This window comes from Myotis yumanensis, unplaced genomic scaffold (assembly GCF_028538775.1).
Source record: "Myotis yumanensis isolate MYYU_CA2020_CCGP unplaced genomic scaffold, mMyoYum1.0.hap1 SCAF_7, whole genome shotgun sequence".
In the NCBI taxonomy this organism is placed as follows: Eukaryota; Metazoa; Chordata; class Mammalia; order Chiroptera; family Vespertilionidae; genus Myotis; species Myotis yumanensis.
In genome coordinates, this window is record NW_027223758.1 from 76,058,787 (window position 1) to 76,130,875 (window position 72,089).

A 72,089-nucleotide genomic window follows, 5' to 3' on the forward strand; every position below is an offset into this window, starting at 1 on the left:
TTTCAGAATAAAATCCAGCAAAAGAGCCCAATCCCAATGTATCAATAAAACCATAGTTCTCTAGAGACAGGGATATATTGGACAAACCTCACCTAATCCTGTCAATGGTGCTATCTGGGATTCTAAGGGCACGGGGACCTCAAAAGAACACCAGTAGACCATGACCAGCAGCCTAAGAAATAATGAACATTTTTACAATGATGAAAAAATAAATCCCTTTCCTGTGTCCTTCTAAATTTACTTTGACTAGCTATTGAACAGGCGTTTCAAAGATTCAATCCATCACAACATATTAAGTGCTGCTCAGCTCCCGCCACTTCGGCTGCCCTGCTGTGGACCGTCTCTTTCTGTTTGCATCTTGCCCATCCACTGTGCATATAAAACTAAGTGTCTCCATTTCTGATCTCAGAGTGTACCATGCCATACAACTGAGATTTCAAGAACAAATATCAACAGTGGCTAAGCCAAACATATCTTGTCAAGAGAGTGCCACTGCAGTGTAAAGATTGATTTGTCGAGGGAGGTCTTGCATATAAGTAGATGTGAAGGCAAGGACTGAGGTTAACAAGTTTCCACTGTGGGAGTTTATTTATAACAAAATAACAAAAGGACAGTTCTGCCTCTGCCAGTTACTTTTCATCTCTTCCTGTATCCACGGCTGTAGCAGCTGTATTCATCACTGGAAATCAGCCCTTCCAGTGCAAATCCTAGGCAGAACAAACAATTGCCCTCAAGACCTACATTTTCATATTGGTCAGGATCATTTCATGCCAGTTAGTACTGTTTGGGGCTGCTCTCTGTGCCTAGCTCAGTGCATACGATGTACAGAAGGAGCAAGAGGGATGAGAAGACTGCACTTTGCATGTGAGGTGCTCACAGAGGCCAGACCCACAGACATTACACAGGAGAAGGTGTGATCAAGAGTTAGTTGCATATATTCCAAGCACTGAGTATTGGGCATCAGAGAAGGAGACATCATTATGGCTTGGAGTAGTCAGGCGTGGCTCAACAGATGAGGTGGTTGAGTTGGTACTTGAAGAAGGAGTAGATTGAGATCAGATTGTGGTCAGTTACATGGTTACACGTAGATGGTAACATGTGTCTCATCATCTTCAATCTTGGTAAACTGACAGAATCAGGGCCTGGACCAGATGGCTGGATGCATAGACAAAGTAGGCAGACATGCAGGTGGTTTTATTTGAGTACCTACCCACTCAACAAATATGTATTGCAGGCCCTAGGACTAAGGACCTAATAATGTAAAAGATTCAATGTCAACCCAAAAGCAGTTCACAACTTAGTGGAGAATAGAGATAGTAACAAGCACATAGACAATTATAAGAAGGCATACACATTATTGTAATGTCATGAGAGCACAGAAGAGGAACATATAAATTGGACTTGGATGTAAGGTAAGACTTTCCACAGAAGTTGATATCTGAACTGAGGGAATGTGGGGTGTAGGAGATGGGCTACACTGACTCAATACTTCTGTCTTCTACAGGCCAAAAAAAAAGCCAATTCTGCAATTAAACACACTTTTTCTTACTTACACACTATTCTCAACAAGCTCTTCTTCTAAAGCTGCTCTCCCCAAAAATGGTATCAGGTCATGGCCATGACTAGAATAAACCAAAGTACAAATAGTAGTTGGCCTATTCTATTCAAGAAAAGGACTTCAGTGTGTACCACAAGAGGCTTTCAAGTCCTTGGAGTAAAATCTGTAGCCAGTTCATGGCCAGTTAACTCAGAATATCAAAATAATTGTTTGGATAGCACCATGAGTAGATAATTTTACACTATTCCCCAGGGGGAAAAGGGGGGGAAGTGCACCTAACCCTGGGAAAAGGCTGTTCCCTAACCTTGGCCCCAAACTAATCTTATGCATCTAAAGACTGATGATGTCAATCATGGCCAATTAATTCTTTAAAATGTGTCCTTGGATGTGAGGGGAATGAGGAACATCTGTGGACAGCATCACTATAAATTGTACAATGGAAGAGACCAAGCTAAGTTATAAATTGTTGTGAAATTGCACTTCAAGCAGTGAATTTTAGGGATGCCCCCCCAGCCCAAATTTTTCATAATCTGGAATGTAACATAGTTGCCTTTAAATTCTGCTTCCTCTGAAGAACCAACTTATAACCCTTGCTCTTCCTCCAACTTCACCTTCCTCAACTCTACTTTGTATTATTACACCTGGCCACCCTAAGAGTAGATCTTGTTTCTTCTCCTGACTTAATCAAGCACCCAAAATTCCAGCCCTACTGAAGTTCTGCCCACCTGGAATCTTGTGTTGTCTTCTGGACTAGCAATATCACGCTTTAATATCTAATATTCTTTGTTTAGAATGACCACCATTAATGACTTGGCAAGGTGACGAGTTAATTATTAAAACAAGCATGGTTTAGAATGATTTTTCTTAAAATTTTCAGTGTTTACTAGCACCAAGCTTTTAAACTACACTGTGTAGGAGAGAGGGCTCATGATGAAGCCAAGAATGGATGTATGGGAAGCATTCAAGTGAAACTGAGCACATAAAGTTAGAGAAGAGAATAGGATTTTCTTAAAGTACATATTATACAAACTCATATAATAATTTAATATAGTATATTAAATTCTTTTGATCAGTCGCCATTGTGGAAATATCTATTATACATAAATAACATTTCCCCAAAACGTATAGAATTGTGTTAAAACTAAATCCTTAATTTACCAGAATTTTAAAAATAGTTTAATGGGTTTGATGATTATATTGCTAAAATGTTTTATTTTTCTGATTTCTTAAACAGAGTACACAAAAAATTTTTCAAAATTATTATTGTTCTATACTTCACACAGTTTGCAATTTGCTTCTAGAATTAATGACCCCAGAGTTGTGATTTTGGAATTCTTGTGAAAATTTCTAAAAATTTCTCTTGTATTACTCTGAGGCTCTCAGCAGGACCTTCTGCTTTGAGTGATTTCATGGAACTGTCTTTTCCTTTCAGTCTGATGATTTCAGTGTGCTTTGGGATTGGAGAGTTAAATGTTACCTTTCTAAGATTTGGTCATAAAGTAAGTGCCAGTGGGTCATGATGACCTAAGCTAGGAGTTAAGATTTGATATCTGATTCCAGCAATTGCTATCTAACAAAATGAGTCACTTTTTAATTCCAAATTTTTATTTCTGCTCTTAGCATTCCAGGTTGCCATAAGATTGATATCAATGTTATAACATGAAGCTTTATTGATTTAAAAGAGATGCTAAATTATTAAAATCTAGGGCCAGAAGGAACCTAAGTCTTAAAGGAATCACCCATCTGCTTGGAGTTCAGTTACCCTCAGAATATAAAATGAAGATGAAACAGAAACCAACAGGCAACCTACTTCATTGATTTACTGACAGAGTGGTGGTGAAAAGTATAGAGAATAAAGTTTTAAGTTGCTTCTTCAAATTATATCCATTTTCCATGCTGAAGCTTGTAGACTGGTGAGAGAGATTAGCTTTGCCAATGGGGCCATTTGGACTATGCTTATCTTTCAAAGGCTCTGAAAATGAATGTTCAAACAGAAACAATGCCAAATAAGAGAATGCTATCTAAGTCTGTATTTGGTTGTACAGGTATTAGACTAGAGCAAATTTTGAACTAGTTTTATCTCAACCAAAGCAGGTGAAAGACATCACGTTCTCCATTTATGAATTTTTGTAGTGTAGGTTTTCAGTCTTGAGGTCACTAGTACACAATGAGATCTCAGCCCCCCAAAAAGAGTTCAGTTTGAGTTGAGAATACTACACTTAGTCCTGCCCATAAACACCATACTCTAGAAGTTATCACAAATTCCCCAAAAAGAAAGGTGGAGGAAAAAAAGAGAGAGGGGGACATAGCTTTTGGTATTTGGAATCACATTCCCTTTGTTTTTAGACTAAGTGCTCTTCTTTTATTCCTACCTTACATTTTGAAAAACAACAACAAAAAACATTATCCAAACATACAATACTGCCCCTGCACAAGACACTCAGCATCCTTCCCTCATAGGGCTGACAATTTAGCTTATTCCCTTTGCATTCTGTCATTTAAATTCTGCCTTCAGCCTAGTGGAACCTTACAGAGAGATTTTCACAGAGAATTCCACAAGAAAGGGGGAATACAAGTAGATCATTGTCACTGAATTTGATGCTTTCTTTTTTACCACTTATCTATCATCTGCCTTTACTGACAAAGCTATTTTGGGGAAAGGGGCATAGGAGCAGATGAATTCACTTTCCTTCTTTCAGAGCACTCAAAATCTCATTTAGGACATAATATTCATCCACACAAAATAGACCACGAACCAAAGGAAAAGTTTCCATGTTATCTTATTACCTAGTTGATTAGACCCCAGTATTTTTCTTTTTATTATTCACTCACATATTCATCCATTCAGCCATTCAATGAACATGAATTGAACACCCAAAAAGGTAAGGCACTTAAATGTGCAATATGTTTTAAGTGAAAGGAAGCAGGTCAAGGACAGCACTGGAAAGCCTCCATAGACTCCATAAACGACTGCCAGACATTTCAGAACAAAAGGCTTGACCTGTATCACTTGCCCCAGGAGGCCCTAATGTCCAATGGGCTAAGTCCATTACATTTGGTTTGGGTTAGCAGTTTTCTTCATCTGCTCCCTCACCACACAGCACCTCCTCCTCTCTACCATTCAAATAAAACATATATGGACTCTCTCACCAAGAAACGCATAATCGGGTAATTCCTGATCTTGTCCCTAGATCTTGTAGTCATTAATAGTTTCTGATGGGCTAGTGGGAACCTGTATTTTCATCTTGGGGCATCTCTTAATATATAAAAAAAGTTCTAGAAATGCTAAGGAGAGATGGAACAATGTGTGTTAGTTTTGTGATATTTTTTCTTGGCCTGTTATTTTTTACAACCAAAATAAAATGAAGTCTGAGCAAAGTTTATACTGATTTTTTTTCAAACGGTACTATCACCTGAATGCATCCTAATCTTTCTGTCATAACTGGACATGAAGAAGTCAACAATCATGCATTGTTGCTAACTTCTAGTTGCCTGTAAACTGGGGAGCATGTGTTTTACTAAACTTTACCCATCAAGATTACCTGCCTTCAAAAAATCACACTTCAGCTCATTATAGTGGCCTACTGAAGTTTCTTTCTCTTGCTCCATTCATATTTGCCATCTAGTTTTGCTTTCAGCTTCACCAACTGTAACTATGAGAAGAAATGGAAACTCTTGGCTATTTTTTTTTATCTTAGTGAAGGTCCTACTCAAATCATGTTTCCCATGTATAGCTCCTCTACTGAATTCTGTTTCTGAAGAATGTTCTATTCTTCTCTTCTATTAAAGGAGTTATGATAACCTGCCTTTTTCTTGATCTAGTAAGTCCCAGCACATTCCAACTTCATAGGTGTAATTTCATTGAAACATGAATTTCCTTGGAATTGAGTCTTTTTTAAGGAGTGGAGTCATTGGCATGGGGTGGAGATGGCAGTTTATTCTGGGGTGTAAAATAATTGATGATTAACTTGAAAGTTCTATAATCTTTGAACTCTATTTCACAACAACATTTATCACAGTCCATTGTTTTAGTGGATTTTTGCAGTGCTTATATTCTGTTCTAAAGGTATTTTTCCCGCCCTGACCGGTTTGGCTCAGTGGATAGAGCATCGGCCTGCGGACTCAAGGGTCCCATGTTCGATTCCTGTCAAGGGCATGTACCTTGGTTGCAGGCACATCCCCAGTGGGAAGTGTGCAGGAGGCAGCTGATCGGTGTTTCTCTCTCATCGATGTTTCTAACTCTCTATTCCCCTCCCTTCCTCTCTGTAAAAAATCAATAAAATATATTTTAAAAATTAATAAAGGTATTTTCCCTGAAGGCAGGGTCTGGGTTTTATGTGTTAGCATGTTCCCCACCCCCCACCCCCACATTAATCAAATTGCCTTAGGTATGGTATAAGTGCTTAACAAATGTGCACTGAATGAATGGACTCCTCTATCATTACCTCACTTGCTGTCCCAAATTGGAATGTCTAAGGAGATCAAGCCCTGTCAGGTGAAAGAATCAAGCTTGAACTATATTTATTTTTCAAATGCAAATTATATGTTCTGGTTGAGAGACACAGGCTTATTAGTAATGATGCTGGGGCATGTGCCTTGTGACTGAAGGGAGGGTAGGGTTCTTTACAATTTTTAGGAATGCCTCAGTTAACTAGGACATAATGAGCCATAATCTATAATTAGAATTTGTTTTAACTTATGGAGAAAGAGACAAATGACAGAAATCTTGCTCATAATGAGGAGTTAATAAAATAAGAGGTCATGAAATTAAACAAAGTCACCTTAGTAAGGAGCAGTTTAAGACCAACTTCATCTCCCACATGATATTCATCTGCTTTTCCTGCTCTGGACACAAAGATCACATTTGTAATTTTTATTAATATAGAAAACAATACTTGAGCAAGTTATTTATGACTGAAATGTTTGAAACCCAGATAACATCCTGCGGGTCTCTAGAAGTATAAATTACAATATTCTTTTTAAAAAATATATTTTATTGATTTTTTTACAGAGAGGAAGTGAGAGGGATAGAGAGTTTGAAACATCGATGAGAGAGAAACATCAATCAGCTGCCTCCTGTATACCCCCTACTGGGGATGTGCCCCGCAACCAAGGTACATGCCCTTGACCAGAATTGAACCTGGGACCCCTCAGTTCTCAGGCTGATGCTCTATCCACTGAGCCAAACTGGTTAAGCTAAACTGCAATATTCTTGAGAGGAGCTCCAAGACCTTAGGAAAAACAAAACAATTAACAAAATATTACTTAATGAATAAATGCATGATGCCAGGTGTGGGCAGCAGAAGACGTGCTTTACCATGTACTAGTGCTCCTTCCCCTGGACCAGAAGTGAGGGACTTGTTGACAACCTTTCCACCTTTTTAGGAAGACTGGAGAAGTAATTACAGTGGACCCTTAAACAACATGGGTTTGAACTGCGAGGGTCCACTTATACTTGGATTTTTCCCCAATAAAAACAATTGGCCCTTTGGCCCTTGCTTGTGCAAATTTAATCAACCAAGGATCAAAAACAGTATTATCACAATCAGCCCTAGCCGGTTTGTCTTAGTGAATAGAGTGTGAGCCTGCAGACCAAAGGATCCCATGTTCTATTCCAGTCAAGGACATGTAGCTCAGTTGCAGTCTCCTCCCTAACCCAGGCTCTGGTCGGGGCTCATATAGGAGGCAACCAATCAATGTATTTCTCTCACATTGATACTTCACTCTGTATTTCCCTCTCTCTTCCTCTCTCTCTAAAAAGCAATGGAAAAATATCCTCTAGTGAGGATTAAAAAACAAACAAAACAAAAAAAACACAGTATTATCACAATCACAACCATGGATTCTCAACCTCAGATCCAAAATATTGTTTTTGATAAGTCATTGGTTGAGTCTACAGATGCGAAGGTCAACTGTAGATTCAAAAGTTATATGTAGGTTTTTGACTGTTGGTGGTTCAGTACCCTTAACTCTCCTCTCCCCCTTGTTCAAGTGTCGATTCTACTGTTCTTGTCTGTTTCTTCTCGCTGGCCACTCTTCATGGAAAGGGTTGCCAGCAATTAGATTGGTCAGAGACATGTGCTTGCTGGGACTTGTTGACAGTAGCACACATGTTGTACCTTGACTCTCAATTGGTCATCAGGGCAGTGGTCTTTCATATGCTTTTTTTCTCCCTTTTAGGAGGTTCTCCTCCCCAGCTTTAGCTTCCCCATTCCTAATTCATAGAGAAAGAGGTATATGAATTCCTGTGAACTCATTTGACCCCAATTAATTGTTAATGGAATATGATGCCCTATTTGGGTCCACAAACCATAGCCATTTCTTTCAACACAATTTACCAGGAACTGTTTATTAGTTACTATTTCCAAATGATTAATAAAACTTATGTTTTTAGTTCTTGTTTTGGCTCATGATTCTTTTGTCTATTATCTCCATACATTAGAAGTTGGGGAAGGAAGTAGTATGTAATTGCCACCTCCAATTTCTAACCTTCAGATATAGTCAAATCTGAATTAATCATTATCTTAACTATTTTTTTATACTAGGCTTCTAAAGAGGTGGTACTTTAAGAAAAACTAAAAGTGTTTGTTTTTAAATTTTAGAATTAGTCCATATTTAGTTTAATTTCTCACCTTTCTGAGCTGAGGTCAAAGAGGAGTTTTGGTGGTTTGATGGTAAAAGAGAAGGAAGAAAATTCTATACTTACCTTAAAAAGTAAGAGAGCAAATTCATAAAATGCAATAGAACATTTGAATAGTGTTGTGGGTCTAAATGAAGTGTGTGGCTTTAAAATTTAGATTTAAGAAGTTGATATGGGATACTATTCAGTATTTAAAAAAGGACATTTTACCCTTTGCGACAGCATGGATGGACCTGGAGAGCATTATGCTAAGTAAGTAAGCCAGTCAAAGAAATACAAGTACCATCTTATTTCATTCTTATGTGAAATCTAATGAACAAAATAAACTAACAAAATAGAAATAGACTCATAGATAGAGAACAGAATGACAGGTATCACAGGGGAGGGGGATTGTAGGGCTGGATGAAAAGGTGAAGGGGTTAAGCAAAACCAAAACCAGAACCAAAAACAGCTCATAGACCCAGACAACAGATAACAGTATGGTGATTACCAATTGGGAAAGGAGGGTAAGGGGGGTAGAAGAAGGTAAGTGACATAAATGGTGACTTGGGGTAATGAACACACAATACAATATACAGATGATATATTAAGACTTGTCTACCTGAAACCTATTTCTAACCAATATCACCCAAATTAATTCAATAACAAAAGTTACTATGAATCTTAACAGTGATTATATGACACTTTCACCCTTCCTCCTCCTCTTTCTTGAAGCTAAAAACCACTCCTCTGCATTCTGCCTCTCTCCTATGGTTATGTATCGTGTGTATATATATATTGTCAATACATACATATGTAGCCTTAACCAAATATTGCTTAGTTTGCCTGGCTTTGAGCTTTAAAACATATTGAATGTGTTCTTCTGTGACTTCACTTCGTTCCATATTATATTTATTAGCTACATCCATAGTGTTGCTTGGAGATGTAATTCATTTATTTCCACTTATTGTATAGCTTTTGTTCTGCTATTACAAAAATGTTGTATGGCTGTTCTCATGCATAACTCTTGGTATATGTGTGCAATTTCTCTGAGTTACTCGCCTAAGAATGAAATTGTTTGCTCATAGAGTAGACACAAGTTTAAAGATAATGCCAAGTTGTTTCCCAAATTGGTGGTAGAAATTTATACTCCCTCTAGCAATGGTTTCTAGAACAATTTCAGTTGCTAAGATACAGGCACTAACTGGGCAGAGGGATAGATTTAGCCAGATTGAGGGATTGCTCAATGAATATGATAAAAGGGGGAAGGGAATCAAGATTTTATCAAAGGAGTGATTAAAACAAGCTTCATGGAAATTAAGCTGGCTTGAGTATGAAGTTTAAGGATCTGAATGAGAGATGTGTGGTACAGGAATAATATAAAATGTATGAATTAGAGGTTTCTTCAACTGCACGGCAGAGAGGTAGGTACTGAAGGTTAGTTGCAGCCTTGGGCAGAGAACCAAAATCTTTGGGAAATTTTAAAAGAGAAGCTTTAGACTTCAGACAAAGGAAGAACAGATTATGTATATAGAATTGGGGAGAAGAAGCAAAAACTTCTCTCTGTATCTATCCTGCTACATAGTTTTGTTTTTTATTCAGAAACTGTTCTGAGGAAGTACAAAAAACAGTGGAATCTAATGAGTTAAACTTTGCATTCAGGTACATTTGAATAGTTTTGACCAGAGTGAAGGGGTGTCATTAGCAGTATAAACCCATTAAGAATATTTAGTTGAACTACATACGTGAAATAAGAACAACAACATCAAAACAAAAACAGAGAGCATTTAAGTAACTTGAGGAAAGTCACTCAGCTCACAAGTTCAAAAATGAAAGTGCAAAAACTGGGTCCATCAACTCTAGTACTGAAGGTACTATAAAGTTTTGTGTCTGAAGTGGTGATTCTTTCGCATTTTTGGCATGGACTTTTTTGGGATTTAAAGGAAACCATGGTCTCTCTCTTGAGAAAAAGCATAGACTTCCATAATCACTGCAATTGGCACATCATTTAAGGGAGTTCAGAGCCTCTGAAACTACCATTGGGTGCCTCCTGGGCCAACAACAGAAGCACCACAAGGGTATTGTATAAGTTGTGTCCCAGAAGGAGAGACCAAGGCTGGGGATCAAGGTGGGCACCGAAGTTCTGATGATCCTCCACTCACCAGGATGGATGCTGGTAAACAACTGTATTCAAAGATAGAGAAAGGTACTTTTTCCTAATTTATCTGCCCACAAAATATACTTCCTTGTAATTCCCAAAAAGATGTGTTAGGGGCAAACCCAGGTTAGATCTCTTATTATAAATGGTCTCAGTGATTTATTTAATCATTCCATATTTTAACTTCTTTTTCAATAGGTTTGGCCATTAGGTTATTAGAAAATTAACATATATAAGCAGTCTCCTATCCACTGTATCATTCCCCTTGGCTGTGTTTGCTAGTACCTGCAGAGCATGGATGATACTTGTGTCTTCCCCAGCACACAGCTATGTTATTGTACACTAAGGTACTCACACAATATTTGATGCTTGTTTGATTACTGATTGGTAGATGACGTAAGTGTAAAATTAGTTTTAAATATAACTGATTGCTTAACAGAGTCTCAAAGTATCAATATTTTGCATTTTATTTAAACTCTCCTTTGGAGGTGAGGTAGACACAGCCCCAGGCTGAATAGAAGGAACTATACCCAGCTCCTCTGCTGCATCTGACCCATTCTTGCTGCTGAGGTGAGGGGGAGCAGGGATTAGAAAACAGTAATTTGGAAACTAGAGAGGATTGTGGCCAGCATGTAGTGCATGTAAGATTATGCCATTGAAGAGAACCAGAAAGGTCGAGTTCCATTTCTACCAGACACTTAAATACACTCTTAAACAGGGAGTTTTCTCTAAATTGAAAGTGATGGAAGCAGAATCGGAGATATTCAGGGAGATAAATGAGTGGGAGAGATTTATTGATGAAGCATGTGTAGAACTAAATGTGGAAGTTAAAACAGCAGAAAATGAGGTCCAGGAGAGGAAATTGAGGGAAGAGGCAGCATGTGTCAGGGGAGTAGGAGCTGTGGGGAACATAAAGTAAAGGCAGAACTGTGGTAAGGGTCATAGCATGGAGGGTGAGTTAGAACCCGAGGGATTTAAAAAAAAAACACTCCTCTGGCATTAGGGACATGTACCTGGATCTTGACATCAGTAGTCAGATATGGATCTCATAAATTACCCCTGGGGAAATATAAATCTATGTAAGCCTTTATCTCATTGTTGTCAACTCTAATTTCTAAATATTTGTGTGTCCAATGAGTGCCCAAATAAATGAGTAGGTACAAGAATGGTCTGTCTGCAGGTCATGTGGAAGTGAGCCTCAGGGTGCAGAGTTACTGTAAGACTTGCTCCGTGCTCATTCTCAGAGAGTTAAAACAAGTCTGAGATTATAACAACAATGAGAGAGGGAGATCAATTACATAAGCATATACACTAACCCTTTAGCATTTTACAATTTAGTTTTTATTCAAAACATCTTTGGCTCCATTGGCTCAATGGAACTCATACCTAGTAAGGGAAGTGGGGCCTGGAGGTCTGGAACATAGAGGAACATGTGGGCCAAGCGCTGCATCAGATGGGTGCATGGCCCAATTTTTATTTCAATGATCTATTTCTGTGTAATAAGTCATTCAGAAAGTTCATGGCTTAGAAAATATGAACTCACCTCTGTGGTTGCAATCAGGTGAGAGGGAGGATAGTAGGCAGGTACAAGATGACTCCTCTCACATTTCTGGGGCTTTGTCAACAGGCTTATATTTCCATGAGTCTCTTATTATTCAGTGATTCAGGCATGGCCTTTTCGCAGGGAGGCAGCACCACTCCAAGAAAGGAAGCTGTAGCTGCTTACATCCCAGATCCCAAAACTCACACAACTACATTCCACCCCATTTGACTGGACAAAGTAAGTTCCAAGGCCAGGCCAGGGCAAGGGCTGGGTAAATGGACTCTACCTCCAATGGAAAGTGACAAAACACAGTGGCCAGAATTTTCAGTCTACCACAATTGTCACCGAAGGTCTGTGACCTACTGTTTATGGGCTTTGAAAATATAAATACAGTAAGTCCATGCTTAATGTCGTCGAGAGGTTCTTGAAACTGTGGTGAAATGATGTATAATGAAACCAATTTTACCCAAACAGTGTTTTGGGTCCTTGGTTGAGAAACTGCATTTGGGAATACAAAAATATTGTTTCTGTCTGTGGTTGTTTGAATCCATGGATGTGAAACCCTCGGATAGAAAGGGTGACTATATTTGTTTGAAAAAATCCGGTACAGTGCTAGCCAGTTTGGATCAGTGGACAGAGCATCTTCCCATGGACTGAAGGGTCCTGGGTTGATTCTGGTCAAAGGCAGGTTTGATCCCCAGCCCTGTGGGTACATGTAGGAGGCATCCAATCCATGTGTGTCTCTCACAGTGATGTTTCTCTCTCTTCTGTCTATCTCTCTCCCTCCCTTCTACTATCTCTGAAAATGAATGGAAAAATAACCTTTGGTGAGGACTAACAACAACAGCAACAACAAAATCTGGTACAGCTGGACCCACAGATTTCAAACCTTGTGTTGTTCAAGGGCCAACTCTATATATGACATATCTGACATACAGTAGGTTCTCAATAGTTATTTATTGAGAGAATTGATTGACTTGATTACTTTAAAAAGCATCTGGAATACTCTTCTATCATTTAGTAAATGTTGAACACAAGTTAGTTACTATTTTTAAATAGAAAAGAGTGTCCATGTTACCTGTTTCAAATATTCTCTTTCTTCATCTTTTATGCATGCTGTTTTATATGACTTTTATAATTTACCATGATTCTCATGTGCAGTGCAAAACTGATGCATGATCCCTGCCCTCAGGGAGTATAAACTGCACAGAGGTGACAATGAATGTGCACTTGAGAAGATAAGAAGTGTTTGCTTCTTGTCAAATCATCAGATTCAGTGGAAAGCTCTGCATATGACCTACATATGGTACCGTTTTGAATGATGGCAAATATTTTACAGAGGAAGTAGAACCTGTGAAGGCCCTGGAGAGATTCAGAAGAGAAGGTAGGCAAATTGGGGACAGCATGAGTTAAGGCATAGCTGTGGAAATGAACAGGGAGTTTTGTGGGGAACATAAGGGGGTTGTATAGCATAGAGGCATTAGATAGGCAAAAGTAAGGGGCGAAATTGGAGATGTAGACTCATTTCTACTTGTGGCATTAGATGCCAGGAGCTTCTAGAGGTTTTGAGGAAGACAGTGTCATTATGAAAGGTCTTTGGCAAGACCAATTCAAGTGTTTTCCTGAAGGTGGGAGCCAAGCTGACTGTATCAGGCACAGATTCCTAATTACTCTGAGTAAACAGTCTGGCTTGAGGAAGTGATCTGGACTCACGACTATAAGTAGTTATCTCCTCCCCTACTCCCTGTCTTTATTTACATACCCAAATCGCTGCTAGAGCTTCGCTGCAGTCCAGTCTCTGCCAGGAACACCTTCCCAGTTTATCAGTCCAACCTTGATCTACATCTTGTTCCAGTTCCCAATTAAAAGGGCAGTTATACAACTAGGTGTCTTAGCTAGGTGTGAAATACTGTGAGATTTATAGTAATTAATGATTATTATGGCAGGTATGAGTTAATGACATTAGAAATAACAGGATAATGTCATCATTACATCTTTATAACAGTGTGAGGGGGCATGAAAAAATAGCAATTGCTGTAATGATAACTTCTATAATAGGGAGATAGAGGCATTTCTGATAAGAGATCAGCAAAGAAAGAAAAACTGGAAAGTGCCTGAAAAGATGTATGAATCTGAAAAGTTGTTAGCAAAGGTAAAAGGAAAAACAATAGTACCATCCTAGAGTAAGATTACTGCATCCTCTGAAAGTATTGTCTCTAATCAACAAAACCGCCAGGACTCTAGTGGGCAAGGGATGGCAGTCCAGGCTTCCCTCTTGATTGGGATGGGGTGGAGGAGAATCAGTAACACAGCTAATAACCCTCAACACATCTGTACACATCTCCACCTCCAGGGAAGAATTGTGTTTAAAACCCCAATTGTGCGAACATACAAACTAATAAAGAAAACAAAAAGACATAGGAATATTTTTTTTTAAATGTATTTTATTGATTTTTTACAGAGAGGAAGGGAGAGGGATAGAGAGTTAGAAACATCAATGAGAGAGAAACATCGATCAGCTGCCTCCTGCACACCCCCTACTGGGGATGTGCCTGCAACCAAGGTACATGCCCTTGACCGGAATCGAACCTGGGACCCTTCAGTCCGCAGGCCAACACTCTATCCACTGAGCCAAACAGGTTAGGGCATACATAGGAATAATTTTACTTACAATTATAAAATACACATGGTAAACATTAAAATTTACTGAAGCACTTTAAAAAATCTAAATAGTAGTTTTATGTCTGGGATGAGAAGATGCAATCTATCTATATAAAACCCTAATATGCAAATCAACCAAACAGCAGAACAAACAGTGGAACGACTGGTCACTATGATCTGCACTGACCACCAGGGGGCAGACGCTCAATGCAGGAGCTGCCCCAGCCCGAAGGCCCTGACGGGTGGCAGCAGCAGGGGGCAAGGCTGGCAAGCAGGCTGCACCAGGCCAGCTAAGGCGGGTGTGAGCGGGGGCCCTGATCACCCTGCCAGTCAACCCACAGATTGGCCCTGATCGCTGGCCAGGCCTAAAGACCCTAGCCGTGCACAAATTTCATGTACTAGGCCTCTAGGATACTATAAATATCTATTTTTCTGAATTAATTTATATAATTGATACACCAAAACAGACTAACAATTTTTAATGTTAATGAACTTTTCAATGGAATTTGATAAGTAAACTCTCAAGTACTTCTGATAGAGAAAACGTTAAAGTATATCTAATGCATTTTCAAAAAAGCATTAACAATTAAAAAGGTAAAGTTCCCTTCAAGATATTAACACCACTGAAATAATAAATATTGGTGTAGGATAGATGAATGGGAGAAAAAAACAACCAAAATAAAGATGCTTACCCCAAAATTTTGGAAATGTATCTAGTTATAGCTGGTATTTAAGATAAGTTCACAACTAATAGATTGTTGAGGGAATTGTTTTGGGATATTTGGATATTCATTTGAAAAAAAAAATTAGGCCTCAGACTTACATTATCTATGCATGGATTATAAAAAATAAGCCAAATTGTAAAACAGGCTTCCATTACAGGAGCATTTAGAATCATTTTATCATATTTCAGGAATTTGTTTTATAACATTGAAAAAGGAAAAGTCATCTTAAGCATGATAGAAACTTAGATGTCAAAAAATATTGAAGAATTTGGTGCACCAAAAACTTTAAAGAAACAAACTATCATTAAGAAAATTAAGGCAGTAAGAAATGAAAAATAAATTTTATCTCTATAAAAATAATATTCAATATATATAAAGAAAAGAAAAATTAGAAAAAATTGAAGAGAAAAATGGGGGCAATTATTTACATGACAAATTCACAAAGAAGAAGTGCAAGTGAATAATAAATATGTAAAATGCTTGATTTGACTCAATGAAAAAAATGAAAATTCAAAGCTCTACTACCATTGAATAGGTAGCATTGCAAAGCATGGTAATAATCTAATGGATGAGAACTTAAGGAAATAAACATAATTGATGACTATGGAAAATGATACAATTTTTGTGAAAATTTTAATTACTTTTTAAAATTGACTCAGAAAAATTATCTTTTTTGGTATGCACTTTCATCACTTTTAACACACAAGTGCTTTGTTTTATTCTATTGCTGTGTAGTATACCATTATACAGATGTACAGACTAATTAGCTGTTCTGTAATTCAAGGGCATCTCTAGTGATTTCCCTATTCCTTTCTTAGTCTTTCTTTTTTCTCCTCTCTTTATTCTATCTTGCTAGAGTCATTAATTTTATCATTTTATACAAAGAACCCACTTTTGATTTCACTGATTTCCTGTACTGTTTATAAAGTTTTTAAAATTTATTTTGAAATATGTTACATTTTCCTGTTTTGGGGGGCATGTCTAATAAATTTTAAGTGCTTTCATTATGATTTTTTAGATTGTTAAAAATGTTATATGTATGGAATTCGTTCTTTTATAAAAATTTGTGCACTCGGAGCGGGGGAGGGGGGGGTCCCCCAGCCTGGCCTGTGCCCTCTCGCAGTCTGGGACCCCTCGGGAGATAACGACCTGCTGGCTTAGACCTGCTCCCGGGTGGCAGAGGGCAGGCCCAATCCCTAGGTGCAGCCCCTGGTCAGGCTCAGAGCAGGGCCGATTGGGGAATTGGGGCGCCGCTCCGTCATGCACAGAGCAGGGCGGATCGGGAGGTTGCGATGCCACCCTCACTCATGCTCAGGGTAGGGCCGATTGGGGGGTTGGGGCACCGCCCCCTGTCACACTCAAGGCAGGGTCGATGGGGAGGTTGCGGCGCCACCCCCAGTCATGCACAGAGCAGGGCCAATCAGGGGGTTGGGGAGCTCCCCCCTGTCACTCACAGAGTAGGGCCGATAGGGGAGTTGGGGCACCGCCCTCTATCCCCCACAGAGCAGGGCCGATCAGGGGGTTGGGGCGCTGCCACTGTCACACTCAGGGCAGGGCCGATGGGGAGGTTATGGCTCTACTCCATCACACACAGAGCAGGGCCCGTGGGGGGGGGGGGGGCGGTGGTTGGGGAGCCGCACCCTGTCACACACAGAGCAGGGCCGATCAGGGGGTTGGGGTGCCACACCCTGTCACACACAGAGCCGCAGGGCGATCAGGGGATTGGGGAGCTCCCCCCTATCAGGCACAGAGCAGGGCTGATCAGGGGGTTGGGGCGCCTTCCCCTGTCACGAACAGAGCAGGGCGGATAGGGAGGTTGTGGCCCCACCCCCTGTCACACACAAAACCGCAGGGCGATCAGGGGGTTTGGGCGCTGCCCCCTGTCACGCTGATCCCCGTGCCGGGAGCCTCGCTGCTCCACTGATCACGGTGCCGGGAGGCATATTACCCTTTTACTATATAGGATAGAGGCCTGATGCATGGGTAGGGGCTGGCTGGTTTGCCCTGAACGGTGTCCTGGATCATGGTGGTGGTCCCCACTGGGGTGCCTGGCCAGTCTGGGTGAGGGGTTGAGGGCTGTTTTCCGGCTTGCGAGTGACTGAAGCTTCCAACCGCTCCTTGTTTTCTTTTCTTTTCTTTTTTTTTTTATTCTGGGCCAGCTTTAGCTCTGAGGCCTCGCTGCTGAAAACATCGATACAATGTTGCGGTCCAGCTGGCTTTCAGTCCCGCTGGTTTCTGGGGTTTTGTTTAGCTTCTTATTTGCAACATAGTACATAGTTGCTTAGAGTTGCAGCTGAGAGGCCGGCAAGTTAGGCGGGGAACGTTCAAGTCAGCCGTCACTGGAGCAAGCAAGCCTCCCTGCTCGCTTCAGTGCATGGCTGCCGGCCGCCATCGTGGCTGACAGTTAATTTGCATAAGGATATGCTGATTAGCCAATGGGAAGGGTAGCGGTCGTACGCTAATTTCCATGTTTCTCCTTTATTAGTGTAGATTAGAGGCCCAGTGCACAAATTCATGCACAGGTGGGGTCTGGCTGGCCCACCCCAATGGGGGCTGATAGGGCTGGGCTGGCCAGGGGGAAGGGCTTCAGGAGGTTGGGGGGCAATCGGGGCCCTGATCAGGCCAGTTGGCCACCACCGCAATGTGTGTCATAGCGACCGGTCGTTCTGGTCATTTCGTCGTTCTGGTCACTTGGATATATATATATACAAACACACACATACATACATACATTTGCTTTTTATTTGAGGATAGTTAAATGAAATATTATAGTTTCCTTTTTTTTTCCTTTTGAATCATGCTTTGTTAGGCTAGGTCAAGAGTAGCCTTTGAGTTCTGCCCCACTGCTGAGGTATGGCCCTCCTGATTAGCCCTCTGCTAAATGGCTCACATTATGATTCTCTTCTCTAGTTAAATAGTTTGTGGAAACTCAACAATCTCTGGTCTATGATTTCTGGGATCGAGTCAACTTACATGACTTATTGCATGCCTCACCACAGTCAGCAACAGCTCTTGTGGAAATGTGGATTTCTGAAGTTACTTTTCTCCATAGTTTCCTGTGTTTTGGGATTTGGCCCTGCAACTTCTGGTAGCCTCTGACTCCCTGAACCTCAGTCCCTGTCTCAGCTCAGTGAGATAGCATGTCCTGCTTGGAAGTCATCCCCCATCCCAGTGTGGAATGTTCCTTCCATAGCAGGGTTTGACATAAAAGCACAAATGTAGATAAATATATCATTTGTCAAAATATTCAAAGGTTATAAATCAAGCTAACAAAATGTTAAATAAGATAAATTCTATCAACTTAACACAAAGAGCTAAATAAAAATATGAAAGGTCAGTTTCAAACTTGGAATTGTCAGACTCATTAAATTTTTATCCTAGCCTGCTCTTTTGTCCTCACTCATGTATGTTGAGCAATTTCTTGCATAGGTCTGTCTAAACTCTGTAAGCAAGCCTATGGATGTACACCACTGGTCTTGTTTGTTCTCATGGATGGAGTGGTCCTATGGTGATTACAAATAAAAGTTAGGCTTTTACCTTTTTTTTTCACTGTATACTAAGTATGGTTTAAAAGTTTTGCAAGAAGAGTGTTTTTTATTTCTTGTGAAATTATATGTATGCATACATATATGCACATGCGTAAAAACCTTCTCCACAAGTGTAAATTAAGAAATTCTTTTGAATGCATACGAAAACTACTTCATTTTTCTCTCTTCAGTAGAAGACCATTTAGTAAACTTAATCTAAAATAATGTAAATTGTTTACGTGTGTGTGTGTGTGTGTGTGTGAGAGAGAGAGAGAGAGAGAGAGAGAGAGAGAGAGAGAGAGAGAGAGAGATCGAAGCGGTGGGGAATTCATATAAGGATATTAATAGACTTTTGAGACTATTTTACTAATCTTTACTCATTAAAATACTGCTCAGTGGGGAAAGTTAAATTTGACATAGACCTGTCCTTGAACCAAATTAAATAAATTCAAATATGTATAGCATCTGATCCTTGATTACAATAGCTACACAATAATGTTGGATTTCTACTTACCCTACTCTCTCACTTTTTCAGGTAGCATATATATTACTGGTAATCTCCTGGAGCAATTTCTCAATTTTTGTAGTCTAGCTTTTTAGTGACTCAAAAGAGACATTTCAGGCCTATTAGGGATTGAGAATGTTGACACAAACTAAACTTGGCAATAGAGCCTCAAATCAGATGGTGTTTGTTTTGACTTTCTTTGCTTCTGCTCTAAGTTAGTGTTATTCAGAAAAATAGGTATGAAAACCAGACTATTAAATTCAGAGACTGTGACCTGTGTAAACAAAAAACAAAAAAAGAAACAAACCAACCAAACAAACAAACAAACAAACAAAAAAGCAAAATGGGAATCATGGCTAAAGATAATTTATCATAAAAGAGCTAAACTTCAATTATTTAGCTCCCACCTGATGTCTATAGAAATAGGAATTAGGTTGGAATGGAAGGATTTTAAATATATTTTTATTGATTTCAGAGAGGAAGGGAGAGTGAGAGAGAGGTAGAAACATCAATGATGAAAGAGAATTATTGGTTGGCTGCCTCCTACATGCCCCCTACTTGGGATAGAGCCAGTGACCTGGGCATGTGCCCTGACCGGGAATAGAACCACGGCCTCCTGGTTCATAGGTCGATACACAACCACTGAGTCATGTGGGCTGCAATGGAAGGATTTGATATAGCCTCAGGATCCCCATTCCACCTTCCTCCTGGTGGACCTGGTCTGATATTCCTATAGCCCTAGGTCTCCAGATAAATTTCAAGAGATTTTCTAATATGGTAACAAAACAGTGCTGTGCGTTTTTCTCAGGGACACCCTACAGATATACCTCTTCCTGGGTTGGATTGAAAGTGGGTCTTTCCCAAGGTACAGGAGCAGCAACTTTGTGTTTTTGCACTTCTGTGGGGCTGATGACTCTCAACCTTTGATCCCCCACCTTCTCTGTGCTGATCAATGTCTGTGCCCCTTGAATGTCAGGGCTTCTGCAGATAGCCCCGATTAAGGTCTCCATGTCAGAGGCTGTTACCCACTGCAGAGCTCCTAATACCATTAGCAAGAAAATGAAAGAAGCTTCCAAACAACTGTCAGATCGATGCTAATGTTATAACTTCCAACAGCTGCTGCTCAGCTTCCTTATTTGTTAGGACCTCCTCCTGTGTGGAACTTTCTTGACACAGGTCTAATTCTTTTTCTTTTTTTTTTTTAAATATATTTTATTGATTTTTTACAGAGAGGAAGGAAGAGAGATAGAGAGTTAGAAACATCGATGAGAGAGAAACATCGATCAGCTGCCTCCTGCACATCTCCCACTGGGGATGTGCCCGCAACCCAGGTACATGCCCTTGACCGGAATTGAACCTGGGACCCTCCAGTCCGCAGGCCGACGCTCCATCCACTGAGCCAAACCGGTTTCGGCCAGGTCTAATTCTTGACACAAGTCTAATTCTGTCTAATTCTGACAAAGATCTTTCTAGCAAGCTGTTTTGTATCCAGGCCTGGGCAAAGCAGAGAATAGGGAGGGCCCTTTCCCTCAAGGTAATAAACATCTAAGGTGGAAAGAGAAATCACAAAGCATTTACAGGATTGTGCATGGCCAAGGTGATTTCCATAATAACATGTAAGTTCGGAAGGTGGTCTGAGGAGGAATATTCACACTGGTACTGCTGGAAAAAGGAGTGTGAGGAAAACGGGTAGAGGAAGTTTCTTCTCCATGGCATAATAGCCTGTGGAACACAGGATTGTTATTTCTTGGGCCTATGATACAAAATACAGCAATTTTTATGGCATTGATTTCCAGCTCCTTTTTTATCAAGACTCAGCACAGAAGTAACATAAAACCTCCCAAGGACCAATTCTGATTCTACTTGAGGGTGCTTCAATTTCTTGCACTGAAAGGAGGAAGGAGAAAGGGGTAAAAGATTTCTGATGGTTATTTCCTTTGTTTTACGAAAAACAGAGTAATGGAAATGTGGCCTTCTTCCACCTGCTCATGAAGTTCTAAAAAAGAATCTCTTCTGCATTGATATAAAAAAAATAATATGCAGGGATTTCAGCCATTGAGTAGCACCTCTTTACACAAACAGGCAATGGTTCTGGAATCCTGTCAAACCTTCTCTTGAGGATCAGCCTTGACTAATGCTTTCAAGGTCTTTGGACCCTGAGAAAACTTCTTAGAGAAAAGTCAAATTACAGAACAGCTCATTCAAAACACTCAACAATCTGGGCCATACTTGCCCAATCTTCTCTTCTTTCTCTATTGTATTCACATCTTTTATTACTGACACACTCATCTCTAAAGTTTCTTTTGTACACACCAAGGCCTTTATTTACTCACTATTTCCCTATATTGAAGGCTCTTTCTTAATATTTTATCATTTCTACACCTACCCCTTTATTCATAGGCCAGTTCAACCTAAACTTGCTCTAACAAGACTTTGCTGGCAACTCCCACATACACTGCACTGTAGTTTCTCTGAAATTCTGCATCCCTGACTTTCTGGACCATTTATTTGGTACTTATCTAGTACCTTCTGGCATTTCTTTTGTGGCCTGCACCCATATTTAATTTTCTATGTACAAATATCCTTCCACTTATGTTAACCTAGTTTCTCTTATTAGAACATAATTTTCGTGTATGGAACATTTATTTTTGTCCTATGTAAACACATTACACTGCTCCATCAGTCTTTATTGAATTAAAAATAGTATAAGAAACTTACAGGCAAACTTTTGCTAAATTAAAGGAATTCCTCAGGAAACATAAGTTTTACATTTCCTGCCTCTTTTAGATAACCTAGTCTACTTCAGGTATAATTTTTCTGGAATTTATGCAAGTTTTTTTAAATGTCTTACAGGACCTGCTACTCATATGCTTTGCTTCCTATAGTTGACTACTGTGTTTCAACCTTATGTTTTTTTCCCAATTCACGTGATCTCTTAGTTTTAGAGTTCTGCTCCTAGAACTCCATTATTCTCTAACTCTACTTATCACTCAAGTGATTTAAACCAGTCTCATGTTTTTAAGTACAATCTCTACACTATTGACTTTTAGCTACATGTCTCCAATACAGACTTCATCTGTGAACTACACATCTGAAAATGGATATTGAGTAAACAGAAGAAATTTAACATGTTCAAAGTTGATTCCAGCTCAACCACCTGCATAATCTATTTCTTTTTAGTCTTCCAAATATCATACTTATTTCACTTGCTCATACAAAAATTTCTGAAAGTATTAAAAAAAAATAAATGTTCGATCATTGGAGATATAAAACATATATAAACAGAATAATATAATGAGCCCCCTTCTATCAATCCCTCAGTTTCAATGACTATTAATGTTTTGTCCTTATCCTATATAATAAAAGAGAAACATGTAAATTGACCATCCCTTTGCTATGCTCACCAGCCAATGCGGGTGAATATGCAAAGTAACCTGACAAAGATGGTGGGTTAATTTGCATACACAGGTGCACCCGGGCAGAGAGCAGAAGCGGGAGAGCTGGCAGCTTGGGGGGACATGGCTCCCTCGGTCGCCAGGCGGAGAGCAGAGAAGGAGAGTGTCTAGGAAAAATTAAAGGGAAGATATCCTAAAACTTTCAGGAAATCTCCACCAATGAAGCAAAGAAAAAAAAAATGCCTCTATTATTCTGTGAGCAACAAACCAAACTGGGTTGGGGGTCTCAGACAATTCATTCATATGATTGCAAAGATATACAGAAACTCGAGGATTGGAGAGGGCTCCCCTGAGGGCTCCCAGATTGGAGAGGGAGCAGGTCGGGCTGAGGGACCCCCGCCCCCTCTCCCTGTGCACAAATCTTCATGCACTGGGCCCTTAGGTTTAACTTTCCACACTCCCCACTTTATTACTTTTCTACTTTTATTTTCTAGGTAAAATAGATGTACATGAAATGCAAAATTTTTAAGTGTACAATTATTGATGAATAGATACATCTGTGTAAATATCACAACAATCTAGATTAACATTATCAACACAGAAAGCTCCATCTTGTTTTTTAAAAATTAATCCCTTACATCACCTAAAGGCCACCACTAATCTGAGATTCATCCATAATTTTGCCTCTATCAGATCATTCTTTTAGTTTCTGAATATTTGTTGTATAAATATACCACAATTTTTCTTTATAAATTCTATCAATAGATATTTGTATTGTTTAGAATGTTTGGAAAATATGAACTAATTTTCTATGAACAATCTTGTAGTCTTAGGGGATCATTTGTTTTTATTTACCTTGGCAAAATAAGAGCAGAAAAACTAGATTATAGGTAGGTATATGTTTAACTTCATAAATGCCTTTCATAATTTTTTATAAACTTGTTGAACAATTTTATACTCCATAAATAATATATGACCATTTAAGTTATTCCATGTCTGTGTCAACTTTTATCATAATCAATTGTATAATTTTAGCCATTCTAGTGGGTATTTTGTAGCATCTCATTGTGGCTTTAATTTATATTTCCATAATGAGCATTTTTCATGTATTTATTAGACATTAGGATACATTTTCTTCATAATATCTGGTCAAATCCTTTGCCCTTTTTAAAGATTTGGTAGTTTGTCATTTTAAAGTTGAGTTTGGTATATTGTTTACATGTACAGTATGCAAGTTCTTTGTCAGATAAATATTTTCTCCCAGATTGTGGTTTGCATATTCATCTTCTTAACATGATAAGAAGCCTTTTGACAAGTAGCTTTAATTAAGATAAACTTCTTAATTTTTTTTTCCATTTGTGGTTATTGCTTTCTGGATCCTATATAGGAAATCTTTCCCTACCTCCAGCACACAAAAATTCTCTTCTGTTTTTTCTTTCGAATGCTTTATAAAAGTTTTTAACTCCTATGTGTAGGTCTTTTTTAATGTTTTGAGTTAGAGATTAAGGTTTGTTTGTTTGTTTTTCTTTCATGTGTATAGTCACTTGTTGCAAGACCCTTTGATTTTCCTTTTCCCTGTAAATTGCTTTGAAATCTTGATTAAACATCATTTGTATAGTTATGCCAGTTTCATACTGTCTTACACACTTTAACTTTCTAATAACTCTTGATGTCAGGTACATTAAGTGCTCAAATACATTTTTTCTTTATCAAAATTATATAGCAATCCTATCTCTTTCATATTTCCATATAAAGTGAAGAATTATTCTGTAAGCTTCTGTACAAAGTCTGATGGGATTAGGATTAGAACTGCTTTGAATATGTAGACCAATTTGAGGAAATTTGACATCATAAAGCATAAAGTCTTAAACCATAGCCTTTCATTCTATGAACATGACATAGCTTTTCATTTATTTAGATACTAGAGGCCCAGTGCACTAAATTGCTTATGGAATAGGGTCCCTAGGCCTAGCCTGCGATCAGGGCCATTTTCTGCCTTCTCGCCAGCCCCCAGTCCTGCCCTACTGCCACTCACCCCGGTTCTGGTTCTCGATGGATCGCTGTTCGCCATCCAGCGATCAGAACCTGTGAGGCGGGGAGGGGGGGGTGCCTAGAGGTCTGCCTTCCCCCCTCTTACCAGTCCCCACTCCCCCCGCACTGCCACCCACCCCAGTTCCACGTGGTTTCCTGTTGCCCATCCAGCAATCGGAGCCTGCAGTATGGGCGGAGGGCCCGAGAGGTGGTCAATGCACCTCATAGTGACTGGTTGTTCCGGTCGTTACACCGTTATGGTTGCTGGTCTTTTATTATATAGGATTTCATTTCTATCATCAATTTGTTGTAGTTTTCAATATACAGGCTTTAAACAGTGTTTATTAAAGTTTGTTTAAGTATATTTATGCCAATATAAATTAAATTTTTATCTTAAATCTCAACTGCTGCTGCTAGTACATAGAAATGTAATTGACATTTGCATATTAATTCTGTAACCTGAAATCCTGCAATACACTAGTTCTAATATTTTTATTGCTCCCTTAATATTTTCTTTTTAAAAACTGTATGGAATCTGTATTTAAAACAGTTTACATCCCCCTTTGCAAATTTTACAACTTTTACTTATGTTTCTTGCCTGATTATATTAGCCAATAATGCTGAATGGAAGGGGTGAAAATAAAAAGCACAGCTTTATTCTTGATATTATGGAAAAATAATTAACTATTTTATTATTAAGCCTGCATGATTTTGTAGTTGCACTTCAGTAGTTTTAAAAAGTTCTCAAAATCTACTTGGCATATCTATATATATAAAAAGCCACAGGCTGTAATGCCATCACAACCATAATGACCTAATAACTGGTCACTATGACACCCACTGTGGCCAGCGAATTGGTCTGATCTGGGCCAGATTGCCCCCAGCACACAGATCAGGGAAGGGCCAGCTGGCCAACTGCCTTGGCTGGCAGAAATTCGGGGTCCGGGGACCATGGAGTTGCTCGGTCTCAGTCTCGGGCAGCTGCACGGGCAAAGCTCTCCTTTGGCGGAAGTGGACCCGGGATCTGGGTGCTGGAGTCAGGGATAGGGTGGGGAGGCTTTCCTAGTGGCCAAAGCAGTCCCTGTGGACGGTGCACAGCACCTGGGCATCTGGCCCTGGTCAGAACAGAAGCAGGAATAGAGCCAGGAGGAGCGAGGCTCTTACCCTGCCCGCTGGGCCCAGCAGCACCAGCAGGTGGGCCATGATGTGCAGTGAGGCACTGGGCCACAGACAGGAGGGGAAGCGAGCCAGGAGGGCAAGGCCCCACGCCAGACAGAGCCCTGAGTGGTGTGGGTGGGGCTGGAGCTGGAAACTCTGAAGGGGTGGACGGGGCTGCAGCCAAGCACCTTTTTGGCCTTGGCCTTGGAATTCAGAGGTCAGCCCCACTTCAAGAGAGAGGACATGGTGGAGAGTGTCAAGGCCACAGGAGGGATAGAAAATGTTGTGGCCATCTTCAGGAAACACAGCTGCCGTGGTCTTCAGTAACTATGAACAGGTAATCTTTGGTCTCGGTTCTACAGAAGAGGAAGCTGAGACTCCAAGAAGAGAGCCTTCCGCAACATCTCACCCATTTCTCAGTGGCTGCACCAGTCTGCATTCCCACCAGCAGTCGTATATAACTTTGCATTTTTAAAAATTTTATTATTTATTGTTTATGATGCTTATAAAGGTGGCACCGGTTGACAAAATTATACAGGTTTCAAGTTCACAATTCCACTACAAGTGAGCTGTACATTGTATTGTGTGTTCACCACCCCAAATCTTGCATTAATATTTTAATAGTATCTGTTGGAATTACATGTTGATGATGTCATTCTTTTGTTGTTGTTGTTAATCCTCAATCAAGGATATTTTTCCATTGATTTTTAGAGAGAGTGGAAGGTAGAAGGGAGAGAGAGATAATCATCAATGTGACAGAGACACATTGACTGGTTGCCTCAAATACCCCAACCAGGATCAGGGATCAAGCCTGCAACCAAGATACATGCCCTTGACCAGAATCAAACCTGGGAAATTCAGTCTGTGGGCCAACGCTTTATCCACTGAGCCAAACCGGCCAAGGCTGATGATGTCATTCATGATGTTCTCTTACCTCTTCATCCAATTCTGTTGACTTTATTAAACTAGCTCCACTTTAGCCATCTCAAGTTAGGTCATCATGTTCTTTCACTTTAGTTATTATCTGCCAAGATTATTCATTTGTCTCCATTCTTGCTGCTTTTTAGTCTATCCCAAACACAACCATCAGAGCCAGATCTTGTTCAGCTGTGAGATCACATCACTTTTCTGTTTCTTACTACACTCAGCATAAAAGCTGATGTCCTCCATCTACTTCATCTCCATCTAATCAGTGCTTTGTGCTCACTTTTTATTCACTCTAAGAAAATAAGGATCCTTGCCTTAACATATCAAGGCTTCTACGTCAGGGCCTTTTATTTGCTATTCCCTTTGCCTAGAAGACTCCAGAGTTCCTTAAGTTACTTTGCTCCTTCAGATTTTTACTAACATTTTATCTCAGTGAGGTGTGTGTGTGTTTTTTTTTTTAATAACCTTATCTAAAAATTTCACTCCCCTTACCCAATAATCTTTCTAGCTTTAGTTTTCTCCTTAGCACTTATAACTATTTAACATGACATTTTATTTTACGTATTTATTTTGTTTATTGTGTACTTCATTCATTTCCCCTCCCCCCATTAGATTGTAAACTTCGTGAGAACAGAGTTGTTGTTGTTGTTTTGGTTACTGTTCCATCCCTGGTGCCCAGACTAATGTTTGATCTACTACTAATGACACAACTTGTAGTGTCAGATCATCTCAGGCCAGGACATTCCTTTTTTCTTTTCTCAGTGGTCTGATTTAATAATCTTTTAATCTTTCTTGATGAATGGTGAGTTAATCTTATCTTGAGTACCCTTAAGTGAAGGTGATTTTGTTTCCTCCCCTGGGTACCTTGTTTTCAGAGTCCTAACTGTTCTAATAGTTACAAAGTTTTTCCTAATAATTAACCTAAATTCTCCCTCTGTTGAAACAGAAGCCCCATTAGCTCCTACTCTGTCCTTGTTGACTAATGAAAATGATTGGTCTCTGTCCTTTTATAGACTCGCCTTTCTGTATTTGTGGGTAGTCATTGGTCAAGGAAGTGTGTCAGGAGGATGGCCACATGGGGACCTGCCAGGCCCAGAGCAGGCATCTGCAGCTCACCACCCCACAACAGGAATGAATAAAACTTGTTTAAATAGACAGTGAGATTATGTGGTGAAGAGGGCTCCGAAATGGGGTTGAATTCAGGTTTTCTATTGATAAATAGACACATTTAAAGAAACTTAAGACTTGTGATCAGCCACTGAGCTGACTTGAAGCTTCATTTTTATTGACAATTAAGATGATAACAAAACCTTTTTGGATGCTGCTATCCTTTCTTCATAACTGGTAGTTTCTGGTGCTTCTGTAACTCTTACTGCTGCTTCTAGCCTCCCTTTTCTATGTAAGATCTCTAAAGTATCCCGTGTTTACCAGAATTCTGAGGAAAATTCTTTATTTGAGTTTGCACTTCATTTAATTTATTATTTACTTTTTGGCCTAAATAAGGATATACCTTCTGAATCCAGTTGCTTTCTCATAATTTTTCACCATTGCATCTTCATTCTCACCATGAAGTTGCCCATTTATTTATAAGTGCAGCCAAAGATAACACAGAGAAAACAATTTTGTTTAATTAGCTGAATCATCATAAAATTGAAGGATAGTGTGATAAATAGAAGGAACCCTGACTCAGTTGGGAGACTGAGTTGAAATTCCACCTCTTTCACTTAATAGCAATGTGGCCCTTGGGAAAATTTGAGTTACTGAGCTGCAATTGCTCATGTTTAAATGAGGTTTTAGAGCACATTAATGCTAAAGTTCTTTTTAGTCTTTTGGTTTTATAATTCTATAAGGGAGAACAACTCCAAAATTCTATTACCATAATGTTAAGATTATTATCCATGCATTTAATGTTAATTAACAAGATCAGTAGAGAGCTATTGTGGACTAGTGTTCACAATAGTGTGGACTAGAAAGCATCCCTTCAAAAAACTGTGAGTGAAACTAATTCATATTAACTTTTTGTTCCTTCCAAGATGACAACTAGATCATTTTTATTATGTGTTAATGGAATATGTATTGAGGACACTTTGACATTTCTTTGGTTCTCTATGTTGCAAGGTTTGGTCTTAAAGTAGCCAGTGAAGAAGCAGCTGGTGTTTTGTCTCAGGTCAAGATTTCTGGCCCTGTCAAATATGTCATGGGACCAACGTCAGAGTTACAGCTGCTTATCATTTATGACTTGTCACCCACGATTAACATCATTGACTAAGACTACACAGGTGACATGTTATAAAAACTTATGATGGTGCTCATTGTAAATTCAAAGTCATAGCTGGCCCACCTTTCTGAGTCTTGTTTCCTGTTGGTTCAACACTTTTCTATCAGCCATGCCATCTCACTGTATGACACAAAGTGAGAAAGTTTGGGATCAGATGAGATGGGTAAAGGTCTTGATACTTATCAAGGTAAAAAGCAACTTAGAGTAATTGAGATGGGATGAGGGTTCATTTTAGAACAGCAAGTGTGGGTAAAGAAGATGAAATGCTTAGTTTTGGACATTTTGAGTTTGAGATTCTTAATAGACATACATCCATGTGGAAATGCCTGGAAGCAAGTTAAATGTTTGAAATAGGATTTTAGGAGGAAGTCTATGTATAATAGATCCCAAGTGCTATCTTCACCCAGTTTTGAAGTCCTAGGTAAAAAAATATCAACTCTCATTTTCAGTCAGTTTGTTAAGCCTTTGCCTTAACTACTTCCCAGATGTAGTGCCCTGTGCGGCCCCACATGGCAGCCTTCTCTCATTTGGATCTGTAAGTAACAAAGAATTATGCCTTTCATCTACACATGCTTTTTGTTTTGTTTCCCACCATTTAAAGAATTTCTATATCTTGCCCTAGCCAGTTTTGCTCAGTGAATAGAGCATAGGCCTGTGGACCAAAGGGTCCTTGGTTCAATTCTGGTCAAGAGCACACACCTTGGTTGCAGGTTCTTCCCTGGCACATGCAAGAGGCAACCAATGGATGTATTTCTCTTACATCGATATTTCTCTCTGTCTTTCCCTCTCTCTTCCACTCTCTCTAAAAAAAAAATCAATGGAAATTATACTTGAGTAAGGATTTTAAAAAAAGAATATCTACATCTTCTAAAATAAGGTTACAGCTATAAATATAAATTTGGAAATCTCTGGTATCAAACACTGTGTTGGCACACTGTAAGAGATCATTAGAAAAGCATTAACAGCTTCATCTTTAGTGTCGCGATATGACTGCCATAGCCCTGGATAAGCTGCACTGTTGATATCACTTGAATCTTCCATTTAAGAGGCATATCCTGGCTTTATGAAATGCATACCAGCTTGGAGACCTCAAGGTGACTATTGACATCATTGCTTTGTCATCCTTATGGTTCTTCTGCCACAGGGGACAACATGATGGGAAAAGTCATAGGATTTGCTAACATGACCGATAAGGATTGGAAAATCAAACTGTTGATCTCAGTGTACTGAGGAATACCAACCAGGCTTTAGCAAAGAAAATCAATTCCAGAACATGTAGCAGATGGACCGATAAACACAGGTAGAGCTCTTTGGTAAAATATTAACTGACTTGACTTAGCTATATATAAAGATCTGGTGCCTTTGACTAGAAGGTAATCAAAAGGAAAATGTGGGAACAGTGAATTTCCAGTAATGTACTCCACAAAAGACTTAGACAATGAGAAAAGAGTTCTGCCTGACTCCCATCCACACACAAAATCTTTACTTCCATGCACATCATACTTATACCAGTCTCAGCTCTATCTTTTTTTTCTTCCTCTGATTGTAGAGATACAGGAAAACTTATAACAGCTCTTTCATCCCAGCGAGCTGTTGACAACATAAGCTCTAGAGAAATTCAATAAGGTGACATACTTGTCTTCTTCATCATACCCAGAAAAATTGGATATATTAAAGCTTCTTTTTAGATTAATTTGCAGCTTGACTATTGATTAATTTTCCCATTGGCCTTTTGGTTTCCTTTTTTTTTTTTCTATGCTGTATCTGGAGTAATTAGTTCTATCAACTAATGGATGGACATACCCTATCTTTAGTAAAGCCTCCTCACTCTTCTATGCTTAATCATATATTGCCAAGTATTTGAGACCAAACTCACCATACTTCTTCTTCCATAGTCCTTCTTTGTACAATGCTGACTTGGCATTTAAAAACTTTGAACTTAAACATCAGGGAGATAATCCCCAGCCTTAGGCAAGGAGGAAACATAAGGCAATGCCAACATAATGTGGTCCTGTTCACAGGGCATTTGCAGTTTAGGTGGAAAGTTAAGAATAAGAAATAAAATGAATTATGAGGCTGAGTGACATGAAGTGATGCATAAATGATGTATATTTGGACTACATCACATTCCAATATTGGGACTGATTCTGGCTTTGAAGGAGTGGATGAGTACTGCCTTTGGTCACTGTATGAGAAAAGATGATTGTGTGCTGTCATTTCATTTGGATATTGAACCTCGGAGGAATCTCATATCACAAAACAGCTTCCTTGGCGGGGGCGTGTCCCATACACTGGTCCCTATCTCTGGGGTCTCCCAAGATCAGAAGCCCATGCAGGATGGCATTTCCATTCTTGCTCATGCCCTTCTGGGGCCTTCCATGCATTCTCCTATTTCCCTGCCTTTTCTTCACTTTGCCCTTCTTTTCTCTTTGTCTTTCTTGCCTTTGTTCTCTTTCTCTGAGGACCCTTCTGTCTGACTCTGATTTCCTTTGACTTTCTGAGTTTAATTTTCATTTCCTGAAACTCATTCATCTCCTAATAATTCATATTGAAGATTGGGGGCCAGGGTACAAAAGAATCCCATCAAGACTTGCTAAAATAAAGAGGCTGTGTATTCATTGTCTCTCAATGGCTCCATTTGCCTTAGAAAGTTGCATTATGTGGCAGTCCTGTGGCACAGGGGAGTTGACATTTATGAGGGAAAATGAGCCATTTTTCACCAATGCCACTTCTGCCTTCCTGGACTGGGATGTGACTGGAACAAGGGGTTTGAAGAGACCCACTCAACAGATCAGATGCTGCTTTTCTAGGTTCAGAGCATTAGACAAAGAAAGTCATAGCCCTTCATTTTAAATTCTGCCTCTTCAATTCTAGTTTAATTCTTAGTCAAAGTACCTGCTTAATATTGGGATTTTAAGGATGCCATGGTAAAGCTCTTCTCAATTTATAACTCCATTCTGTATCTAATCATGAATGACTGGAACTTTTAAGGATAGAACAGACTTTAATTCCTCAATTAGAGAGAAGAGATTTGAGTAACTATGCCTGGAGGAGCAAAGACACTTCCCTAAATCCCTAGTATAAAACCAATGTCATGCATTCAAATTATTTCTAAGGAAATTTGGAAAGATTAGGGATGAGAATATTGTGGTAAGGTACTTGAAAGAAAAAAAAGAGTGAAAATGAATTTGGAGGAAAACCCTCAAATTCTTCATAAAAAAACAATTTTGTCTGACTTCACAAATTTGCTAAGCATGGGCAGCTCTTGAAAGCCACAAAGTGTTCTTACATGTTATGAAATTGGGATACACTTTATAGAAAGTGCAATCAAAAGTATTCTTGCCCTAGCCAGCTTGGTTCAGTAAATAGAATGTCAGCCTGCAGACTGAAGGGTCCCAGGTTTGATTCTGGTGAAGGGCACCTCCATTGCAGGATTGATCCCTGGCCGGGGTATGTGCTGGAGGCAACCAATTGATGTGTCTCTCACATTGATGTTTCTTTTTCTCTGTCTCTCCCTCTTCCTACCTCTCCCTTCCAATCTCTCTAAAAATCAATGGAAAAATATCCTTGGGTAAGGATTAGTCCCCCTAAAAAATAAAATAGAAAAATATTGTTGTGGACAATTACACATGCACACTCACATACATCCTTTTTTATACACACTCACTTTCATACACACACACACACACACACACACACACACACACACACACAGGAAGGCACAGGCACTCAAATTTAGGATGAATAGTCAGAGGACTGAGCAGTGCTCATTAATCTTTTTTTTTTTTTTTTTTTGTACAGTTAGTGACCAGACTCTATTTCATCATAAACGATTACTATTTATTTTGTTAGAAAATGAAATTGTTATAAAACCCTCTACTTCTAAATCCATTTCTTTGTGACTTCTACTAACTGTTTTGAGTTCACATAGAATAAAACCTTGGATCTTCTTAAGTTTAGATATTCCTTTTCAATTTTTTGAAAGACAACCAACATACTTCACCTAACTCCTTTTCGTTTAGCCTAAGATCTTTTGTTTTTCTGCCTTTTAATATTAATAAAACCCTCAGAATGAGGAAAAATTCACTATATAAATGAAGAAAAATATGACAGTAAGTTAAGAGAGCTCATTTCTAATGAAAACATTTTCTATTTTATGGCATATACAACATTTTCTAAGAATCCTTTTGTGCATATGACCTATCCTTTCATATTTCTGCCCTCTGCTCTTAGTTTTGTGTGGGTGTTGCATATTTAACTGAGACCTGTTTTCCACTTTGTGTTTGTCTTTACTGCAGCTTTCCATTTGATTCTATTGGGTAAGTGGATACATCTAACACTTACCATAATACTTACCATATCTCTTATGTGCCTCTATCCCTACGTGCATTCATTTTTATTTCCTGGGCTTCTCTCATCAAGCTTGTTTAGAGGTCAGCTAAAGTCTAACTATAAAACTACTGGATATTAAAATATATTCCACCATTAAACAAAATATGAACTAAATTAGCTAAGAGTCCAACTCAAGAAGCTAAGAGGAAAAACAAAAACAGATTAAATAAACACAAAAAAGAGAAAGAAAAAAGATCAATTACGTGAAGAAAAAACATTCAAATGAAATAAAGAAAAGCAACCAGCAAAACTGAAAATCCTGTCTTGACAAGCATATGAAAGAAAAATGCTCATCATCACGTCATTAGGGAATTTCAAATTAAAACAATGAGCTCGGACTACACATCTACTAGAGTGGCTACAATCCATAACACTGACGACGCCAAATGCTGCTAGGAACTTTAATTCATCACTGGTGGGACTACAGAATGGTCCAGCCACCTCAGAGGACAGTTTGGTGGTTTTTACAAAAATAAACATAGTCTTATCCTATGACCCAGCAGTTGAACTCCTTTATATTTACCCAATGAGTTGAAAATATGTCCCCACAATACTTACCGTATCCCTTATGTGCCTCTATCCCTACATACCACACAAAAACCTGCACATGAATCTTTACAGCAGCTTTATTTATAACTGCAAAAAATTGAAAATGACCAAGTTGTCTTTAAGTAGGTAAGTGGATAAACAAAATGTGGTACATTCATACCATGGAATATTATTTAGTGATAAAAAGAGATGAGCTATGGAACTACAAAAAATTGAGGAAACTTAAATACTTATTTCTGAGTTAAAGAAGCTACTTTGAAAAGGCCACATACTGTATGATTCCAGCTCTTTGGCCCTGAGGAAAAGGCAAATCTACAGAGACAGCAGAAAAAGTCGGGTTTGAGGGAAGGAGGGAGACAAGAAAAGGTGTAGCACAGGGGAGTTTAGGGGAAGTGAAATTATTCTGTATAATACTGCAGTTATGGATGTGCCATTATAATTGTCAGGTTGACATAATACACATACAATATCATATATGACATTAGACATTGGTCAAAAGCCATAGAACTGTATCAAAAAAGTGAACTGAAGGACTTTAGGTAATATTATTGTATAATACATCAATATTCGTTCATCTACTGTAATAGAGTAACACAAGATGTTAATAACAGGGAGCATTGTATGGGGAGAAAGGGAGAGCAGTTTGTACTTCCTGTTCAACTTTTCTGTAAACCTAAAATTGTTCTTAAAAAAAAGTCTGTTAAGTAAAAAAAAATCTGTTTTGAAAAAATAATATATGAAAATAACTGTCAAGATTAAGAAAAATCATGGAAAAATAGTGAATGTATAATTTTAAATATTAAAATGGAATACAATTGCAGATATACAGATGATCATTTTTTAAAATATATTTTATTGATTTTTTACAGAGAGGAAGGGAGAGGGATAGAGAGCTAGAAACATCGATGAGAGAGAAACATCAATCAGCTGCCTCCTGCACATCTCCTACTGGGGATGTGCCCGCAACCCAGGTACATGCCCTTGACCGGAATCAAACCTGGGACCCTTCAGTCCGCAGGCCGACACTCTATCCACTGAGCCAAACCGGTTTCGGCAGATGATCAGTTTTTAATCACTATTTTTTGGTAAAATAACCTAGGTGAAATAGGTATTTTCCTGAAAAGTAAAAATAACTAAAAAATGTATAAGGTTTAATAAAATAAAAACTTTTAGAGATATTTAATACACAGTTTAAATCCACTTTCTCTAAACTCCCAAAGGTTAGATAATTTTAAAAGCAAATTTTACCAACCTTGAAGGAACAAATAACTTTTATCTTATACATAATAGCTCAGATATTCAAAAATTAGGAAAATTCACATTGCTCATTTTGAGCATTCATAACATTGTAATAAAAATGGAAAGTAAATAATCCATTAAATTTAAAATTTCAATAAATAAAAAAGCTCAGTAAATCTTAAATAAAATAGATCTTTGTAATCAAATAGAATGTATCTCCCAGAAACATAAAAATATTGTAAATTAATAAAGGATCACTTTAGTTGAGACTTGAAAAGTATTCCTATTAAATTCAGGAACAAGGAAAAGAATGCTTCTGTTCAACAAATTTATAAAAGTATTAGAAAAACATACAGGAAAAAATATATATATAATGGGGGGGAAATCTCAAAATTTACATTATTGCTAATCTATATGATTGAAAAGAAAATTGCCAGTATAAAATTACCATTTAATTGGGGTAGTAGTTTTTAAGAGAATAATAAACCAAAATCTAATATTTAGCCCAAATGCAAAGCAAAAGCAGCCTTGTTTCTGTAAAATAAACAAAACCTTAGGCTGATTATGTAAAATGGTCCTGTTTTGGTAAATACTTGAGATTCCCAACAAACCAAATAAATACAATAGCAATAATAATAATAACCTTATCAAGAAGAACCTAATATCAACCCAGGTCTCAAGGAATTTCCACAGGTAAGGCTCAAATTAATATGGAATGACAGTACAAAAGGAAATCAGAAAAGATGACATCACGTGTGAGTCAGTAAAAAAAAAAAAACACCACACATCTAAGATACTCAAAGATATCAGATATTATAATAATACCCAATAGAAAATGAGAATAGTATGATTACCTAAATAAGTGAAATGTTGGGAAAATTAATAGAAATATATATTTTTTAACAAAATGACAAAGAAGATTTGAAAGAGGGCCAAGTGAAATTTCCAGAAATAAAAATGCTACATGATCTGTATATTGCATGAAACCTATATGATCTTATTAACAAATGTCACCCCAATAAATTAAAAAATATATTTTTAAAAGTAAAAAGAAATTTTACTTGACACTAATGAGTGTCAAGTGCATATATTATAGACATTCAACTGGGAGAGCTACAAGAGAAAGGAACCCTGGGGAACAGTGAAAAGGGAAGATCTAAAGGCAAGTATAGGAGTATTCTAAGAAAAACTTTTGATTAAACATGAAAAAAAAAATTACAGGAATTTTAGCCCTTGCCAGTATTGCACAAGGGTTGTGGGTTTGATTCCCTAGTCAAGGCACATACCTGGGTTGCAGATTCAGTCCCCCACCTTGGTCAGGGCGATGTATGAGGCAACCAATTGATATATCTCTCTCACATCGATGTTTCTCTCTTCTTCTTCTTCTTCTTCTTCTTCTTCTTCTTCTTCTTCTTCTTCTTCTTCTCTTGTAAAGACTAATAAGAAAATATTATAAGTCCACTAAAGCCATGAATTTGAAAACTTAGACAAGTATATTGAAAGACATAAACTCATCCTATCTAATAAAAGAGAAACATGGTAATTAGCCGTACCTCCCCTACCCTTCCCATTGGCTAATCAGGGCGATATGCAAATTAACTGCCAGCCAAGATGGCGGCTGGCAGCCAGGAAGCTTGAAGCGAACATGAGACTTGCTTGCTTCAGTGACGGAGGACTCCAACGTTCCCTGCCTGCCGCTGCCGGCCTCTGAGCTTGCAGTTTGAAACATTGTTACAAATATAGAATCTAAACAAACTCCAGAAACCTGCTTTCAGCCAGCCAGGATCTCAGAGCTGGAGTTGAAACAGTGTTTCAATTATAGAACCCAAACAAACCAGATACCTGCTTTCAGCCTCAGAGCTGGAGCCAAGCCTCAGAGCTAAAGCTGGCCCACAATAAAAAAAGAAAAAAGAAAAAAAGGAGCGGTTGTGAGCTTCAGTCACCTGCCAGCCTGAAAACAGCCCTCAGCCCCTCACCCAGACTGGCCAGGCAACCCAGTGGGGACCCCGACCCTGATCCAGGACACCCTTCAGGGCAAACCAGCTGGCCCCCACCTGTGCACCAGGCCTCTATCCTATATAGTAAAAGGGTAATATGCCTCCCAGCACTGGGATCAGCAGAGCCGCGAGGCCTCCCCGTACCGGGATCAGCGTGACAGGGGGCAGCGCCCAAACCCCCTGATCACCCTGCGGCTCTGTGTGTGACAGGGGGTGGGGCCACAACCTCCCTATCCGCCCTGCTCTGTTCATGACGGGAAAGCGCCCCAACCCCCTGATCAGCCCTGCTCTGTGCCTGATAGGGGGGAGCTCCCCAAACCCCTGATTGCCCTGTGGCTCTGTGTGTGACAGGGTGTGGCGCCCCAACCTCCCACCCCCATGGGCCCTGCTCTGTGGGTGATAGAGGGCGGTGCCCCAACTGCCCCCCACAGGCCCTGCTCTGTGTGTGACAGGGTAGAGCCATAACCTCCCCACCGGCCCTGCTCTGTGTGTGACAGGGGGCAGTGCCCCAACCCCCTGATTGGCCCTGCTCTGTGCGTGACAGGGGGTGGCACCGCAACCTCCCCATCGACCCTGCCTTGAGTGTGACAGGGGTCGGTGCCCCAACCCCCAATCGGCCCTACCCTGAGCATGACTGAGGGTGGCATCACAGCCTCCCGATCCGCCCTGCTCTGTGCATGACAGGGGGTGGCGCCCCAACTCCCCAATCAGCCCTGCTCTGAGCCCGACCAGGGACTGCACCTAGGGATTGGGCCTGCTCTCTGCCACCTGGGAGCAGGTGTAAGCCAGCAGGTCATTATCTCCTGAGGGGTCCCAGACTGAGAGAGGGCACAGCCCGGGCTGAGGAACCCCCGCTCCCCCCGAGTGCACAAATTTTTGTGCACTGGGCCTCTAGTGTTATTATAAAAGAAATAATACACTGAATAGTTCTATTTTTTTGTTTTAATGGTAAATTCTTATTGAAATTGGAGGGAGTAATGATACCTATTTGACATACAGTCTTCCTGAGAATATAATGAAAGAGAACACTTCTTAACTTTTCAGGCCATCATTAACCCAACCTTAAAATTAGACCAAGACAGTACAAAAAAAAAAAAAAAAAAAAGAAAGAAATCACAGAACTTTGTTAATCATAAACTTTGACCCAAAATTGTCAACATAATATTTGCAAATAAAATCTACCATAATATAATATAGTATATCATAATCAAATGGGTTTCACCCAGGAATGCATAGTTGGTCCAACATTTGAAAAGCAATTAATTTGATTTGTCACATAAAGAGTCTAAATAAGAAAGATAATATGATTTTAATAGATGCAGAGAAAACATTCAATAAAATTTAGCATCCATTTAGGATTTAAAATATCAGCAAATTAGAAATGGGTTGGAACTTTCTGTATCTTTTAAAGGGAATCTCCATAGAGCTTTCAGCTAACATCATACTTAATGATGAGAACAGAATGCTTTTAGTGTATGATAAAAAACAAAGCAAAGATGCCCTGGGCAGTGTGGCTCAGTTGGTTGGAGCATTGTCTTGTATACAGAAAGCTTGTGGGTTCCATCCTGGTCAGTGCACATATCTAGGTTGTAGTTTTGACCCCTCATCTGGAGGGTACAGAAGGCAACTGATTAATGTTCTCTCTCACATTGATGTCTCTCTCTCTCATCAATGGAAATAAATAAAAAAATAAAAAATATATTCCCATTCAATATTGTACCAGAAATGCTCAGCAGTGCCAACGGCAAGATAAATTAATAAAAGACATGAAGATTGGAAATAAAAAAAATGTTCCATATTCATAGATGACATAGATGATATCTTTTTTTAAAAAATCTACATACTGCCATTACAACATTCTACAATTTAGCACAATGTTTTCCTAATATAAGGTAAATACCCAGAAGTCAATCATCTTCTTATATACCAATAATGAACTTTTGTTTTTAAAATTAAAAATGTCTGGCCAGTGTTGCTGAGTGGTTGTGTTGACTTATGAACCAGGAAGTCACAGTTCGATTCCCTATCAGAGCACATGCCTGGGTTGCAGGCTTCATCCCCAGTAGGAGGCATGCAGGAGGCAGCCGATCAATGATTTTCTCTCATCATTGATGTTTCTATCTTTCTCTCCTCCCTTCTTCTATAAAATCAATAAAATATATTTAAATTAAAAAATTGGAGAGATGTATAATGATCATTGATTGGAAGACATTATTAAGAAATTAGTTCTTGTAAATTTGTTCTAAATGCCATATTTAAAAGCTCATTCTAAAATTTATGGGAAAACAAAGAAGTAACTAGAATAGTCAAAGTAATTTGGAAAAAATGCAACAAAATTAGAGGACATACATTACATGTTATCAAGACACAATTACTAAGACATTTTGTTTTTGTTTTTTTGGAAAGGATAGACACAGATCAATGGAACAGAATATAGAGCTATAAAAGAAAAAATTTTTTGACAAATGTTCAAAAATATTGCAATGGATACAATATAGTCCTTTCAATAAATGGTGTTGTAACAATTGGACATTCCCACACTAGAAAAGAAACTTTGTCACAAATCTTACACAAACATAGAAAATAATTTCAATAGATTAGAGACATAATATAAATGATAAATCCTTAAATAATCTATATGCATAAAAGTCTAAGCAACCAAACGACCAAATGACCAGTCGACTGGTCTCTATGACATGCACTGACCAACAGGGAACAGATGCTCAATGCACAGGATTGGGCTCCCTTCTGTCTGGATCAGGCCTGCGGGATTGGGCCAAAAACAGCTATTTGACATCCCCTGAGGGGTCCTGGATTGTGAGAGGATGCAGGCCAGGCCGAGGGACTCCACTGGTGCATGAATCTGTGCACTGGGCCCCTAGTTCTAGATAAAAGCAGGAGACTTTGTAAAATCTTGGGTTTGATGATAAGTTTGTAGGCACAATATCTAAAAATATCTAAGGTAATAAATATTACTTTGGGAAAAACAGAATTAAAAAATAATCCATAGAATCACAGAATAGATTTTAAAGATTATATATAATAAATAACTTATATCAGGAACATATAAAAAACTCCTGAAATTCAAAAATAAAAACATATATGACCTAATAAAAAATTGGGCAAAAGATCTGACCAAACATTTCACACACAAAAATTGTGTATTTAGTAAAATTTATATATTCCTTACAGGAATGAGGAAAATAAGGCAGATGCATAGGATCCATATTTCATGGTTTGATTTCCAAAGAAGCTTATTTAAAATGCTCACCATCACCCAGGCAGTGTGGGTCAGTGGTTGAGTGCCGACTTATAAACCAGGCGGTTAAGGTTCAATTCCCAGTCAGGGCACATGTCCACGTTTCGGGCTTGATCCCTTGGGAATGCAGGAGGCAGCTGATCAGTGATTCACTCTCATCATTGATGTTTCTATCTCTCTCTCCCTCTCCTTTCCTCTCTGAAATCAATAAAATATATATTTTTTAAAATGCTCACCATCATTAACTAGTCCTTGAGTAAACATAATTTATAACCACTGTGAGAGAATACTACACACCTATTAGAATCATTATAATAAAAAACAAATGTAACATTTTTTTAACTTTTCTTTATAGTTTTTAAATTAAATTTATTGGGGTGACATTGGTAATATTGTGTAAGTTTGAAGTGTATAATATTATAAATACATCACTTGAAATAGATATAACAAATTCTTGAGTGATAAAACGCTCAATCCACTGCTGGTGACTGTTGTTGCTTATGAAGTTACACATACACTTCTCATGCAACCCAACAGTCACTTTCCTAGCTCTTCACTGAAGTGAATTAAAAACTTATGTCCACACAAAAGCCTGTATGTTAATGTGTGTAACAACTTTATTCATAACTGACAAAAAAAACAGAAACAATCCAGATGTCCTTCCACAGATAATATCTAAAAAAAGTATTTCATCCATAAAATTGAGTAGCATTCAGAAATTAAACAGAACAAACTATTGATTGATGCAACAGTATGGATGAATCTTAGTAAATTCATTTTGTTAGGTGACATAAGACAGATGCATAGGATCCATATTTCCTGGTTTGATTTATATGACATTCTGCAAAAAGGCAAAACTATAGGGTTAGAAAATAGATCATTTGTTGCCAGTGGTTTGTAGAGGGGAGATTGACTAAAAAGGGACTGTCTAAGACCTGTTAAATTGATGAAACTTCAAAAAATACATCCATGACTGTGACGGCAGATATATGACTCAAAGCATTTGTCAAAATTTATAGAACTGTACACATCAAATATTGAACTTTATAAAAATTGAAAAAAATTGTCTAGGTTATGCAGCAATCCTGGGATGAAATATAGACTGTGCCAAATGAATCTAACTGTATTAGAAATGTATAGCACAACATAGCCAGAGGGGGTAGGTGGGAAACTGAACTAAGAAGCTTTGCAAAGCAATGATTTGCTAAATACTACAAGGCTAAAGAGAAAAACTATACATAAGTATTATACTGTAGTTGGGCACTTTGTTTCTCACAGAAGGATGGGAGTATGCTTAATTCTTCAACTGCTTTACAGGGATGCCATGGTTTAACAAATAACTAAAATGTAGAAAATGAGAGCCAAGTTTCTCACTGCCAGGGTTAAAAGCTACAAATAAACAGGGGTAGAGACTAGAAAGAACTCTGATCTGCTGGGTCTTAGGTGTGTGTGTGTGTGTGTGTATGTGTGTGCGTGTGTGTAACCATACACATATGTGTATGTGTATTTACAGGTACATATACAAACACAGATACATACATTCCAAAATAAATATAGATATGTATATTTATATGTATATATATTTATGCATATAATATATATTTATATTTATTTATATTCTACAAACAGTGACACACTGTACCCAAAAGCGCACTTAGAACTCTTTGCCTGGTTTCTAATAATTTTCTCCATAAATGGATTCAAGGTTCCTTAGAGAAACGACTGGTTACAAGTCTGGCCCAAGGAAGTACAGATGTGTCTAGATCAGTGATGGCGAACCTTTTGAGCTCGGAGTGTCAGCATTTTGAAAAACCCTAACTTAACTCTGGTGCCGTGTCACATATAGAATTTTTTTGATATTTGCAACCATAGTAAAACAAAGATTTATATTTTTGATATTTATTTTATATATTTAAATGCCATTTAACAAAGAAAAATCAACCAAAAAAATGAGTTCGCGTGTCACCTCTGACTGTCATAGGTTCGCCGTCACTGGTCTAGATCTTGCGATGCCAGAAAGTAAGAAAGTGAGACAAAAAAAGATGGAGGCATGCAACAAGTCCCAGGAATTAATCTGAAAGAGCTATCTAAGGCCAAAGCAAAAAACCACTTGAGCAACAATGATAGATGTATGTAACCCAGAATATGAAATAAACACCCCAAAATGGATAAATCTTCCTCAGACAATTGCTTACAGGAATGAGGGGAATAGAACATCACCATTTGAGTACCACAATAATAATTGCTGCAGGGAAAATCCACTGCTAAACTTTAGGTGAAACTTTAAGAAAGAACAAGAAAATGGTAGAGCCTCAACTGTCTCCCCAAACATATACTGAGGTGGTTTTAACAAATATACAAAATTACTGGATGCTCCTTCCTCTAGACCAGTGGTTCTCAACCTTCCTAATGCCGTGACCCTTTAATACAGTTCCTCATGTTGTGGTGACCCCCAGTTTCATTGTTACAAATTGAACATAATTAAAGCATAGCGATTAATCACAAAAACAATATGTAATTATGTATGTGCTTTCCGATGGTCTTAGGCGACCCCTGTGAAAGGGTCATTCGACCCCCAAAGGGGTCACGACCCGCAGGTTGAGAACCGCTGCTCTAGGACGTGGAGTTTAATTTCCCTCTTTGCTGTGGTTGGCTGGACTTAGTGACTCCCTTTTAATTGAATAGCATTTGGAAAGGAAAAACAGTGGAGAATTTCACAGTGGCAGACACCACCTTAATCAAGTGATCAAGTTTGACATGCAGAACAAGTCATATTAATATCATGTCCCTCTGATGTGATAAGGAGGGCATCTCACTTTTGTGATATTCTTCTTAATATTCATGACCTATGGATAATATACTAGAACAAGCTTAAAGTGAGAGAGATTCAATAAGTGCCACGGTCATGAAGACCAAGGAAAGACTAGGAAAGTGTCAAACTAGAAGTTACTAAGGAGACATGATGACTAAATGCAATGTTGTATCCTGTATTGGATCCTGAAACAAAAAGGTATTAGTGTGTATAGAAACTGATGAAATCTGAATAAAGTATGTGATTTACTTAATACATCTTCACTGATGTTGGTTTCTTAGATGTCATAAATATATCATGGTTAGGTAAGAGTTAACATTTCTGGAAGCTGGGTAGAGGACATACAGGAACTACCTGCACTGTTTTTATAAATCTGTAAATCAAATAATTTCAAGATAAAAATTATAAATTTATAAGTTTTTCCCCTATTCTAGTTTTTCTTAGTAAACCATATTGACCTGCTTTTTCTTTATAGAAAAATTTTTATCTGCTGATTTATTTCATGCTTGTAAAATGGTTGTTTTGAGTTAATTTCAATGTGTTATTTTTCTGAAAATGTGTCTCTTTTCAAGTTTATCAAAATGAAGTTATTCATTATATTTCATTAATTTTTTAAAATCTTAACAGCACCTGTCATTCAAGTCATTTAAATGATGGAATGTTATTTATTTAGGGGATTGTTCTTTGCTCTTGATCAGCAGCCTCATCAGAAGGTTCTATTTTATTGTCTTTTAAAAACACCCTCCCCTGCTCCCCTCCACGCTCCCACACATGCACACACACACAGGAGTATTTTTGGATCCTCTCTACTGCACCATTGTTTTTCATTTAATTAATTTCTGTTTCTTAAAAAAGTACATCTTTGTTCTATTCTCTTTAGTGTTCCTTTTCTTTTAATATGCATGCTTATCTTACTGTTTTAGTTTTCTTTTCAAAATAAGCATTTAAAGCTGTACATTTTCTCATAAGTACTAATTTGTGTAGTAATTATTTCCTATAATCTTAGATATGGATAAGTTATCAACATTTCCTAGTATCCAATATTACTCATTTTTTGATCCATGAGTCATTTTGAATAGGTTTCTTAGTTTCTACATATATGTGATTTTTCTGTTAGCTTTAGTTTGTTATTGATTTCTAAGGCAAGTGCACTGTGGCAGTGAATGTGGCTTTTATTATATCAATCATTCTAAATTTGTGGAAACTTCCTTCACTGCCAAGTATGTGGTCAATGTTTATAAATGTTCCATATGTGCTTGAGAAGTACATGTTGTCATTGGTTACTCAGCATGCTGTTCTATATATGCCCATTAGATCAATCTTGCTAATGTGTAGTTCAAATCCTCTCTATCCTTTCTGATTGATCTATTAATTACTGAGAGTGCTGTGTTAAAATCTCCTACCATTTTCCTAGACTTGTAAAATTTTTTCTAATTCTTCTGCTAAGATATGTTTACTCTCAGTGACTACATTCATAGATGTTTAGAATTTTTTTTCTTCCCTGGTAAATTAATGATATTACCATTAGGTGTGAATCCTCTTACCTCTTTGTCTGTACATGCACACTGCCCAATATTATTATTGCCACACTCTTTTTTTCTTCTTTAACTCTCTCTCACTCTTATCCTGTATGATTTGTGAATGTCTGTTTTAAATTGCGTGTAAATAAATTTTAATTTAATTTCAGTGTAAAACATTTAGTCTATGTTGTACTAGTGTTTTATACTTTGAAATTAAAATGTTTATTTACCATTTATTTTTGTTTTCAACCTATTCCATAATTTCTATATTATTCTCTCTCATTGTTAGTTTTTTTAATTGATTATTTTGCTCCAAAAATTTGGAAATTACATGTTGTAGTTATATTCTTTATTTGTTGATGGTGGAAAATGTAAACTTTTTTTAACTTAAAGTCTAAAACAAATATTCATCTTCTTTCATAAAAATACAAAGACTTTAGAACATATCTCATATCACTGCATTCTCACTAATCCACATGTGATCTAGGTACCATACCTAAATTTTTAAAATTGTATACTGTGTAGTATTATTATTTTTGACCAGGCCAATATTTGTTTATATTACACACACATACACACACACACACACACATTTTTTTTTTTTATTGATTTCAGAGAGGAAGAGAGAGGGAGAGAGAGATAGAAACATCCATGATGAGAGAGAATCATTGATTGGCTACCTCCTGCATGCCCCTTACTGGAGATTGAGTCTGCAACCTGGACATATGCCCTTGACCAGAATCAAACCTGAGACGTTTCAGTCCACAGGCAGATGCTCTATCCACTGAGAAAACAAGTTAGGGCCCAAGTGCATTCTTGAGAATTTCCTTCAGCAGGTGTAGCATGTTTTCTCAAATTTTGTTTATCTGAAAATGTCATGTGCTTAATATATAGTTTAACTTCACATACATTCTAGGTTGACAGTTATATTCCCTTTGGTAATATAAAATATTTTTTTCCAAAGACTACTAATTTCTATTGTTTCTCTTGAAAAGCCACCCTTGGTTTAACTATCACCACTTTCAATGTTCTCTACTCTTTATCACTGGCTATTTTTAACACTGTATTTTAAGAGACTTTTATAGCTTCTTTATTATATTTAACTAGAGACCCGATGCATGAAAATTAATGCCAGAGTAGGCCTTTCTTCCCCTGGCATCTGGCACCAGCTTCCCTCTGGCACCTGGGACCTGGGTGGCTTTTCTCCGGCCCTGTCTTCATCCGGAAGGACATCCGGTCTAAGTAGCATATTACCCTTTTATTATTATAGACTAGAGGCCTGGTGTGTGACATTCATGCATGGGTTGGGTCTCTAGCCCTGGCCAGCGATCAGGGCCCATCAGGGCCTTCTGGCTGCCGGCCGGGCGTCCCTTTCCTGGCTGCCGGCTGGGCCTTCCTTCGTTCTGTGCCACCCTGACCCCCCCGGTGGCCAGCGCATGTTATAGCAAGTGGTCAAACTCCCGAGGGGGCAATTTGCATATTAGCCTTTTATTGTATAGGATGGTGTGGATTTCTGAATTTTCATATGTTCTATTTCATATAATTTGAGCTTTATAAACTTTTTCTTGGGCAGATGAATAGCCAAAATTTTAAGGATAATTTCTTGAAAAGACTATCCTTTCTCCATCTAGTTGCTTTTTAATGTTTGACAAAATAAGTTTACTAGGGGTGTGTGTGTGTGTGTGTGTGTGTGTGTGTGTGTGTCTAATATGGCTTCCAATCTGTTTCATGTGTGTATCCATCCTTTTGTCAATACTGTATGTACTTATTAATGTAGCTTTATAAGAATCCTTGCAATTCAGTTTTCTGAATCCTCTAAATTTGTTTTTCCTTCACAAATTTTTTAAGCCTCTTTGCTTTTATATATGCATTTGAGAACCTTCTTTTCCATATCTTAAAAATCTTGCTGAGATTTTGATTGAATGTAGATAAAATAGGGAGAACTTACATCTTAACCATACTGAGTACAGTAGGTTCTCGGGTTATGTTGGAGTTCTACAGTATGACATAACGCATCAGAACCCACCTACATAAGCACCTATGTCACTTACATGGAGCACATGCACAGCAGTAATGAAGTGAAACAGTAAAAAAAATTTTAAAAGATAACTATTCCTGACCTTTACTTGTGGTAAATCTAAGCTAATAAAAGAGAAACATGCAAATTGACCGTACCTTCGCTATACCACAAGCCACGTCTACCAGCCAATCAGAGCTACTATATGCAAATTAACCCAACAAAGATGGCAGCCGGAAGCCATGGAGCTGGAGCAAGCAGGAGGCTTGGTTGCCCCGGCGATGGAGGAAGCCAAGCTTCCTGCCTGCCCTGGCCAGCTATGGCCTCTGCTAAAGGCAACAAAGTTTCAATTATAGAAGATAAATAAATACCAGAGACCTGCTTCCCGCCAGCCTCCACTGGGAGCTTGGGTGGCTGGAAGCTGTAGCCAGCCTGAAAACAGCCATCAGCCCCTCACCCAGGCTGGCCACACCCTCATGGAGTGAGGATTCCCACTGGGGGGCTTGGCCAGCCTGCAAACAGCAATCAGCCCCTCACCCAGGCTGGCCAGGCACTCCAGCAAGGACCCCCACCCAGATGGGGCTGTGGCCAGCCTGCAAATGGCCCTCAGCCCCTCACCCAGGCTGTCCAGGCACCCCAGTGGGACCCCCACCCTGATCCAGGACACCCTTCAGGACAAACCAGCTGGCCCCCACCCATGCACCAGGCCTCTATCCTATATAATAAAAGGGTAATATGCAAATTGACCCTAACAGCAGAACCACTGGGAATGACTGGTCACTATGACACACACTGACCACCAGGGGGCAGACTCTCAATGCAGGAGCTGCCCCTTGGTGGTCTATGCACTCCCACAGGGGGAGCTCTGCTCAGCCACAAGCCAGGCTGATGGCTGCCAGTACAGCGGTGGTGGTGGGAGCCTCTCCTGCCTCCTCAGCAGTGCTAAGGATGTCCGACTGCAGCTTAGGCCTACTCCCTGCTGGCAAGTGGACATCCCCCAAGGGCTCCTGGGATGCCAGAGGGATGTCTGACTGCCAGCTTAGGCCCAATTCCCTGGGGAGTAGGCCTAAGCCAGCAGGTGGACATCCCCTGATGGGTCCCAGACTGCAAGAGGGCACAGGCTCAGCTGAGGGACCCCCCCCCCCCCAGTGCACAAATTTTTGTGCACCGGGCCTCTAGTATATAATAAAAAACATAAAGCACGTATGTACATATGTTGAAATGATGGAACTTTTTTTTTAATAAATAAATGGGAGATGGCATTGTAACCTTGGGTTCTGTCTGATGTATGTGGCATCTGACAGAACCCAAGGACTGTCTATATTCCAATCAATGAATTACAACTACATTAATGCTAGCTCTCTCAATATATTTAGATTTTCTCTGATTGCTTACATCATTATTTTGTATTTATTGGCATAAAGATTCTAAACATACTTTCCTATTTTATATAAAATATTTACTGTTTATAAATGTTTGCAGAATTAGTATTATTGACCCCTTATTTGTTCCCGATGTTCGTTACTTTGGGTCCTCTCGCTTTCTCCCTTGGTTAGTCTGGCTAGTAATTTATGATTATTGTTCCTTTTTTCAAAGAAAAAGCTTTTGGTTTCCTAAATCCAGGGAATGAACTACATGAAAATATTAGAGAGAATGGTTCCTGGAGGTAAGACAGAGCTGAAAAAGTTATTGGTCTTTCCAATCAGAAATAAAATTCATAATTCACAGGGCAAGAGACTGAGTTCTCAACAGGCTTTTGCTTCAGTAGTGAAGCAAAATTAGTTCTAGAAACAGTGTTGCCCTGGTCCTGTCCAACAAAGCTTAAAGCAAGATCTGAAAGGATCAATCTTTTTCTAAGTAATTTAACTGAAAAACTTTAAAGACTGCTTATAGAAATAAGAAAATATTCAATGCTCAAAAAATAAAATTCATGTCTGACAAAAAATAAAAATATTAAGCATGGAAAAGCTGGGTAATATGACAGAAAAAGAGGAAAAGTAATCAATGCAAACAGGCCCAAGAGTGACAGAGATAATAGAATTTGTAGACAAGGTCATTTATAATTATGTAATAAATTCTATATATTCAATAATGTACCAAGAGAAATGACTGATCCTATAAGAAAATATGAGCATGATATGAAAATGACCCAAATGACGCCCGACTCAGTTTGGCCCAGTGGCTAGAATGTCGGCCTGCAGACCGAAGGGTCCTGGGTTCGATTCTGGTCAATGGCATGTACCTCGATTGCAGGCTCCACCCCATCCCCGGTCCTGATCAGGGCTTGTGCAGGAGACAACCAATTGATGTGTTTCTCTCACATTGATATTTCTCTCTATGTTTCCCTCTCTCTTTCACGCTCTACAAATCAATGAAAAAATATCCTCATGTGAGGATTAAAAAAAATGACCCAAATGAAATTTCTTAAAAGGAAAACTGAAATGTCTAATTTTAAAATAAACTGGATAAGATTACCAACAGATTGGATATTGCAGAAGAAAATATTAGTGAAATTAAGAACATAGCAACAGAAACTTTACAAAATGAAACATAGAAAGAAAAAGACAGAAATCAGTATAAAACATTATTGAGCTGTGGAGCAACTTTGGATGTTCTATTATCTGCATTACTGGACTTCCCTAAAAGAGGAGAGAGAAATGATGATTGAGAAAAATATTTAAAGACATAATGGCTGAAAAATACTTAAATATATGAAAACTATACACCAACAAATTTAGGGAGCTCAAGAAACCCCCATAAGAACATAGACTAAGACTTGTCATGGATCATGGTTAAATGACTTAAAACAAGAGACAAAGGGAAATCTTTTTAAAAAAAATATATTTTATTGATTTTTTACAGAGAGGAAGGGAGAGGGATAGAGAGTTAGAAACATCGATGAGATAGAAGCATCGATCAGCTGCCTCCTGCACATCCTCCCCCACCCCTACTGGGGATGTGCCCGCAACCAAGGTACATGCCCTTGACCGCAATCGAACCTGGGACCCTTCAGTCCTCAGGCCGACACTCTATCCAGTGAGCCAAACCAGCCAGGGCAAAGGGAAATCTTTTAAAGCAACTAGAGAAAACAGACAGATTATACACAGAGGAAACAAATATATGAATGTTAGAAGACTGTTTAAAAGAGGCAAACCAGAAGAAAGTGATGCAACATCTTTGAAGTGTTACAAAAAAACAACAACACAAAGCAACGACAACAAAAAACAACAACAAAAAACCTCACCTATAACAAAAAATCGTTCAAAAATGAATGTTAAGTAAAGGCTTTTAAAAATTTTAAATAGCTAAAATATTACATAACCAGCAAATATAGACTATAAGAATAGTTAAATGAAATCCTTTGGACAGTAGGAAGATGATATCATGGAAGAAAGGCAGTGTTAGTGACTTAATGAGTATAACTATAATATAATTTTTTCTTGTTTAAAACTCTTGAACAGATAACTGTCTATTTAGTGAAAAAAGAATAACAATGTATCATAGGTTTACACTTTAATGCAAAATAAAGGATGTAACAGCACTACAATAAATATCTAGAAGGTAGAAATAGAAGCGTATTACTATAATATTTTGGCACTGTACATAAATGGTATAATATCCCTTGTAGGTAAACTTTAATAAGTAAAAAAAAAAAATGTAATCTATAGATTCCAAAGCAAGTATTAAGAAAGAAGTTAAACCTCATAAGCAACCAAACAGGTTAAAATGGAATCATATATAATACTCATGTAATTCAAAATAATGCACAAAAAGAAATATTGACACAAGACAGATGAACAAATCAAAAGTCTACAACAAAATTATAGAACTTAATAATGTAAACACAGAGTTTATCAGGTTGTATTTTTTTAAAGACCCAATTATATTTGCAAGAAAACTATTACATTAAAAACACACAAACAAGTTGCAAGTAGAAGGATGGAAAAATATTTACCATACTATTGCCAATTTTTAAAATGGGTGCTACTATAGTAATATTAGATAACCTTGACTTTAGAGCAAAAATATAATCAGGGGGAAAGATGTTCATTTCATAAAAAAATGGTCATTTCAACAGGAGAACACAATAATCATAAACATTTGTAAGCCTATTGAAAGAGCCTCAAAAAAGAGTAGCAAAAACTGATAGAACTGCAAGGTCATAAACAAATAAGCAATTCCACAATTATCATTAAAAATTTTGAGCATCCATATCTCAATAACTAATGAGTAAGTAGACAGAAAATTAGTTTTAAAAATGGAAGAACTGAACAATGCTCTTAATCCCTTCAATATAATTGATATTTATTGAACACTGTCTTTAATAGAAGAACATATATCCATTCAAACATGCACAGGAAATTTAACAAAATAGACTATATTTGGGCACAAAAGAAGTTACAACAAATTTAAAGATAGTAAATTCAAAAGGTTTCAAATCATACAAATTAAGTTCTCTGAACAAATAGGAATTAAATTTGAAATTAATAAAAGAAATATATGGAAAATATGTAAATATTTGAATAGTGTAAACCACTTATACAATTAAAAAGTTTTCAAAACTGAATAAAATCATATTATATTTTACTATGCAACTAAATAAGTACTTAGGGAAATGTGTATCAACAAGTGCATTTATTAAAAAAGGTAAGGTGTCAAATCGTGACCTCAGCTTCCACCTGAAAAAGATTGAAAAAGAGCAATAAATTAAAGCTACAGAAAGAATGATAAGGGATAATAATAATAATAATAATCGAATCTAAAATTAATGAAATGGAAAAAAGAAAACATAACCCAAAGCTGACTCTTAGAAAAGACCAGTACAATGATAAACCTTAGTTACATAGATAATAAAAAATGAAGAGACAATTATTAATATCAAGAATGAGAGAGGAAATTTTATTAAGAATTTTATGGCAATAAATTTTGATATACATAAATGGACAAATTTATATTAAAAAACAAACCATCCAAATTTGATAAAGAAAATATATCAAAATAGCCTATATATACTTAATATATTTCAGTTACAATTCTTCCCCTGAAGAAAAATCCAGTCCCAGATTGCTTTATTATGAATTATATCAAACTCTTAAATAAGTGATGATACAAATTTTACACAAACTCTTCCAAAAATTGAAGAGGGAACACTTGCCAACTGATTATATCTGGCCAGGTTACACTGATACCAAAACTAATAGTTACCATTGCAAGGAAACGACAGGTTAATACAGCGATGGGAAAAAGTAGGTTTATAGTTGTGAGTATGGAAAACAGAGTTTATTTTTGTATTATTTATTAATTATTGTATGATTTTCCATATGAACAACTGTAAATCTACTTTTGCCCTCCCCCTGTATTTTCATAAATATCAATACAAAAATGTCCTACAAATTTTAAAATAACTTGATCCCAACAACATATAAAAATCATAATACATCTTGACAAAATTGCACCCATATAAGAAACTCATGGATAGGTTTAATATTTGAAAATAAATCAGTGTATTTCATCACATTAACAGGCTCAAAGCAACAACAAAAAATCACCTTAATAAATGCATAAAAAGAGTTGAACAAAATCCAATATATATTCCTGGTCTAGAAGAAAAATAGAACTTTTAATAATTGTGAGTAGAAGAAAGCTTCCCCACCCTGATAGAAGGCACCTCTGAACAAAATCTGTGGATAACTTCACATTTAATGGTGAAGGGCTGATTGCTTTTCACCGAAGAATAGCAAGGTAAGAATGTCTACTGTTAACACTTTTATTCAGTCTAAAACTGAAGATTTTAGCCAGTGCGACTAGCAATAGAAAAAATAAAAGGCATCCAAATTGAAAAGGCAGAAAACCCTCATTATTTAGAAAATCCTGTAGACTCTACAAGAAGCTAGTAAAAAGTGAGGTAAGGACATTTGTAGTATGCAGGATCAATCTACAAAATCAACTGCATTTCTTTATACAGCAGTGCACAATCAGAAATTGAAATAAAAAGTACTACTTTAAAAAGCATCATACATGAAATATTTAATAATGAATGTGATAGGAAGTTTGCAGAATCTGTACATCAAAAATTATAAAATATTTCAGAGAGAAGTTAAAAGGAGCAAATAAACAGAAAGCAATATTTTATTAGATCAGAAAATTCAACATTGAGATGTTAATTCTTCACAAACTGATCCATCTATTCAATGAAATTCCAATCAATGTCTGTTAATTTGGGTCTCCCACCCTTGGGATGGGGTCAAAGCCCATGAAAATGTCCTAACAAGAGAAGGGACAACAAGCAAATCTAGAGCTACCTGCAGGCATAAGTCAGGACCCTGTTGTAAAAGGCCCCTAGGTATGTATGCAGGATTTATCCTGAAAGGGAAAATCTTATCAAGTGTTCTGAGGTATAAATATTGAAAAGCTTCCTAAAAGGTTAACCTCTTTGCTAGATATCAAGATGTTCTTTTCAGGATTCAGCTCTAAGCAAATTGCCTGTGAATGTGAGAAAAGGAGCACAGCCTGATAGAAAACCTCCAAACATTTTCTTTGTCTCTTCAATGCCATATATATATAGTTGAAGCTCTTATGCCTCCATAAAGCCATACTTATATTTTACCCACTTCTGTCTTTAGCTGCCATTTACTCTGAACCCTGCCTCACTTGCTGTCCATCAGTAACACCTCGGTGAAATCTCCTTAAAGCATTCTTGCACCTAGGCTGTTGCTCTGAAAGCTGCCATCTGGTCTAATTCAACACTATTTTAAGCTCTTGAATCACATGACTTAAATCCACATAAGTGTTGATTGTACATGATTGCCTTTATTGATTTCTGCTTGGAACTAAACTTATTTCAGAGTCTCCATCCAACTTTAGCAAGAATTCTTGAATTTTTTTTTCCTTCTCTTCCTCTTGGGCTTCATTAATACTGAATCTTTTCCTCTTCTTTTCTTTTTTTAAAATATATTTTATTGATTTTTTAATAAATCAATATTTATTAATTGAGGGATAGAGAGTTAGAAACATCGATGAGAGAGAAACATCGATCAGCTGCCTCCTATACACTCCCCACTAGGGATGTGCCCGCAACCAAGGTACATGCCCTTGACTGGAATCGAACCTGGGACCCTTGAATCAGCAGGCTGACACTCTATCCGCTGAGCCAAACTGGTTAGGGCACTTCTTCTTTTCTAATGCTATGTCTACAAAGATATGAAGAGTTGAGTCAGGTGATGACTACCCTTGAAATCTGGTTTCCTCAAACTCCAGCATGTCTAAATCCATCTCTCATAGTCGTCTTAACTGCCTATCAACTGCATCATTACCATTCCTATCTCTTAAGATTTGAATTAATGACATTGACCATTTGAGGTTTCTATCAGACATAGATCCCTGTCCATTTTTCCTTCATGCTTTTCATGTCTGTCTTTCTTTTGCTATTCATTTTTCTGCTTCCTCCAATATAGGTTAACTTCCTATCATAGCTGGATATTTCTATAGCCCACCTTCTAGTTAGACTCTGGGTCAGTCCAGTGACAAAATTTAGAAAATCCTGAGTGAGCCCAGCTATCCTAGTTTTATTAATTAACAAAGGCCCAATGCAAGAAATTTGTGCAAGGGGCTTGGCCCTCGCAGCTATGGCCCTGGCATTGTCCTGAAGATTGTCCAGAAGGATGCCCAGTCTAATTAGCATATTATGCTTTTATTATTATAGACTAGAGGCCCGGTACACAAAAATTTGTGCACTCGGGGGGGTCCCTCAGCCCCGCCTATGCCCTCTCACAGTGTGGGATCCCTCGGGGAATGACCACCTGCTGGCTTAGGCCTGCTGCCTGGGGAATTGGGCCTAAGCTGGCAATCAGACATCCCTCTGGCAGCCCAGGAGCTCTTGGGGGATGTCCACTTGCCAGCAGGGAGCAGGCCTAAGCTGCAGTCAGACATCCTTAGTGCTGCTGAGGAGGCAGGAGAGGCTCCCACCATCACTGCTGTGCAGGCAGCCATCAGCCTGGCTTGTGGCTGAGCAGATCTCCCCCTGTGGGAGCACACAGACCACCAGAGGGCAGCTCTTGCATTGAGCATCTGCCCCCTGGTGGTCAGTGTGTGTCATAGTGACCAGTCATTCCCAGTCATTCTGCTGTTAGGGTCAATTTGCACATTACCCTTTTATTATACAGGATAGAGGCCTGGTGCATGGGTGGGGGCTGGCTGGTTTGCCCTGAAGGGTGTCCCAGATCAGGGTAGGGGTCCCACTGGAGTGGCTGGCCAGCTTGGGTGAGGGGCTGAGGGCCATTTTCAGACTGGCCACACTCCCTTCAGGGTGGGGGTCCCTGCTGGAGTGCCTGGCCAACCTGGGTGAGGGGCTGATGGCTGTTTTCAGGCTGGCCAAGCCCCCCAGCAGGAACCCTCACCCCATAAGGGTGTGGCAAGCCTGGGTGAGGTGTTTGCAGGCGTGCCACAGCCCATTCAGGGTGGGGTTCTCTGCTGGGGTGCCTGGCCAGCCTGGGTGAGGGGCTGATGGCTGTTTTCAGATTGGCCACAGCCCTTACAGGGTGGGGGTCCCCACTGGCCAGCCTGATTGAGGGGCTCATGGCTGTTTGCAGGCTGGCCAAGCCCCCCAGCAGGGACCCTCACCCCATGAGGGTGTGGCCAGCCTGGTTGAGGGGCTGATAGCTGTTTGAAGGCTGGCCACAGCCCCTTCAGTGTGGGGTCTCTACTGGGGTGCCTGGCCAGCCTGGGTGAAAGGCTGAGGGCCGTTTTCAGGCTGGTCAAACCCCCTTCAGGGTGGGGGGTCCTGCTGGGGTGCCTGGCCAGTCTGGGTGAGGGGCTGATGGCTTTTTGCCGGCTGGCCAAGTCCCCCAGCCACCCAAGCTCCCAGTGGAGCCTGGCTGGAAGCAGGTATCTGGGATTTATTTATCTTCTATAATTGAAACTTTGTTGCCTTGAGCGGAGTTCCACAGCTGGCCAAAGCAGGTGGGAAGCTTGGCTTCCTCCATCGCCGGGGCAACCAAGCCTCCTGCTTGCTCCAGCTCCTTGGCTGCCGACTGCCATCTTGGTTGGGTTAATTTGCATATAGTCCCTCTGATTGGCTGGTGGGCGTGGCTTGGGGCATAGTGAAGGTATGGTCAATTAGCATCTTTGTCTTTTTATTAGTGTAGATTCCCAGTGATTGTTAATCACAGCCAGCAAAACTACTTAATAACTTCAGATTTAATGGTGAAGGGCTAATTGCTTTTCACCAAAGAATAGCAAGGTAAGGATGTCTACCGTTACCACTATTCGTATCTTACATTTAAAATTTTTGAATAATATTTTTGTTATATCTTTATTATGAAATAATAAATTGTCCTCATTATGTTATTCTTCTGAGCACCTTGATATGCGATATGTTTTATAAAGTTAACAGCAACACATAAAGATAAGTTAGGGCCACCTTACCTTAGCACAATTGCTCATAATATCCACCCCTTGAAATACCCTTTATTCCTTGCCCCTTCATCTTCCATCTATTGGATCATTCATTCAAGGTCCACTTTAGAGCCTATTTTCTTATTGTCATTATCTCTAATTTACACTCGTTCTTTGCTACATCAGTACAGTGTACATCATCTGTGCCAACCACTCCAGAACTCAACTTAGAACAATTTTTATGTTAGTCTTTTTTTTTCCCTAACTACCCAGAAGGGTTATAATATTTCTTCCTCAGTTTTTACAGAGCTATCTAAAATTAGTCTGAACATTAAAACAGTGCTTAATAAATATTTGTTGCTTGCTTTTTCAATCCATATGTCTGTGATTTGCATTTAATTCAATAAAGTGATCCTATTATTGAATACCAGATATGTTCAAAACATTGCTTCAGGTGTTGTGTTAGTCTGAGCACAACCTTTGAAATGTTTAGGAAGGATTCCAGTGTGAAAAACAGATAATGTGTAAATTAGCCCCCAAAAGGTTTTATCATTAAGAAAATTGTAGCTACCACTGGGAGTTAATCTGTCTGTCTGCTGGAGAGTGTTTCCTTGTTCAACGCTTGCAAATAAAGAACACTTATGAGAACAAATTCTACTGTGCTAGAATGTGGGTTTTTTTGCATTCTGCCATCTCAAAAGCAATATCCTAACCAGTCACTAATGATGATGCTCAAAGCAATCATCCATACTGTCCAAATTATTGGCTTTTCTTTTGAAAAGAGATGTGCCAAATTTGTGAACAGGAGGCTTTCTAAAACTTTTAGTAAGCTATTAGTATTAAGAAATATTGACATGAGACACAGGAGAGCAGAAACCTAGTCATGTTTTTGCTACTTACTCACTGTGATATAGAGTGAATTACTGAATGACTTTCATTGGTCCTCTGTTATCTTATCTGAAATGGGAGGGAAAAGTGTGGAGTTGATTATAGTGTTCTGGTCCTCCTTCCCTTTTTCAGGTAAGAGATGGAGTACCTCAGGTTACAGTTGTGGGCATGTGAACCAGGCTGGAGAAGAGAGTCTATCCTTTTGTTGTATCCAGGAACCACTAAGAAAGAATCTCCTTTTGTTGCGGTGGGCAGTGTTGGAGGGGCATAGGACTAGTAGTGAAAGATCAGAGGTACTGGTGCCCATGGTTTCACCTTCATGGAGGAATTGATGGCAGAGAATGATAGTGGTAAGCTCAGGTGAACAGAGGCAAGGGCAAGGGTTAGAGAGAATGCCTTTCATTTGGTTTTGTTAATAAACCAGAAATCTAACTTGTGGTCATATATATATTTTTCAAAAGCAAAAGAGTTCTGACTAATAAATTATAAACATTTAAATATAGCAGTAAATTATTACATTATTATAATACCAAGTACTGGAGACTTGATCACTTTACTATCAACCTATATATATCCGTGTGGGTGCACTATTTGAAATACTAACTATCCCTCTCCATAAATATGGTGTATCTTTCCATTTGTTTAGTTCTTTATTTGACATTGAAGAAATATCAACGATTTGCATGTTTTAAGACACAGGGCTCTCTGTTTTCTCTGAGTCTATATTCCTTCTCCTTGAACTGAATATATGGTTAAATGGTAGTTTTATAAATCAGTTTTCTAGGTAAGAGTGATTACACTCCTAATTCAATTTCTCTGTTTTTGAATGCAAATACACATTACACTCATGGGGAAATTATCTTCCTATTTAGCTTCTTTTTTAAAATCTCTTTGTATAAGGCTGAAGAAAATCTCTAGGATGATCTTGCATATAGTTTGTTAAAACTTTGTTTACAATTTTTTTATTTAGCTGTAACAAATAATATTTTAATTCATTTTCCAAGTGCTCATTCCTGTCATACAGAAAAAAACAGCTATGGAATATTAATTTTGATTCTAACAATATTTGTAAATGTTCTTATGAATTTGATAATTTATGATATATATTTTTAGTTTTTTATATATTTAACTAGAGGTCCAGTGCACAAAATCGTGTGTGTGTAGCGTCCCTAGGCCTGCGATCAGGGCCATGTCTGCTGCTCCGTGACACTGCTCACTGCAGTCCTGGGACACTCCACGACTCTGCTGCTGCCTCACAAGTCCAGTCCCCAGTCCCACTCCACTGCCACCCAGCCTGGTTCCTGTGGTTCCCCATTGACCATCCAGTGATGGGAGCCTGCAGGCTGGGGGGAGGGACCAAGAGGTGGTCAATACACTTCATAGTGACTGCATTGAGCGTATAACCCCTGGTGGTCAGTGTGTGACCAGTCATTCGGTCGTTCCGGGGTTACACTGGCTATATATATATATATATATATATATATATATATATATATATAGAGAGAGAGAGAGAGAGAGAGAGAGAGAGAGAGAGAGAGATTATGTTAAAATAATTTTAGGTGTATTTGTTTCATTACAAACCTCATACATATTTTTTGTCATTCTGTAGTAGTTACTCAGTCTGAAATAATACTATATACAAGTATTTATAGAAGTATATTTACTTTCCTTTGAGTTTAAATCAAATGCTTTAATAAAATTTTCATTTAGTATAAAATATGGTGTGTGTGTGTGTGTGTGTGTGTGTGTGTGAGTTGTCATATGTCTTTGAATGGCAACTTCTGTATGGCCCCTATGTGACATAAATTTTATTGCCATCAGGCCATATGGGAATAACTTTCTCCTTTTCTATCATGTACTCACCACAATCTTAACTCTACACTTACATATTTAACCAAAATTGTGCATAATTTTTCTTTTTTCTCAATTTATATTTCCATTAATATAAATACTTTATACCAAATGAGGAGAATCCAGTGAAAAGTAGAAATGCTAAGGACTAAGTGGTCATGGAGAAGTGAATCTCACATCAGTATGACATGGCATAAAAATGTGCTACTTAAAAGGCTGTCATCAGATAACCACAGCTGAGGTTTTGCCAAATGATCAGCATAATTTGCTCTCAAATGAAAAGTCAGAGTCTCAAATAAAATAGAACTAGTGACAAGTCAATTGTTAATTAAAGTTCCAGAAGTTTGATTTTAATGAGCAGCTAAATGCTTGCTAAACACATCAGGGTTCACTCTACACAGACCAAGTGATGTGGGGAGGTGAAACCGCATAATTCCATCAATAAGTGAACATATCCTAGCATGGATGATAGTGTTCCAGGAATAGTTCCATTAAGATTTGAAAAATACCTTAGATGTCATGTGGTCCAACCTCTTAGCTAATGGAAGAAATTTTCTTTTGTAGTCACAACTCTCTTTATATTGTTTCTCTCTATTCACTTCTGACTTGGTGGATGCAACCAAAGTTAGATGCAACAGCTTCTGAAAATAAATTGCTAGGGCTATGTTTGCTTCTTATACTTAAAAAATTTTTTTTTCTTGATTTTGAGAGAGAACGAGAGAAACATTAATTTGTTGTTCCACCTATCTGTGCATTCATTGGTTGCTTCTTGTTTGTGCCCTAACTGGGGATCACACCTACAGTTTTGGTATATACTAGGATAAAGCTCTAACCAATTGAGCTACCTGGCCAGGGCCTGGTTCTTATACTTCTTCTATTAATTTCAAGAAGTTAGTTTCCAACCCTATATAAGAAATGTACACAGAAAAGTAAACTCAAAAAGAATGAAGAAACTGATAGGAATGTATAAAAAAGTAAAAATGAGGATCCAAGAATTTGAATTGGTGGTGGGAGCCAAAAGGACAGTTATAGAGTGTGCATGGGGCAGGGGAGTTTATTATCCCCAAATCAATGCCCAGTTTACTCATCCTGAGTGATTGCTCTGGTGCACATCAGTAAAGAGCATTACATAGAGCTGGGGGAAACATATATCCACATAAGGTGACATGTGGATTGAACTCAAGCTAAAGACACCAGGTTATGAGAGATAGCCCCTATAAGAGAATATATAAAGAAGATGATTTCACGGACTTTTGAGCTTCAGTTTTTTCATCATTCATTTTCTCATAGGTATGTGTCAACAGTGGATAACCTGCAGGCAGTTTTTTTTTAGAGACTCCAGTCTTCATCAGCATGAAAAATGTTAACTTTTTTACTTTTGTGGCTCTTTCGGTGGTAAATCAATAACCTATATGTTAAAGTCACATTTTTTCTTCCTAGACAATTCTGTAAATATGATCATAATTTATGAGTCAAATTAAAATGTGAGAAACTTCCAGATTGTTTCCAGAGTGGCTGCATCACTTTGTTAGGATCATGAAGGAGTGTGTGTGTGTGTGTGTGTGTGTGTGTGTGTTGTGGGGTAACTACAAAATGTCTGCAAGAGGAGGTTCTCTAGGGTGTTGGAACTCTCCTGTGTACTGTTTGTATTGGTGGTTACAAGAATCTGTGATGTGTTAAAACGCACAGAACTGTGCACAAAAGTACTGAGTACTATTTACCAAATGCAAATTTGTATAAATAAATAAAAGGCATACCAATTTTTAGATTATATAGCCTATTAACATTCTAGGGGAAGACACACTTAAGTGTTTTTAATTATGTGAAGAATTTTCACTTAAAATTGAGTGAACAGGCAATATGCTCTAAAACTTTATTTTAAAAGAGGCAGATCATATAGTTGAGATGCTACTGTCTGTGCCAGATTTGGGCAGCGAAGGGATTCAAGCAGCAGATGATGAAAATCAAGCAATTGGGATATTTTCTCCCCTTAGAAAAAGAGGCCAAATAAAAAATGTTCATCTGATTCTCTGCCATTTTTGTAGCTCACTCTACTTAAACTGACTTCAAATGGAGTTACATTGATCAAATAGACCAGTGTCACCATTTGTTGGCCTGAGAGCAGGAAAAAGATTTTCTTAAAAGATCTAATCTGTGATTCCAAATTGCTGCCACATAAATAATGTCAAAGAAAAAGCCTGTCCTGTTGGTATAGCCATCCACATGAATTCTTGGGCTACCCAGGATGGGCAGTCCCCACTAAGGAAACCATGGGCAGAACTCCTTAAACCAAGGGATGATATGTGTCTTCATTAAGTTCTTCTTACCATGTAGAAACATAATGAACATTTTAGGAACACATCTGGAATAAAAGACATGCAATTACATGCACTTGTATGACAATATCTTCTCTCTTATTTCTAGACAAATGTATTTCTATCTTCTGATTTAGAACAACTCTCAATATTTTATTTCACCAAATACATATTCATTTCTTCTATGTGTTAAGCATTATACTAGGCCCCAGAAAGAACCAATATTCTTCATTCCTGTGAAAAAGCTTAGTCCCTAGAATTTAACCCTCAAAACTGTGGCACTTCTTTTATGTGAATATATTTGTGCTTTCTTGCATTCTAGGGCTTTCTATAGATTGAGGTTTTTTTGTGTTTTTTTCTATGATTTTATTTGATGAAATCTCATGCTGTCCCGCTCCATCCCACTTGGGATGTGAATCACTTATGTGTCTAGCAAATCCATACCTTATACACTATTGCTTGTTAGTCACGCAGTAGCCTTATCAGTTATCAGATTGCCCGTTTCAATATCTCAGTGCTTGTGTTAAAATCACCCTTATTTTACTTAAGAATGGCCCCAAAGTGCAAGAGTAGTGATATTGGCATTTCAGATATGCCAAGAGAAGCCATAAAGTGCCTCCTTTAAGTGAAAAGGTTAAAGTTCTAAGGAAAGAAAAATATTGTATGCTGAGGTTGCTACGGTCTATGGTGAGAACAAATCTTCTATTTGTGAAATTATGAATAATCTTCATTAAAACTTGACTCAACCTTCAGCTGAATCAAGAAACTCTAGTGGGTGAGTTGATGGAGCTTTGTTGCTTTAAGTGCTATCTATCTAGGAATTAAGGTTTCCAATTGAAATGATACTTTTCATCTTCCCTATTTCCTTCTGCCCTCTCAACTGTAAGTAGATTATGATCACTGAGTATGAGGGGAAGTTATAGAAATAAATGTTGTTATCATTTGTTTAACTTCATCCGTTGTTCTTCCATCACAAACAAATGCAATGCTGGCCATCAGATCTCTTCATTTAAAAATACAGTTAAGCCCTAGCTGGTTTGGCTCAGTAGATAGAGCGTTGGCCTACAGACTAAAGGGCCCCAGGTTCGATTTTAGTTAAGGGCACATGCCCAGGTTGGGGGCTTGATCCCCACTAGGATACCTACAGTAGGCAGTACCAAATAGGATACATGCAGTAGGCAGCCAATCAATGATTTTCTCTCATCATTGACGTTTCTACCTCTCTCTCCCTCTCCCTTTCTCTCTAAAATCAATAAAAATATATTAATATGAATAAATAAATAAAAGTAAAGTAAAAATGTTTTCAGGCATAAGAGAGTATATATTATCCTATAATATAAACATATATCTGAAAATTACACTCAAGCAAACTTTAATGTCTTCATATTTAAAATTTTATGTTGTTTCAAGTTTTTATATCTTATTCTAAGAATATTATTGTTAATCTTTTCTATTTTTCACTCTAATTTAACATTCTGACTAGAAAGTTTTTAGGTGGCTCTGATTTACTTCAAATAAAGTGTATCCATACACCTACTCCCTAAACCTTTATGTCATAGTGCTAAATATGTCTTTTACATTTTTTAATAAAAGGACAACAGTTTTTCAGCAGTCACCCCATCAAATACTCCTCTCCGTATGCTCTTTCAGACTCATGAGTATAAGAAAGCAAAGCAATGAGTGTTTAGGGTTTAATTTTTAATAAAAAAGTTCCCTAAACTCAATTAAATTCTTACTGAATATTGAATGAAAATAAAATATATTAAACCCCAAGAAGCAGCCACAAATGTCTAATACATTGGATAACAAGGATTAGAATGCTGGTTTGGGATCATATGCCTTCGTTTGGTTATTAGACATTAAGAATGGGATTTTAGGAAGCTCTCCTAGATGCATTAGTCCCAGTAAAGTACTTACCAGATAATTCATTATAGTCTTTTTTTTTAGGGGGAGGGGTTGTAATTTAGAAGAATGCAATTAAAACTGAACTTGATAATTAATTCTGAACTGGTGAGAACTAGTTCCAGAGATTATGACTATAATGCTGTGTAGTCATTGATATAAATATTCATGAGGTTTCATTGTTTTATGGTTTTCTCAAGCACACAGCTTATCTGAAGAAGTAAAATTAAAGTACCATTATTTAACATTACAATGCAAATAAGAATCAATGAAGAAAGAATAGTTAATTCACTAGGGAATGTGAATACATGTAGGCACATTTAGAGACTCTCTCATATATGTACAAATAAAATGGCTTCTGAACATGTGAATTAGAAGATTGCAAAGAGGAGAGAAAAAGTGATATGGGTAAACAATTTTGGATCTTAATCTGGTCAACACTGGGTAAGTGAAATTCATTGATATCGACTTAACCTACCACCAAAAATCAATCAACATATAAAACTAATCGTGTGCAGCAGAAGAGAGAATGAGAAAATGCTCTTTCTCATTCCATTTCCATCTTTTACTGGGCCATGATGCCATCATATCTGACCTTGAAGCAGATTCATCCATAACATGAAATTTTCAAGTAATCTGATAGAATAAACAGGGTATGATGAATGGATGAATGGATGGATGCATGGATGGATACTAGAAAGAGAGAAGTAGCCAGAAAGCAGCCAGCCAGGAAAATTGAAATAGGTGGGGAGGGGGGGAAAAGGGAGTACCATTTTCTACCGTAGTCTTTGTTGTGATTTAATTTAATTTAAAAATATTCAGTCTTAATAGGATTCTTATAATTGGTATTTGTTTATGTCCTCCAACTTGATGAAGAAAAAATCAGCACAAACACTATATTCATTGAAAAGTTTATACAAATTTGAGGAAGATTTAAGCCTTCTGTACCAGTATGCTAGGTTGTTTATTGTTAAGCACCACAAAGTCAAATTCGGTATTATGTGATTAAGCTGCATCTGGCTCTATGCAAGCACTCACCATATTTCTTTAAGTTCAGCAGGTGTTTTGCAAAGAATCTGAAGGATTTTGCACAAAATTAGTGCCTATAATAAAGCAATGCTGATGAAGAGACAGCTTTTTATATCTGATATATTATAGTTTCTTTCTAATAAATGTCATTGCTAGATATTTCAAAACCTGAAACAGATTTGCTGACTGCACTGTTTTGAAGCATATTTGCTACGCCTTATTGCTACGATGTTCTTTTATAGACATACAGTTTAGAAATTTTATTTGACACTGTTGACTACTAAATTAGCAGCTTTTCAACTTTGCAAGACTTCTGCCACACAATGGAGATAAAAGCTAGGATGTATCACTTTTACCTTCACCTTTTCTAATACTGTCCTAAGGCAATTTGAGATGTATTAATTGAGGCCTTAATTTGTGAAACAAATAAAAAGAAGGTAGTTATCTGCTGCCCCGCGCCCCCCCCACCGCAGGTTTTCTCTCTCTCTCCCTGACTTTTTTCCCCTCCTTCATACTCACACACAAAAAAATTTATGAAGAGTCAAATGATAAATGTAGAAATCTTTTTCATTTTGAATTACCTGGATTGAATATTTTAAAGCTAAAAGCATTGTTCAATTGGAAGGCTTACTTGGCCTCTAACTTTTAAGCATGCTGCTGTGCTCTCTGGGTTGACACCCTGGTAGCATTCTGGTGATCTATTTGAGGAACTTCATTCCTTTGGTTAGAGTGCTGGCTTAGTGAATTTCACAAACCATGGTGTCAATCCCTTAGCATTATCTGAATTTTATTTTTTTCAGTGGAGACCACTGGTGACAGTACTAACACTGTTATCTTTAACCTGTAGATACATCATGCCCATGGAAGTGGAGAAGAGCCGACCTCAGGCCCAGTTACTGATAGATCCCTAATCTGTGCCATAAGGTGATAGCAGGGAGTCAGACTGACCCTTTGTTTCCAACTACAGCCCAAACTCCTCAGTCAGAACCCGGGACAGGATACAAATAACATTATCCTATTCAGTCACCTTTAAAATCTAATATTGTGATAGAGCATGGTAGTGAAGAGAGAGAAAGAGAAATCCTAGCCACAGTACCTACCTACTCTGATGAGCTTTGTTCAAAAATCTACATTCATTTAAAAGTAGTTTCCATAAGTTGACTGTAGGCCTACTTCTGTTTAAAGTGGGCTTGGAGAGGGCTACTGAAAGTATAAATGGTTTCTGTTATCAAATAATATGTAGTCTACAGCAGTGGTAAACTCACAAATGAAAAGATAAAATACACATATGTGGGGTGGTAAATGCTAACTGACAGGCAAATCAAGTGTTCATGTGTCAGAGTCTGTACACATCAAAAGGTGAGAAAGAGATGAGATACATTTTGAACAGAAACAATATTTTAAAAGGAAAGACAGGCATCTTCTTCCTCCACCCAGGATGTAGAAAGTTGCAAAGGATGCTAATCTCATCATAGCAATTAGAAAAATCAAATTAAAACTACCAAATCAGCCCAGCTTGTGTGGCTCACTGGTTGAACGTCAGGCTATGAACCAGAAGGTCATGGTTTGATTCCTTGTCAGGGAACATGCCTGGGTTGTGGGCTTGATCCCCAGTGTGGGATGTTCAGGAGACAGTTGATGGATGAATTCTCTCTCATCATTGATGTTTCCATCTCTCTCTCCCTCTCCCTTACTCTCTGAAATCAATAATAAAAAATATATTTAAAACAACAAAAAATAACAACCATAACAAAAAAACTACCAAATCATGTATTTTTAAAAGCTCATCAGCATGTTGAGATTACAAGGCCATCAGGTAACCTGAAACCTAAATAAGGTTGTGAACCAGCAATTGACCACCTCTTGTCCACAGGGGATGAATGTGAGAGATATAGCCATTGATGTGAACTCAGTGAGTTCAGTGGGTCTCAGCGAAGCCTGAGTGGCTGAGAGTAAGTGTCAGCACCAGGTGGGCATGATTAATATAAAAAATCACTAGTCAGAAGTTATCAAATTGGCTTGAGCTTTTTTGGCTAATTGATAGAATTCCCAAAGGCAAAACAAATGGGTTTGCCATTAATACCTACTTGATTTGTGTTATGGACTGAATGTTTATGTCCTACAAAAATTTTTATGTTGAAACTTTACCCTCTAATGTGACAGTATTAGGAGGTGGAGCCTTTGGGAGGTCATTAAGATTAGATGAGGTCATGAGGGTGCACCCTTCATGAGCAAGATTAATGCTCTTTTAAGAGACATAAAGGAGCTTGTTCCTCTCTCTGCTCTCTACCATGTGAGGATACAGCAGAAGACCATACATAATCTATGAACCAGGAAGCAGGCTCTCACCATACATCAAATCTGCCAGCACCTTGATCTGGTTCTTCTAGCTTCCAGAATAGTGAACAATAAATGTTTGTGGTTTGAGCCACCCAGTATGTAAAATATCTACACTAATAAAAGAGAAACATGGTAATTGGCGTACGACCGCTACCCTTCCCATTGGCTAATTAGCGAGATATGCAAATTAATCACCAGCCAAGATGGCGGTTAACTGTCAACAAAGATGGTGGTTAATTTGCATATGTAGGCACAATGCAGGGAGGCAAAATGGAAAGCACAGAAGAAGCCCCCCGGCCATGATCGGAGAATCCTGGCCTTTGCCGCACTCGCCACTGATAGCAGGAAGTAGGGGTGGAGCCAGCAATGGGAGCTGGGCAGGGGTGGAGCCTGGGACCCGGAGCCCACGATCAGGGAGCGGTTGCAGCTGGGTGGGGGGGCGGCTGCAGCTGGGGGTCCCCGCTGCCCTAACGCCTCGGCCAGAGGCATTAGGCACGGGCAGGGGCGAAGCCCATCAGGGGACGGCAGCAGCTTGGGGGATCCTCTGCCCGGGCCTAACGCCTCCGCCAGAGGCGTTAGGCTGGGCAGGGGCGGCTGCAGCTGGGTGTCCCCACTGCCCAGGCCTCACGCCTCAGCCAGAGGCGTAAGGCCCGGGCAGGGGCGGAGCCCACAATGGGGGGCGGCTGCAGCTGGGGGTTCCCCTGCCTGGGTCTAATGCCTCGGCCAGAGGCGTTAGGCTGGGCAGGGGCGGCTGCAGCTGGGGGTCCCCACTGCCCGGGCTTCACACCTCAGCCAGAGGCCTAAGGCCCCGGGCAGGGGCGGAACCCACGATCGGGGGCGGCTGCAGCTGGGCAGGGGAGGCTGCAGCTGGGGGTCCCCACTGCCCGGGCTTCACGCCTCAGCCAGAGGCGTAAGGCCCGGGCAGGGGGGGAGCCCACGATGGGGGGGGGCGGCTGCAGCTTGGTCTCCCTGCTGCCTGGGCCTAACGCCTCGGCCAAAGGCCTTAGGCCCGGGAAGGGGCGGAGCCCACCATCGGGGGCGGCTGCAGCTGGGGATTCCCCTGCCTGGGTCTAATGCCTCGGCCAGAGGCGTTAGGCTGGGCAGGGGCGGCTGCAGCTGGGGGTCCCCACTGCCCGGGCCTCACGCCTCAGCCAGAGGAGTAAGGCCCGGGCAGGGGCGGAACCCACGATGGGGGGGGCTGCAGCTGGGGGTCCCCACTGCCCGGGCCTCACGCCTCAGCCAGAGGAGTAAGGCCCGGGCAGGGGTGGAGCCCACCATCGGGGGCGGCTGCAACTGGGGGGGGTCCCCTGCCCAGGCCTATTGCCTCGGCCAGAGGAGGTGTTCGGCCGGGGCAGGGGCAGCTGCAGCTGGGGGTCCCCGCTGCCCGGGCCCAACGCCTCGGCCAGAGGTGTAAGGCCCGGGCAGGGGTGGAGCCCATGATCTTGGGAGGCTGCAGTTGCGGGGGTCCCCTGCCCAGGCCTAATGCCTTGGCCAGAGGCATTAGGCCTGGGCAGGAGCAGTGCCAGCGATCATGGGGAGCAGGGGCACAGTCGCTGATGGTGGGAGCTTGGGGTCCCCTGCCCAGGCCTAATGCCTTGGCCACAGGCATTAGGCCTAGGAAGGGGTGGAGCAGGAGGTCCCTTGGAGAGCTGTGGGTCCCCTGCCCAGGCTTAATGCCTGGGCGAGAGGCATTAGGGCGGAGCGGTCAATTGCAGGGAGCAGGGGCCGAGTTGACGATGGTGGGGAGCTGGGGGTCTCTTGCCCAGGTCTAATGACTTGGCCAGAGGTGTTAGGCGTGAGCATGGGCAGAGCCAGCGATCGCGAGCAGGGGCGGCATCGGCGATCGTAGGGAGCTGGGGGTCCCCTGCCCACCCTGATCTGGGACACCCTTCAGGGCAAACCAGCTGGCTCCCACCTGTGCACCAGGCTTCTATCCTATATAATAAAAGGGTAATGTGCACATGCAATTTTTTTCCCCAAATATATTTTATTGATTTTTTACAGAGAGGAAGGGAGAGGGATAGAGAGTTAGAAACATCGATGAGAGCTAAACTTCGATCAGCTGCCTCCTGCACACCCCCTACTGGGGATGTGTATGCAACCAGAGTACATGCCCTTGACGAGAATCGAACCTGAGACCCTTCAGTCCGCAGGCCGATGCTCTATCCACTGAGCCAAACCCGTTAGGGCGGTAATGTGCAAATTGACCCTAACAGCAGAACGACTGGGAATGACTGGTCACTATGACACACACTGACCACCAGGGGGCAGATGCTCAATGCAGGAGCTGCCCCCTGGTAGTCAGTGCACTCCCACAGGGGGAGCTCTGCTCAGCCACAAGCCAGGCTGAAGGCATCACATTGGCGATGGTGGGAGCCTCTCCTGCCTCCTCAGCAGCTCTGTGGATATTCAACTGCAGCTTTGGCCCTTTGGCAAGTGGACATCCCCCAAGGGATGTATCACTGCCAGCTTAGGCACAATCCCCCGGGGAGCAGGCCTAAGCCAGCAGGTGGACATCCCCGGAGGGGTCCCAGACTGCAAGAGGGCACAGGCTGGGCTGAGGGACCCCCGGGTGCACAAATTTTTGTGCACGGGGCCTCTAGTGTTGTTATAGCAGCCAGACCTACCTAAGACATTCTTAATAACCAAAACCTCTATGTCTGGTGAGCAGAATCCTTCATTAATCCACGTGATAGAGAATAATGGCCCCTTATCCAATGTTCAATCCTGAATCAGGTCACAGATCTAGCACTTAAGGATAAGACTTAAGTTCCTTAGAGTAAAGATCCTATAATGCATGCAAAGGGGGTTACATTTTATCCTTCTTCCTAATTTCCCCAAATAACCTTTACCAAATAGACATTGGGAAAAGGGGAAAACCCAGATCCTTTGTGTGTTTTTTTTTTTTTTTTGAGGCATGTGTCTGCACTAACTAAAGACCCCAGAGGACCTGTAAGCCACTGAAGTCATTCTGTTAGATGAGATTGAGTGATGAATTAGATGCTGACCTGAGCTCATCTCTCTATAAATCTAGTCTAAAAAGCAATTCCGTGGTTATTCCACCAGTTCTGGAGATGATTTTTCCAGAAAAACTAAGATAAACCAAACTCTGCAGAATCTATTTTGAGAAAGAAGTTCAAGTACTGGACATGGTTGTCACAAATGAAATCTTATCATAAAATATGGATGAAAATTGTAGACAAAATAGAACTTCCCAATTTCTACTTTTTTATGTTAAAGAGAATTATTTTTTACATGGAAGGATAGAATAAATATTAACAAGGTTTACATAGTTGCTGAGAACATTTTGTAAAACATCTTGCTGCCCTACATAAATTCAAGATTGGAGACTGAGATTAGTTATAATTTGGAAATGTTGAGAAAAAGTTTCAAATGAGGTACTCAAGGTTCTTTGAGAAACTGGAGAATAAGAGATGTAATGGAGGGCTGAATGCTCAAATGACAGGCTGTTTTGCAAAGAGAGGAGAGGGTAGTTTCTTTAATACTCATGAATTTTACATCAAACTTCATCAAGTTTTTTTAAAGGAATATAAAGAGATAGTTTGTAAGTATATAGCATTAGAACAATTCATAACCATGGATCCCAAGAGTTTAGCAAGGAAAAAAAAAACACAAGACCTAATTTTTCTCTGCTGCTAATGTGTTGCATGGGGTAAATCAAGTAGCTATGACATACCTGCATATAGCAGGACATTTGGCAAGGTCTGTTATTTTGATTATTAAGAAAAAAATGTTAATAATTACACAGCTAAATACTTGGATAAGTAATGAGTTATAGAATTATAAAAGTATTGGGTTGACATAAACATTGAAGAAAGTTTTTAGTTGTCTGATACAAGGCTCTATAATATGTATTTTTCTGAATGGCTTATATTGATATACAAAACATTGTTGTATGAGAATTTAAATGTTAAGTGCAAAAAATAAGGAGTTGCATTATGTTTACTTTGAGTTTACAGTACAACTGCCCCAAAAGAGTCTACCAAAACATCTGCATTGGTGTTAGGGAACAATCATCCAAGTAAAACATTAGAAATAAGGATAATGTTAATCTAACCCCATTTTAAAGTTGTCAAGCAAATATGATTATTCAGATCTGAACTCCTTTCTACAGGAAGTTCAGAGGAGGAAAATCACTGGGTAGGAACCACACCATTTGAAGAATATCTTAGAAAAATTAGAGATCTCTTCTATAGATAAATAAATAATTCTGTTGAATTGGAAGTGTGTGTGTTTGTATGTGTGTTATAGTGAATTTAAAATATATAAAGTCTTACAGGTAGAAAAGAGATAAGATTTATGCTATTGTAGGTCCATGTGATAAATAGATGCCAAGAGAGGAAGCGTCAAGGAGATAACATAAAGTTCTATAAAAGGAAACATTTTATGGTTAGAATTTTCCAGGAAGGGAAAGAAGAGTCTTCAGAGTACTGAGTCATCTCACTGTGGGGGGAGCAAACTTAGGGTTTTAAGTTTTAGATGTGTGATTGGCAGGAATGACCTTTGGGGCTCCCGCCAAACTGAAATTTGATGACTTCATGACTACAACATCATCCTAAAACTTCACCTCCACTTTTTTCCCATTCTGCGCTCTGTTCCCTTGTCACTGCTACCTTTCTATTTTGTTTTCAGCAAGCCTTCTGAGAAATCTGTTTGGATTCATTTATTCTAGACATGCAAATTTAAGACTTGACCGCTCCATCAGGGGTTACCAACCTATAGTAGCACTAAATTATTTTATTTCTGATTTGACTTCATTTTGTATTTTCCAATGTATACACAGGTGACTTTATTTTCACTGACTACCTTATCTAAAAATACTTATGTGTCTAGGGCAAACAAAGCATTATAGGAATAGGAAGAATTTGGAGAAATAATATCATCTTATATCACATTGTCCAGACAATGGCTTTCTGATTATTTCCTGAACAGAATTATGCAATTTCTTTGGATATCATTCCTAAAATTCATTTAAGTTTGAATCTGTAAAGGATATTATAGCTCATCTAATACAATTCCTATTTTTTCAAGAAAATCAAAGTCCAAGTACATTGCATCATAATCAATCTATCAGAACTCTTCTTTATTGTTACATGAAGTGCCAACCGATGGAATTGGAAGGATGGCTGAGGGAGTGTCTTTGCATCCAGTTATCTAGAGTTTCTGTAGGAAATGTGAGCGATAGGCATCTGAATACTGACATGCAGTGTGTGCATTATTTCTAACTTCAGGAATAGTCCTCTAACTCAGTGGTTCCCGAACATGCGTGCCAATTAGTCTCATCAGAATCACCAGGCAAGCTCAACAAAAGCACAAATTCTTGGATCCTTCTGCAAGAAGATGGTTGCATTAGATGTGTGGTTGGATCTTGGAATCCCCATTTTCACTTTTTTGCACCTTTATTCACCATCACTATGAAAGAGACATTCAAAATAACACTGCTTTTTCACAACTCTCTTAAAAATTCATTGTTTTATGGT